Below are 69,721 nucleotides of genomic sequence, written 5' to 3'. Positions count from 1 at the left end.
GCTATCTTCATTTTGTACGGTGATTCGTTGTATTTCTTTCACATGTAAATTAGAGGTATTATGTTCAAACTCGTAAGTAACAAGTTCGATATCAATTTATTCATCGCCCTTTAGTGTAAATATATATATACATGCCCTTTATATATATATATATTCTTTTTTTTTTTTTGAATAAACGATATTATCTACACTAAGGATGAAGAGGTGGGCTTAACCTCACAATGGGCCAGCAATAATGTGGTTCAAATTCGACTTTGGTGAGAATCGAACCTAATATATCACACTTATAAATGAAGAAGAATATCACTAAACCGTAGTACTAAATGACGGTATAAATATATCTTCATACAAAAAGAAATGGTGAATTCTTCGTTCAAGGGCTTAGAAGCTGACACTCCATGCTTTGATACCATATGGGCTGCCCTAATAATTCATTAAAGTCCAGCAGACAATTACTTATTTTTCTGGGCATGGGCCTCTTTGTGGGCTCTAACGTGAATTGTTTGTGGGCCCCACAAACATGGCCCAAAGAGTAAGTCTGCTATGTCCGGACGATGTGGAGTATTTGGGGATTGTGACTTCACACTAAAGGCGCCACTGTCTGAGTTTCAAAACTGGACTGGTAGTTGCGGCCGAAAGTTAACTGCAATTTTCGGTGGGACTGACAGATGCCCAATCCAAACACGACACATCACCATGCCGGAACCCACAAAAATTAAAACAAATTGTGAACCGTTCGATTTTAGCTACTTTGATTCAACCACTGGCCGCAACCTGAAACCCCATCTATTCCGCGAAGTAGCAGAACCGGCCTCTCTCTTCTTTAGTGCTTTTATGCTCCGACTTTAGTTTCCTTGTTGTTTCAGTTTCCATCTGATCCTTCGCAGTTCGTCGTCATAAGAAAAATGTAAGTAATTTAATTTAATTAAAATTAAAATTTAATGCATCAAAATTAAGTTCCTAATAATTTTGTTCATAGCGTAATGCTTTTGGATCGTTATTTTTTGCACGTATTTTAGATTGTTTTCTACTAAAGTGTGCACCTTTATTGCTGATCGAGTTCTAGGGTTACTTAAAATCTGTTTGGTTCCTGAGAAAATATCAGAAAAAGGTCAAAAAAAACGAAATTTGAATGAAAGTTTATGTTTTTCAATAATCAAACATAAACCATTTTAATGTTTTTGTGAAAGAATTTCCACTTTCAGTACTTTCTCAGAGTGTGAATTATGAACAACAAATTTGCAAACTTGTTTTGCAGTTCTCCAAAAATGGGTACCCAATTTCGAGCTGGTTTGGTTACTTCCTTTCTGCTTCTTCTTCTGTCCCATGTGGTGATTTCCACACCCAATGATGGGTTGGTCAGGATTGGACTGAAAAAGATGAAAATAGATCAAACTTGTCATCTAAATAGAAGAAGTAATGGAACACCGGGAGGTCCGATTAGGAAGTATCATTTGCGCGGTAATCTTGGGGAGTCTGAGGACACGGATATTGTTGCACTGAAGAACTATATGGATGCACAGTATTTTGGTGAGATTGGTATTGGAACTCCTGCTCAGAAGTTTACTGTGATATTTGACACTGGAAGTTCTAATCTTTGGGTGCCCTCAGCAAAGTGTTATTTCTCTGTAGGTTTATTAAGTCTTTTCCTTCACAGGTCGTGGGTCCTTTTGTATTAGAACTGTTAAGCAACTTAAGTTTTCTTACAAGTTGGTTCGCTTTTGAATTGCAGGTTGCTTGCTATTTGCATCCCAAGTATAAGTCTAGCCAATCAAGTACATACATGAAGAATGGTACACTTCCCTTCCCTGCTTCAATGCATTCACGTTCTGATAAGATTAAGACTGTCCAATGGGATGATCAACCACAGCCTTAGCTGATACAGATTTAAACTTGATGTGACGGGGAAAAAGAAAAACTGACACGTTAAAGAGTGATGTAGATACTAGTTGTAAAAAACTTAAAGTTTATGCCATAGTTTTATTTTCCAATGTAGGCAAATCTGCGGCGATCCAGTATGGAACTGGTGCAATTTCAGGTTTCTTCAGCCAGGACCATGTCCAAGTCGGTGATCTTGTTGTTAAGGATCAGGTTAGTTTTCTTAACAGAAAGTTGATATGGTGATTTTCAGTGTTGTGGACTTTACCTTTACTATTTTTATTGGTTATAGGACTTTATTGAGGCAACCAAAGAGCCTGGAGTCACGTTTGTGGCAGCTAAGTTTGATGGTATTCTTGGACTTGGATTTCAAGAGATCTCAGTTGGAGATGCTGTTCCTGTCTGGTAATTCAATGCCACTTAGTTGTTGAATACATTCCGAATCAGTTGATCAATTTATAAACTTAAACTAACACTCTGAATTGTGTATTTTATTTGCCTTTCCCCACTTGTAAGTCCTCGATGTTAATCTGTTTGACTTTATATTTGCTATTATAACAGGTATAATTTTGTCAATCAAGGTCTTGTTAAAGAATCAGTTTTCTCATTTTGGTTAAATCGCAATACAGAAGGGGAAGAAGGGGGTGAGATTGTCTTTGGTGGGGTTGATTCTAGTCATTTCAAGGGTGAGCATACATATGTTCCTGTGACTCAGAAAGGCTACTGGCAGGTTCGCTATTCAAGATCCTTACATCTTTTGCAGATTTTTCTACTTGATATGTTATTCATTTTCTTTGTTTTAATTTGTTTCATACTTCCTTTGTTCTGTTATTTGCAGTTTGATATGGGTGATGTCTTAATTGATGGTGAATCATCTGGTAATGATCCGAAACTTATTTTCGAAGCCTTACTATGTTGAGGCAGTTGGTGATTTCTATGGTCTAGGCCAGCTTTCTTGTTATGGTATTGAAAGATTGTCATGTCACGTTCCAGGATTTTGTGCTAATGGCTGTTCAGCAATTGCTGACTCAGGCACCTCCCTATTGGCTGGCCCAACGGTATGCATTCTAGCCTACTATGTTGATATTCTAATTTCTCCTTACTGTCAGTATGTTAAGAAGCACGGCACAAGACATACATATAATGATGCTGTCTAAGACATTCAAAGCCCACTTCACCTGTATATTCTGTCATGTTGTTATTTCATTTAGTAACTTCTGATTAATATTGTTGTATAATTTCACCTTTTCAGACTGTTGTCACTCAAATCAATCATGCCATTGGAGCCTCTGGTGTTGTAAGCCAGGAATGTAAGACAGTGGTTGAACAATATGGGAAAACCATAATAGAAATGTTGATGGCTAAGGTATATAGATTTGATATCTACTAAATATTTTTACTTTCATTGAAACTTTCCAGTTCTTTCATCCTTTTAGGGATAAGGAGATAATTTTTCTATTGGTCGGTTTCTTTTTGGTTCTGCTTGCCTTAAAATCTCCTTGCAGCGGATTGATTTTTTTTCTTTTACTGGCATGTTTTATAGTCACAACCCCAAAAGATCTGCTCTCAAATTGGTTTCTGTACTTTTGATGGAACTCGTGGTGTGAGGTTAGATGCAGTTCAACCTATTTTCTTAAACTTGTGGTAGAAAGGATGGTAGTAATAATGAGGCTAATTAGGTCATCCTGTTTTAATGTGATTACGTCTTTGCAGCACGGGCATTGAAAGTATGGTGGATCAGAAACCAGAAAAGCAATCCGATGGTGTGCATGATGCTACATGTGCTGCTTGTGAGATGGCAGTGGTATGGATGCAGAGTCGGCTAAGGAAAAATCAGACAGAGGAGCAGATCTTGGATTATGTCAATCAGGTAATTAAACTTCCCTTTTCATCTCTCTGTGAAACGTTCCTTGCAGCAAGCTTATGTTGGCATTTGCACTTGTAGCTCTGTGAACGACTTCCAAGTCCCAGTGGAGAATCAGTAGTCCAGTGTGATTCTCTATCCTCATTGCCCAGTGTGTCATTTACCATTGGTGGTAAAGTATTTGACCTTGCTCCAGAGCAGGTATGGTTTCATGACATTAACCCTAAATCTTTTCATCTTTCATTTGAGCACATTAGTATCAATTTTATTTACATATCCACCGCAAAATGATCTCCAGTTTTTCACCTTTTTATTTACTTCTGTTGAAGCTTCCTTAATCTGGTTTTCCGGAAATTTAGTATTTCTTGATCATTTCTTCCATCTCTACCATCATATGGGCCCCTAGGATGACCTTAGCAGTTTTTACAAGCATTTATCCAATCTAACTTTTTGGTCTTCATGAATGTTGAAAAGCGCTTACTTTAAATTTGCCAAAACGAATATGTGAAGTCCACTTTAGGGTTATCATCTTTTTATGCTGTGAAGTTAATGTATGGTTCTGAAGATACAAATGATTCAGGAAAATTGAAGTTTTGATGGCTGGCCAACAAAATTAGTATCGGTAATAGTTGTAGGCCACGACAACTTGTGTGTTGCTAAAGGGTGACTACTCCTAAGATTTAAGGCTTCATTTGTTACACATGATTGGATTGGAATGGATAAGACGCTATTTTAAAGGTTTTTTGAAAGACAAGATGAAAATTGTGACCAACTTAGAGGTAGGAGAAGGATTACCCAAGAAGAAAAGTTATCCATTCCAATACTCTCCAAAATGGGAGGATTAGATGGGATAAGTTTTCTTCCTATTTAATCCTCTTCTAATCCTTTCACAATGAAAAATCATTCTCATCTATTTTCAATATGCATTGAATTTAGAGAGTAATCATTTCCAATCCAATCCTTTCTACCAAACGAGCTCGAAAAGCTTTATAGGATTCATTTACCATTCAAGTTTTCGGTATGAGCATTAAGAACTTCTTCCGTAACTATGAGGCATAGCTTGGCTGTCAGACTTAACATTTACTCATTAATGGTTAGGTTTCTGAATAGTCTTAGAGTTGAATTTATGCCATGCACGATGTTGTTTTTATGGAATTGCATTAGTACACTATGAAAGACTCAGCAACTTTGAGCTGTCAGTGAGTTTTCTGCATGATAACTGTACTGTAGTCTGTAGCATACTATGAATTACATTTAATTGGAGCCGGAGTAGCTGTTCTGTTTTTCCCTTCTATCCGTTTATTTCATATATTATGCAAGTCGATATAATATTTCTAATAGCCATTATCGCCATTGTTGATAAAACCAGTGTTCGTCCTTTTTTGCTGATATTCAATTATTCATTTCGTGTATTATTCATCGCCCAACTAATATGTTAACGTGTGTTGGTACCGTGGATCAGTACGTTCTCAAAGTTGGGGAGGGAGTCGCAGCTCAGTGCATCAGTGGATTTATAGCTTTAGATGTCGCTCCTCCTCGTGGACCACTCTGGTATTTCTCTCTTTCCGTCATTGCTCATAAGCGTCTTTCAACTTTTACATGCTTTCCAACAATGGTCATGCAGAAATAGTTTACTGCAGTAACTAAAAACAAGTAATAGTTTCTTAACCCTTGTCACTAATGGTGGTGCATATGTATATGCGATGCAGGATTCTAGGAGACATTTTCATGGGTCGGTATCACACCGTGTTCGACTACGGAAACTTGTCAGTTGGATTTGCAGAAGCAGCTTAGTTCTGTAGTTATTTTCAGCTTGCCTACTTATGTAAATAATCGCTGCTGACATCACAGAAAAGATTTGCCGCGATGGAACTTGTTTATGTGATGGATCATGGACCACGAACCTTGTTTAATCGTGCCTAAGTGAATAAATCGAAGACAAGATGTGCTAATATTGCTGTATGTATAATATATGGGGCTGAAATTGAAGTACCAAACTTTTCTTAAGTGTCACAATGACTGCAAGACACGAGACACTTTTAGGCTTCCACCAATATTTATACAGGTCGCAAGTACAAATCATTTTTATGGAAAGATGATGTCATTGGTTGAATTTTGAGCTCACAAATCAAAGCCAGAAAACGCAATGGCATGTGTGATTGTGTGATTGTGAGATTTGTTGGGATACTGGTAGCATGTAACCTACATAATCGATTTGAAATATTGTCAATATACTATCGTAGATGCATTAGAGTTTCTCTAAAAGTTACGCTAGTATGTAGTAGAAGCGTCAATGAGGCGATTTCACTTTCATTTAGGATTTGTCTATGCACATAGCAGCAACAGAAAATGTTTGAGAAAATTTTCCTTGCATTTGGAATATAATGCTAATAGTTTTTCAAATTAATCATGTATTATTATATAAAAAAATCAAGATATTAAATTTTACATAATAATACGCAAATAACTTGAGATACCGTTAACGTGACATTTTCATAATGTTCACACAAATCACACCTGTACGTTCTAGAAGTGTTAATGGTGTGATTTCATCTTCGATTTGGATTCGCCTAAGTACGTGGTTGAAGCAGAAAGAGTGACAATATTGAAAGCACTTTTAGCCCTCAAAGTCTCTAACCAACAAACTAAAAAGCGACACAAAAGCAAACTTGTTACGTGTGCCTGAGCCTTCTATGATTCCATCTGTCCCATCATCCACACAGACAGATAGAACCAATCACTTACTATAACGGCACGTCCAAGCAAGCAAATCCATCATCCATCTCTACTCATTCAAATGCCGGCTACAACAAACCCACCCTATCATGCTAAACCAAAGCAATCCCTCGTGACCGACGAGGATTGGCTCAGTTTGTAAGGTTTATACTTTATGTGTCGTCCTATTTAAGTTTAAGTTTTGTTGTTAGCAGTTTTTGTTGAAGCATGATCTGTAAATTTTTACATAAATTCATACCTGTGGTAGTTGGCAGTTAAATGTCACGCATAATCCATTCCCGCCCAAGGTGTGGGTATGCTCTGACGTTTGTAGCGAGAGTAACCAATCTATCTATAACAATTTTTTCACCAAAAAAAAAAGCAAACCCTCATTTATTTTTTCCAACCCCAAAAACTCACAACATTGTAAAACTCAAATAATTTTAGATGAACCCAGATCCTCTCCGAATCTAAAAAAACTGAGCCTAAGGATCAAATGATCTGGGCCTGTTGAAATTTAATCCAACGGCTTACAAACAAGAGATCCTTCTAAAAGTTATAATAATTGTAGCCGTTGAATCAATTTTCAATGGGCAAGATTATTTGATCTTTAGACTCAATTTTTTTTTAGATCTAAAGAGGATCTAGGTTCATTTTAGATGAAGTACAAATTATTCGGTCTAGGTAAACCCAAATTTGAGATTGGCAACATGGACGTGATTCTATGACACCGACTTCCATGACTTGGCCTAGGGACTGTCGACACGTTGGACAAATAAGATATCGTCACGACTCGTCATTGTGATTTGAAATTGCTAAATTTTGGAACTTGATTTGAGTATATGCAATTACCCCAAAATACTGATTAGCTCCATGCCATTTGCATGATTGGTTGCGCCGTTATTACTTCAGCTCACCACATGCTTTGCGTTTAAAACTTAGCTAAGATAAGTGGGGCTGGGAACTTTATAAGCAATATTTTTAGGCGAATAGTGGTACAAGTCAAAGTAGGACCAATGCAGATCATAGGGATTCAAGTATTTGTTTCATCTTATTGCCAAATAAAAAGTGCATAGTCTCTAATTCAGTACCATTTAATTGTTAGAAAAGCTAGCAAAGACTCCAAACTCACGCTTACAATGACGAGAATGCTTGCATGAAACGACTTATTTTTATCGTGACATTTTTGCCTAAAAATGTAATTTACATATGCAAACTCTCTTTGATTTAGTGTTATTGAATTGAAATATTACAAGACGGTGAACCGTTTCACAGAAATTAACTTTTCAGAGCCACTATCATGCAATTTAATTTACAAGACAAAGCAATCTGCATTCTGCAACCCTTTCCTTATCCTCTGCCGCAAGGGAAACGAGACATCAATTAAATAAGCCACCTATGTAGTGTTGTCAAGGACCCCAGTCCACAACTCTTCTTTTTTATATTTCTATTTCAGTTGCATGAAAGGCACGTAAACCTTGTCACTTCCACAAATACAACGCACGACACAAATATAAAACGTGCCCCTCGATAACCCTCAACACCTACGTGTTCCCTTTCCTATTGTTCATTTTTAGCCTCCACTTTCACGAGTAATGAGTAGTGAATGATGAGTTTTTCTCATGAAAAATGAACTATAATCATATGTTCTACTATCGTTAGATTGACTGTAAATCTGTGTTACACGTTAATTAATTTATTTTCAAATTCGGATTATATTGTTCATATTTTTTGTTATTGTTTGACATTCGATTGTGAATATGTATCACATATTAGCTCAACTCATTTCTAATTATATTATTTAGATTTTATAACTTGTCATAATATTGTTAGGCATCCGGTCATGAATATGTAACATATTAATTTAACGCATTCCTAATTACGTTGTTTAGATTTAGTCTGACAATATAAATATTTTGTCTTACAACATAACATTGGCAAGAAAACATTACTTGGATTATATATAAACATGTAGATCATGTAGAACTATCTTACAAGCGACGCATAAAATTTTAGAGTTGTTGGTTTAGATACTCACTCTTGGTCCAACTAACTAAACAAGGTTTTGGCAGAGATTAGATATTTAGATGGTGATTAAGTATGTGTGTGAGTGAGACAACAAATAGAAGATTGTTAATTAGGGTTGTTGTTGGTGCCATTTTACTTTTATAACCCCCAAAACAACAACTAATTTCACCTGCTTAGTTACTGTGGATATAGTTTAGTCAATTGGGAATCGGTTTCAACCTCTACCCTTTTTTGGCTTTTGAATTGATTCCTCTCTTTAACTCTCTTGCAAGTTGCAAGTTCCAAACCACCACCCCACCTTCTACCTTTTATTGGTCCATCAAGTTTATCTACCATCTTGTGTTTTATTAATTAAGAGGTGGAACAATATATATATATATATATATATATATATATATACATATATATATATATTATGTGACATCATTTTTTTACATAATGTTTTATACAAGTTTTTGTGAAGTTTACTTTGTAACGTATGTTAACGATCCAAACAATTTATCTTTTAGGATATCATTCATAGATTATACTAGCAAAAACTTAGACAAGTTTAAAAATATTAAAACATTCATTTGTAGTGAAGAAAATGAACGAATACAATCCTAAAAAAACCTAAACCTTTAATTCAACGTTCATATGGTTTCAGATTAAGTGATTTTTGGTAGACATGATTTTTGAGAAAAGGCCTAAAAGATACGATTCGAATCCTTGAAATACAATACGAAGTGGGCCTCACAAAAACGCATATTAAAAGTTGTGTAAAAAAAGTGATGTCACGGATTTACTCCTTATATATATATATATATATATATATATATATATTGGTTGGCATAATATTGTAGTGTGTACCTTCGTGCACGGTGGAAGTTAGAGAAGGACGTTTAATATTTTAATTAGCAAAACAAATGTCTAAGAGTAGATGAAACATGAGGTTTGAAGCAACGAAACGTAACATATGAATTAATCAAACATTGTTCATGCTGGTTTCTTAGTGTTTAATATAATTTAATGGTTTCAATCCCTTAATTATTTAATTATAATTAATGGCAAGTACCTTTCTAAATTAAAATTACTACCAAGATTATTCTTTTCTTTTAGTGCCTTAAATGATACTTTTTCGTCTATGATTAATTGTAATTTTTTTCTACTTTATTTTGTTCTTTCTAGAAAGGAATTATTAATTTCTTTTTAAAAGAGACCGACTGGTGGTTTTAACTCGGCAGTGCACTTTTTGGAGGTTGAGAAGATTCACAGAGACATTTTAATCTCTCACTGGCCATCATGTGCAATTCACCAACACTAAGAATTAAATACAAAACATATCATATCAAATATAGATCTGAAATTCGTTATCAATCACTGAGTCACTCCGTGGTAGTTTCTGTAAAGGAATTATGAAAGTGCTTTATTTAGCATAGGAATTCCTTTTGTGGTGTGTATGCTACTTTTGTGGATCATCGCCTTTCCTTTGTCCGCAAACTTAGACATGAAATTATTAAGGGACACGTCCAAGACGGCATATCATCAATCATGATTGCTTTACTTAACGGACACAAAATCGACTCTAATATCTGATTATTTGGCTTTTTATCAAGTAGATATTGCAGTATAATCCAACGGTAAAAGAATAACACAAATTTATATAGGTCACATCAACATCTACAATTTAAAAAAGCTAATACAAATTTGCTGCGTAAGGCGGAATTCAAATGCGGAGATCTCTGTGTTCAGAGCCAAAGAATTCGGGCGGTTTAAGGGAGCGAGAGAAAAAAGAGATTTGGACCGTTCAAGGGTTTGATTTTGTGTGTGGTGGGAAATGAGGGTCAAGATTTAAATTGAGTGATCCGGATTCTCTAGTCCTGTCGACTTTGAACAAAAAGATCTGAAGAGTATGAATTTCAACCAACTTGATTAAACTATACATCATTAACAGAAAAAACAGAAGGCTACAAATTTTCCCTAAGAAGAGAGAGACTACAAAAAAAAAAAAAAAAAAAAAAAACTCAAATTTGTTTGAATTTTCCCTAGTCCATCGGCTTCACATATACTGTTGTTGCTTAACATTTTAAGTTTATTTGAATTTTTTGTGCCCCAGTGATGACAACACAAATTTCCACAAAATGTGATCTTAAGTCAATGATAATATGTAGCTACCATTTATGTTTAAAATATGGATATCGACATAGATATTGGTTGCCTTTGATAGAAATTATGGAAATTTACAATGGAGTGAGTATATCAACTCATTAAGATTTGATCAAAATTAGAGAAAATATTCTCAAAAAAATTTCAAAAGTTCAAAAGTTGCAATGGGTTATAACAAATTTTTTGTAATGAATCAATAAATATCATCAATATTTATTAATTTTCCTATATCTCATTGATATAGGGTGAAGTTTTACCCCTTCTTTCTATATTAATCTTTGATTTTTCAAATATTTCAACAAAAAGATTGATAATTTCGTGAATATTTTAAATACCGGCTACAATAGGGAAAAATTGGGCTAATATTGAAAATTTATGAGTATTGCCATTGCAAAATCTGCATTGGTCAAAGAATCCAGGGTCCCAAAAATAATTAAAAAAAGGGGAAACTTGATATAAGTCCAATTTTTTGAGCCAATAGTAGGAATAGTCCAGTTTATTAAAATAAGTCCAATTTGTTATATTTAATTATTTAATTATCAATAGTTATCTGTTCAATGATAAGATTTATTATAAAAATCAAATTTCTTCTCAATTATCTCTTTGCTTATTTCTTTTTATTTATCTTTTTGTTATTTCTCGTTCTTCCTCCTACTTTAAACCCCCTTTATAGATTTTATTTTTAATTTTTATAATCAACCTATATCACAGGTTAATTATATTTATCTACCTATATGACAGATTCTTTTTTTTATAATCAACCTGTCACAGATTAATGTGTCTTACTTGTAGGTATGTTATGTTTTTTCTACATTTTAATTAGGTTTCATATCTCACGTATAGGTATTATATACATTCATATATTTGTTACTTGAGTTAGGGTAGAATGTTTTGTAGATAAATTTATGTTAGTATATTAGTATTTTTGTTATAAGATATTAAATATATTCTTTTGGAGTTGGAAAATGCATAATATTAGAAGATTTTAATTGATTTTTAATATTTTTAGAAAATATAAAATGAGTATAAAAGAAATAAAAACATATAATTAGATAACTGGACTCACTCCTAAAAACACTCTACATTTTTGGACCTGGATCTAAAAGCCCCTTAAAAAAATGATGGTGCATGGTTTAGTGTAAGACTTGGTCAAAACTCTAAATCCCCTTCTTTAAACTTTGGATAATAATACCCCAATTGGCATAAAATTCCATATTTGTATTTTTTTCTCAACCAAAAAGAAGACTTGATTTTTGACAAGACTTGCATGTATAGTGGTAAATCACATGCTTAAATTCAACCATTTACCAAAACTAGAATTGAAAGTGATACTAAAATTCAACCCTATTTTGGTGGTTCAACACACCTTACCGACAAACCCTCCCAATTTTAATTTCACATATCCTTCCAAATTACAGAATCCAATCCCGTTAGGATTATCCAATCCAATCTAACTCTGTCCAACCTCTCCCATCTCCTTCACCAAACCAAAACCAAAACCAAATGTGTACCCAAATTTTTAGGTTTGCACCCTCTTAAACGAATCCGGATTCTCGCCGGATCCTCTTTGTGAGGATCTTGTGAATCGTGTCCGTTCATCGTACATCGTACGGTCAAAAATTATTTTAAATATTTTTATTTAAAATTAAACACAAACAGTACCTGACAAAAACTAATCGTACGATGTATGTATACAATTCACTGATCTCCAAAATCCTCACCAAAAGAATCCGGAGAGGATCATGTTGGCTCTTAAACCCCAATTCTTGACACATGTTGACATCCCGCTTCGCCAAATCGCACCCGTGTGGGAGGCAGATGCCGTCAACCCCACCCGAATTTCGACACGTGGCCACCTAAGTTAAGGGAATTGTCGACCCTATTGGCGGTAGAGTGTGTGAGAGATAGACCCAACCAACCAATTAAACTAACGTTTTAAAAAATGCCACCTTGTATTTGCAAGTGAGTTGGTCCATATATAAAGGCGAAGCCAATAGGCATCTTAACCAACACAAAAGTTTTGTATTTTGTACGTTTTATTCTTTGCTCATCACCAAATGGACTGGACAAGAGGCTGCACCATTGGCCAAGGCTCATCAGCCACCGTCTCCTTAGCCACCTCTCCCAGCTCCGGTGACAAGTTTGCCGTCAAGTCCGCCCAGGTGTCTCAATCCGAGTTCTTGCAGAGGGAGCAAAAAATTCACTCTGTTTTGAGCAGTCCACATGTTGTAAGCTACATGGGGCATGACATTACTAGTGAGAACAACAAGCTCATGTACAATCTTCTCATGGAGTACGTGCCCGGCGGCACCATCATCGATGCAATTCGCAGCCGCGGAGGCCTAGTTGACGAATCGATGATCAGAAACTACACGAGGGGCATTGTGAAAGGGCTAGACTACTTGCATTCACTTGGGTTGGTACATTGTGACATAAAAGGCAGGAACATCTTGGCTGGTGAAGACGGTCCGAAAATTGCAGATTTTGGATGCGCTAGGTGGGCTAATCCGGCAGGAGCTTCGGCCGCAACAATTGGAGGCACGCCAATGTTTATGGCGCCGGAGGTGGCACGAGGAGAAGAGCAGGGATTCGCGTGCGACATATGGGCTCTCGGTTGTACAATTATCGAAATGGCTACCGGAGGATCAGCGCCGTGGCCTAAAGCAGCTGACCCAGTAACTGTTCTGTATCAAATTGCATACTCTAAGGAGTTGCCTGAGATTCCAAGCTTCCTCTCAGAACAAGCAACGCACTTTTTGGAAAAGTGCTTACGGAGGGACCCAACGGAGCGTTGGACGGCTAGTCAGCTTCTAAAGCATTCATTTCTTGGGCAAGAAGAAGATGATGAAGTTTCAATTAGTTCTTCTAAAATTACAAAACAAGTTCAAGAATCCACTTCATTTTCTCCAACAAGTATTCTCGATCAAGACATATGGAATTCTTTAGGGGAATCAGAGACTTCGGGCAGTCTTGATCAAAACCCGAGTTTCGAAAACTCCTCCGATGATCAGAGGATCAGACGGTTGTCGCTGTTTTCAGGGGACCCCAGGTGGACTTTTGATGATGAGAGTTGGATCACAGTTAGAGATAACGATTGTGATGAAAGCAACAGTATTGAGGACGATGCTGAAGGTGTAGGTAGTGAGAAGGATTTGGATTTAGATTTCTTAGATAGCAATAATATTAGTTGCAGAATTAATGTGGATATTTTAGAGGGCTGCAAAAAAAGTAGGAGAAATAGTAGTGGTGTAGGTTTAAGCAATCCCATTCTTGAGAGGGACAGAGATAACTTGTTACTTCCTTCGATTTCAAGTTTTTGGTAATCATAAAAATCCATCCTTTTTTTCTCCGTTCTTTTGTTTTACTGCTATGACTTTTAGTGTTTTTGCCATTAAGCCGTCTCTCAATTGCATACTGGTACGTGGTATTATTAGTTTTCTCATGTTTTAACAATATTCTAAGGTTACAGGTTGAAATTGCTTCTAGAAAGGCTAAAACAATTTTTAACAGATAAAAGCGTTTTTTGAATGTGTGACATAAAAAGTTAAAAGTGTTTCTGAGTCATAGAAGCGCTTTATGGAGAAAAACGTGTCAATGCTTATTTGGGAAGTACTTAAGTTTTTAATAAAAGACTAAACGTGTTTCTGCTGAAGAAGTTTGAATAAATGCGGTTACGAGCAAAGTGATTCCTACCAAAGCATCACAAACGAGCCTTAAGTCTATGACATATCTTTTATGTTTTATCTATGTAGTTTGACACAAAGACTACTAACAGAGTAACACCTCCATAACTGTGTGACAATCCGACTGAAAAACTTCTCGTGCTGGCGGACCAGTTTGGTTTAATTCCCATGGCATAGAGGAGAAGCCATAATAATTCTTGGTATAAAAGATATCTGCGCATCAGTTTCTTCATCTGGTAGGTAAAAGACGGGTGCCAAATTGGGTGTAGCTTTCAATATCATCCTGCCAATATTTACCGTTTTAGGTAACTCTGAAAAGATGGGCCAGTTTGAGTTGGCATTTGGCAAGCCAGAACCCAGCATTTACAACTGAATCACCAGATTTCTGTTCCCTCTGTTGAAAATTGAAAGTAAATTCTATTGGCAAATTGGCTTATTTAATCTCCTTCAAAGAATATAGGACTCCACTTGGGTGGATATGGTTCTTCAAAGTGGAAATGGCCTAAAGTTCTGTTTGTGGCTAGAGAAAGGGTCTAACAGCACCAGAACTTTCCAATTCAATACTAATCCACCACCTATTAACATTGTTAATGTTTTAATACTTTGGAATATTATTAGAATCTGCATATGAATTAGTCATTGTGAAAGCTCCCATTCACTTGCATTTGAGTTTTATAATTGCCACCTCCAAGTATTTTATCATATACTAGCTTCTCCATGTGCGCTTCTGTGCGTGAGAGGTTTTTTTTTTTTTAATTTTTCTTTTTATTATGGGCGCTACGTACCCTTCAAGCCTTTTATGTATGTTGAAACATCACATGTATAGAGTATTTTGACAGAAGATTGTCAGTAACCGATCGATGTTATTGACTTATCATGTTCATTGTTAGAAAAAATTGACTAAAACTCCTTCAAAGTGCATACTGCATGCATAGTACATGAAATGCAAGGAGGCCTGCAAGTTGTAGAAATTCATAGACAAAAGATAGTAACTGGTACAACCTAAATTACATATCAATCAAAAACCTCAAATGTCAAGTAACAATGTTTCTCCCAAACGCTTTGCAGAGAGAAGCGATCCAATATCTTGTATCTGCTTTCTCTCCGGGCCAGCCCTTATGGTTTCTTACGTATCTTTCCGGGGCTTAAAGTGCGAAGAAATATGTGTTTTCGTAGGAGAGTTCATCTGGTTCAGGATTTGGCCATAACATCCAAGAATATATAAATATTGAATTTAGGATCAAAATTCACAATACTTGTTCAGATTTAATCAGTCTTTTATTCAGGACTTCATTGGTATATTTCTCAAGCCTCAAGAGTTGACCTACAAATTATAAATTACAAACCAAAGCATTTGATAGCATGAAGAACACGAACTGCAAAGAAGAACATGAACTGCAATTATATTGCATACATATATAGTATAACCAATGAACATGATATTCTAGTGGTGCTTTACTGTAACATTGCATCGTATTACTGCGTATGAATTTGGAAGGTCCACCAGAACTGTTTCAAATATAGTACATCCGCTAACAAATCGAAATTTTCCGGTACCTGAAACCACCGATAGTTCTCTAACCTCCTCAAATTGCTTACTAGTGCCTTGTATCTCCTAGAGTGCTGCCATTGTACTTCTTGTTTGTGAACACAATCGACAATAATACAAGAGCATTCCGTCCGTCCAGTCCTGATGTCATAGACGACCCCTGAACCCTGCCAACGGAGGCTAAGTTTCGGTCTAAGCCTTCCGTTATGGGGTCATCAACGGTGTAAATTGTGGCAAATTGAGTGAAGGTCCAACGCTTGCCGGGAATACCTACAAATGGAAAGTCTGTGCATTCGGAGCGGTAGAGATGTCTTGGAAGTAGAAGGAGAGTTGGGTTTCTTTGGACTTGCGACTTGCTCGGACTGGAAATGTAGCCATGGCTAGAACCATGACTAGTATTATGGACAGAGCACTGAGCTTCGGCATGAAGTTTAATGCCATTGGTTGATGGATTGGAAATAATTGGGAAACGATGGAGCAATCTAGCTTTAGAATTTGCTTTCTGATCGAATTTTCAGTTACGTAATATATCATATACGGTTTCATATGGTTGCATGTTACTTTCGTATCTACTTGAGATTTGTTTAAGCAATATTAGGGGTGGGCACTTGGAATCGAAAACCAAAACCGAAACACGAAACCAAACCGAAAGCAATGTTAGGAAAACGGTTTAGTTTCAGTTTTGGGTTTTCAAAACCGAACCGAAACTGAAACCGTACCATATATTAAATGTCATGTTTGGTTCTTTGTTAGAGTCCATACATTTATAGTATAGACTCAACTACACAGTGTATGCCATAGTCCGGCAGCAATGTTTTTCACTTTAGTTTCGGACAATGATTTCACATAACTTGGTCATAGCTGATCTATTGTATTCCCTTGCCCACACTGGATCAAAATGGGAAAAGTAGAGAAATGCAGCAGATTAATAACAAGAACGAGAAAAGGAAAATGCGGTTCTAATTGAAAATCTAATCAGTAGTACTCCTAATTATCAAGTATACAAGAAGAACAATCCTCTCAGTTCCGCTCAAACAGCATAAGACCTTGACTAGCATAGCAAGCTCACCTGTAAAAGCAAGCCCCCCTTTAGCATAAGACCTTGACTAGCATAAGGCCTTGTGCTCGTCCTAAACAACCAGCACAAACGTGTTTCAACCAAAAACAAAACAACCAGCACAAACCTGTAAAAGCAAGCCCCCCTTTAGCTACCAGTTTTGGAATATGGTTGCTACCGTGACTGGATAAAAAACGCACTCAACATTTTCCCTTCCTTCTCGGACCAAAACCAGAAGAACTAGAAATACAAGGAGAGAAAAAAAAAAAAAAAAAAAAAAAAAAAAAAAAATCTCAAAAACCGAACCGAAACCCTTTGAAACCGCACCGAACCGAACCAAACGGTTTGGTTTCATTTCGGTTTTGGCTTCAAAACCGCATCGCAAAATGTTTCGGTTTCGGTTGCAGTTTCACTCGAAACCGCACCGCATCCACCCTTAAGCAATATAATGCCTCGTGCATGCAACACACCCTAATACAATATATGATCTCTATCTACTTTTTCAACTAGTATCCTGAAATGGAAGGTTGAGGCCAAGCTGTGGTTGCAAAAATTAAGGCTCAAGCAACGAGCCACTTCTTATGAATCTTGAACATGGAGGAGTGGAGCTAGAATAAAGGAACATGATCGAACAGAAGCGTGAATATGAAGAAATAGAAGGAAAGTAGGACTTGGAGTCCAAGTATTTTATAGTTACAAAACGTCAATAATCACATCAACATGAGGGGGTCGAAGAGGAAAGTATGAAATCACTTTTTAATATACTACAATCATCTTGAACAAACATTAACTTAAGCGTCGGTGTGTTTCTTGTAAAGTACTCCCTCCCTCATCGATGGTAAGCAGAGATAGTGTTCGGCTTCTCAACTGGCAATTTGGCATTAATATCCCATAGAACCACATTTGGTTTCATTGGATTAGATTTTTAAGATTCGAGAACACATAACATATATTTGGGTGGCCACGCTTCTTCCAAGTGGAATCGGCCTAAAGTTTTGTTTGAGGGGCTTTGCCAGGCGAAGGCGATCGACATGTTGGGTGGGAGGAAGAGGAAAGTTCAAATTTCTTTTCGACACAAGTGTTTCCTAGCTAAAATCCCATGATACATTTGGGTGTATATCAACTTTTCTATTAATTTACGATTCATTTAGAAGCTCTATTCTATAAAGCGCTTTTGCATGCCAGCGTTACTTGGTCAGTAGCACTTGTTCGCAGCGTTTTGATGAAAAAGCAGTGTGTGTTTGGCAAGCAACTAAATTGGTGCTTCTACATTGCACAAAAGTGTTTTTGACACTAAAGTATAGTGCTTGGCTGCCAAATGAAAAAGTATTTCAGTGGTGATAAATTAAGGACATTATTTTCCATGAAGCTCCTGTTTCCCCCTCATATGCATCAAGTTCATCTCAAATCGCAATGATATGCATCAAGTTCATCTCAAATCGCAATGATATGCACTGATCGTTTGAGAAAACATGAGAAAGGTTGATGTAAATCCTTGGGTGCGTTTGTTTGCACTCGCTAGCATTCACTAGACTGGATTAGATTAAGTGGGAGTGCAGTATCGTGTTTGTTCACACCAGGACAAGCTTTAATGAGACTCGCCCTGACTAACCAAGACTAACAGCTTCGCTAGAGGGTCTTAGCGAGACCCCCCGAAATCGACCGGATTGCTAAGACCAACTCCTTCCTTCGCCCCCCCCCCCCCTCCTCTTCCTACTTGTTCCTCACAAAATTCGAAACCCAAATCCCATTTACCAACTCTGCTCTGCTTCACCCTCTCATATACCATTTTCAAACCTAAATCCCTCAAATTTGAAAAAAAAAAAGGAAAAAAACTATGCACTCTTTCCATTCTCAAAACCAGATCCAAACCCAAAATTTGATACCCAAAAAAAAAAAAAAAAAAAAAAAAAAAACAAAACAAAACAAAAACAAAATTGTTGTGCGTATGAAACACACAGCAGTCGTTCATTCACACATGCACAAGAGCCGTTTTAATTACACATGCACTCCAGACTCCCTAATCGCAGACCTTCGTCGTTGACGCTGGAGAAGCAGAACGCTGAGCACCCATATGACTCAAACTCTGATATGGGTTCTGATTTGCCAATTGCGTCTTAGAAAAATTAGAAAAAGAAACAAGGGAGATGAACGGAGAAAAGTAGGAAGAAAAAGGTGGAGATGAAAAGGAGAGGGACAAAGAAAAAGAGAGAATAGGATGGAGAAACTTACAAAGGGTGAGGAAAATGAACAGATAAAAAAAAAAAGGAAAGCACTACGGAGGTTTCTAGAGAGGAAAAATATAGGCATAAGTAAGAATAACATAATAATAAACCTGAATTAATAATATAAAATAATAATTATAGTGAATTAAATAATATAATATTAGAATTTATTATTGTTTTTAGTTCTTAATTCGACACTACACCAAACCCTTCACTAAGTTAGTTTAACTTAGTCTAGTCTAAGCCAGTCCAACTTAGTCCCCAAAGCCAATTCAGTCCGAGATAGTCCGATGCAACAAACGCACCCAGATTTTTGATTTGGTATGCGAAATTTTTAAAACTTGACTGTTTGAACACCAACCTCCAACAGAAAACTAACACACCATGCTTCTATTTCTTATAATGGTTTTCCATTTTTCGTATGGCCTTCTTCGATTCCATTGAAATATTAATTACACTGGGAATTTTGCAAGTTGATTTTGCAACCACCTGCACCCAGAGAGAGGTGTCGCCAGTGGAATTGAATAAACTTGAGCTGAAATCTAACTCAATACATATAAATACGTATTTAAAATACCTATTAACAAAACTCATAAGCGTCAAAAGTAATTTGATATCCTATCACAAAATAAAATTATAAACAGTAATATATTTTCGCACAAACTAAAATTCAACCACACCCACATGCTAGCCTTTGTAAATTGAAAAAAAAAAGTAATAAAAAAAAGAACCCAGCATTTCTCTCTCTCTCTCTCTCTCTCTCTCTCCAATTCAATGACGTAGGTAGAATTTTTAATGAGGGCCAACCTAACTTTAACATGTAGAATCTTACACATCGAGAATAATTATTATGAATATTACAAATTTAATATTTACAACGTAATTGTATTGTCATTCCAAAATCATATGATAACATTGCTGATATTGAGTATAACCACTTTTTCTAATACATGTATAATTTTAACAAAAAAAATGATTGAAAAGATAAACAAACAATAAAAATATCATATGCTGATTCAAATTTACTGAAAAATAAACTCAGACAAATTCAAGACATACATGAACAAATTAAAAAAACTTGAGGCAAGAAATGAAGTGACACACCTTTCAAGCCTAAGTGTCCTGAGCCTCCTGATCCTTCAGCCCATATTATATTAGATAATGTTCAATGGGCAAATATTACTGTACAAATATGAAAAAACTTAAATATAACATATAAGAAGACATGAAAAAACTTAATTGGCTCCGCTGGTGCTCCAACTTCTCTCTATCCCACATTATAATTTTTTTTTCTTTTGAAAACTTCATATTTACACACACATCGTCTGTGGGCTTCATCTAGTTCTTATTACCAGAACAACAATTATTTCCAAATAATTCGTTGTGCGAGACACACATAAGCGACTGCTTGCGCTCCCCCGAGTAAGCGATTGCTAGGATGAGATTACTCCTCACAACATCCGTAAGTTCTCAACTTCGGAGGAGAAGCGAAGATCACTCAGCTACACATTTTCCAAGTTGGAAGATCATGTAAATGATAACACTAAGTACTGGTTTGATACTGAAGTGTTTTTATAAAAAATAAGTATAAAAAAAAGCTAAACTCAAAAAAATGTTTACCACACTTAAAAACAGCTTATTTTTACAGTTTTAAGTAAAAAAAAAACTAAAAACATGAAGCGGTAAAAATGAGCTTATTCTCACATCATAGCAAAATCAATTTTTTTTCAAAATACAGCAATACCAAACCAGCCCTAAATTGCCTACTTATAAACTATATCAAGAAGCAGTCTTTGACAAATAGAAACGAGAATTAACAAAATTCTTGCATCATTTGATTACATTTATACATAACCAAGGGCAGGATTTTTATAACTGCAGCCATATTGTTTTATGCTTCGATCCCAAATCTACACTACGCCTCATAAAGTTATATATTGAACAAGATGACCAACAATTACCAAAGTAACCACTCCATTACGTGTTCTTCTTTCCATCCGAGTAGGATGCGCTCTGTTCAATTGATGTTAACTGACTGCGGAGATTTTGGTTGTCTGCCAGCAAGCGGTCGTATTCCATAAGGAGTCCTTCAGATTGCTTTCTTAGGGCCTCTACCTCACTTCCCGCCGCCTTTGCCTTCTTTGCTTTCGTCTCATATTCAGACTCCAGAGTTTTGATCTTTGTCCTCAATGTCTCATTCTCTTGTACTAAGGTCTTAAGTTGCTCTGAACTTCCGTTTTTATCGTCTTGAGAACTTTGGTTTTGTCTTTTCGCAGCCTCCATCGCCTTCCTCAGGAATCGAAGTTCTCTTATGTAATGGTGTAACCTATCCATCATCAGTGAAAGGAACAGGAAAAATCCTGCATTCGATACAATTGAAAGTCAGTTTTGAAGGATATGAATGGTGATCGAGCAAATCAAAGAAATACAATTAGCAAACAATATAATGTCTAATCTGTCATCATCCTACAAACAGAAATCACTAAAATTATCAATAACATAAGCAAAAGGATATTTTAATTGCCTCACATCAGATGACGAAAGGTCTGCCTAACAAAAAGGAGGGGGAGTAAGATAGCATATTTATAATGTTAGAAAATATCGGGAAACAAACAACCGAGAAGATCTTATGTTCAAGACCTAACTGATGAAAATCCAACACTTAATGGCAAAGCACAAGAACATTCAGCTGCTTCAAAAGGAAGCTATGAACTCGCCCTATGTATAATCAACCCATTTCTGTCTAATTCCATCCCATATGCGCTCAATGATTAAGAGCCATAACTCATAACAAATACACCTAATTCAGTAACTTGAAAAGAAAAAACAGGATAAAGTCTAGATAAACAATACATAAGCCTGATAACTAATCTTAAAAGATTGAGAAAAATACCCATAAGAGAAATTTCGAGCATTTTCATGGACATGAGAACCTCGTCAGTAGGGTTGAGCACACCAGATTCATTTGTTCGGTTCTTGATGTCCACCAGATTGTAGACGTTGGCCAGCAGAACAATAAATACAGTCCCAGCAACCGTCTTCACCATCACTGGGCCCTTCCCTCGCTTCATCTTATCCAAGGCCAGGATCACCAGCTTCCTCAGAGGGGTCTTAAACAACAAGGTCAAAATCAGCAGCATTTCGCTGAAAATCACCGTGTACAGCAGCTGCAACATCTTTACTCCAAACTCGAGAACTGAAGCAATGAACAAATTGAGGCACTCTTAAAAAATTATATCGGTTTCACTGAATGCAATTACACAAATAAGGAATAAGAACGATAACAGAAGATAACTCTTAAGCTATGTATTTGTTCAATAAAAATAATAATAAAAACGAATTGAATCAACTCGTTCGGTGTATTTTCCAAATATCGAAAGACACTTATATATAAATATATATATACACACACACACACACATATTCGCACTAATCCGCGATCAGCAAGTTTTCCAAAGCCAAACTGAATAGAATTGTGACTTTTCAAAAATGCTTGCTGAAAATCAAAGAAAGAAGGTTCATCTTCCCTCGTAGTTCGATTTTCGATATAAATACTGAAGCGTCTCAAAAAAAACTGATTGCAAACTGAATGATGATGGAATTCGGAATGATTTACCAATTTGCAAAAACTTATGCTTAAAATATCATGAATTTATCGAATATTACCCTTTTCAGTCTTCGGATTCCAACGCAAACACAGAAATTGAGAGCTAAATTTACAGAAAATTCACCAGAAACTGTAACAAAAATAAGAAATTAACGTTCTTTTTAATCAATAACGTTGCTTTCCTTCACCAATTAAATAAATTAGCTAAATAAATTCACAAATACAATCAAAACATCATAGATCCAGGATACACAAGTACAGAAATAAGCAGAAATCAGAGATCAACAAGAATATAAGCAAAAATCAGAGATCGTGATGAAGGAGATCAACGGAAGAAATCAAAAACAGCGAAGACTTACCAAGATGTGAAGAGATAGTGCAGCGGAGAGTGGATGTGAGAGTGTGGGAGGGAGAGTAAATGGGAGCCTAGGTTTTCTTTCTGAAGGTAGCTGGAGAGCAGAGAGAGAGAGAGAGAAATTAAAGAAGAAAGCGAACCGCTTCAATCATAAATAAAAGTTTGGGTTTAATAGGTCGACAGTAGGTTCAATTCAATGAAATTATTTTATTTTTTTTTTTTTTTAATAAACAATATTATCTACGTTACCTCCAAAAAATAACGTGGTTCAAATTCGTTTTTGGTAAGAATCGAATTTAAAATCTCTCATTTACAAGTAAAAACGAATACCATTAGAACGTAATACTGAACGGCGAATAAAATTTTTCAATTGAACAAAAGAAATGTTCAAGTGTCATAATGAAAGAGTTCACTTTTTAATCAAATTGGCAATCATTTAGTCATTCATATTATGATGACGAATTGAAATATTATGTTTCATCTGTAGAAATAAAAGTGAGGAATTCTTTTTTGATACAACAATATTTAGCTAAAGTGATAGGTAATTTGATCTAAGTTTTATAACGATAGAAGTAAAACAATTAAACATCAAATTCGCTAAGTGAATAAAACTCGAATTCGGCTCATGGTGAGTTCAACATCAATTATGAATGTCAATTGTGTGGTTTAATCTTGCTTATCACACTTGTGCGATATAGGGATCGAGATGAGACATAGTGGGCAACGTCCACGCAACTTTGTGCCGTTTTACAGGAACGTTGATATTCTTATCTCCCCCTAACAGTAGGAATACTGTCTCATTAAAGTGACAACCTGCAAATGAGGGGTAAAGAGATCGCGTGCAAGGACTCTAAAAGAGCTAGTGTGAAGGAGAATCATAATCGACAAATATTCACATCCTTCTTTGAGGACCCATATTGGTACGTTGCGGCGACGCAACTTGGCATATGAAATACACATCCAAATGTGTAAATACAAAAAACGTCAGGTTCGTACCTAGTAACCAACTGTAACGTCATATAGGCTGGGTGGCAATAGGCCTCAAGGCGGACCAACATAACTGCATACAAAGATTGCATAGCCTTAGGCAGAAATCGAAAACTTGGTACGTTTACCAAAATTTGAGCGATCATTGAAATTGTGCTTTATGATCACTAGGCGAGGCTATTTGGGGTGAATCATGGAATTCGATATTCAATTATAAACCCAAAAGACATGCAATACTTTATCAAAAACCATCGATGTAAACTTTTCAGCATTATCCAGTCTCCCCGATCTTAAGGGATAAGTAGGGTGGTGAACCCTTAATCGGCCTGGAGGTTTAGCAGCAATGTATGTGGACAAACATGTGACCAGTTTGTTGATTCATCAACCAAAACCATAAGTATTTATATGGTCCGCATTTTGGTTGGATTAGTCCACATATATTCCCTTGAATCCACTGTGAAAAGGGAGTCGTTTCGTATCTTTGCTAGGAATGATATAGAAATCAATTTCTCTAATGAGCAGACTTGGCAAAGTGTGCTTGTAGATATAAGATCCTTATTTCAGGTAAGGAGATGCGTTGAGTGTCCCAAATGGTCGTGCCAAAACAAGTAAACTACTCAATCGCTAGGCTCTAGGCCAGCCATATGTGGCGTGTTCCCAGTTGGGAGGTAGCCCATTGGCCCCAAATCAAAGCTTCAGGCTCATTTTTTGAGGTGGGGCAAAGATATTCCACTCTATTTTCTTCAGTGGTTTCATTGATGATCATTGTTCTCTCAAATATCCTTAAAAACTCAACAACAGGGAGAATTTAAGGTCCCTTAAATGGTGATGCAATACCATTCATACAACGAGGAGCATGCCAATGCTCTTAATCAGGTTGGATAGACCTAAAGATGTTGTTATAGATGTGATTTAGGTGTAAAGTTAGTGTGCGTAGTATCGCATTCATCCAAACAACTAACTTCCCCACATTCCTACCTAATCACATGTTTAATTGAATCGGTCACATGTATACAAGAAACATGATTCAATTAACTCATATTCAAGGACAATATCAATAACATTATCTATAAGTAAAGCATACACCAAACTTGAATCCAAGAACATGGAAAAATTTTCACAAAGTAAACCAAAGTTACTAGGGTGGATTCGGCCAACAAGGTCATTCATGTCAAAATTCAGCTATTCCAACAGTGTTCGGTGGAGCAAAATTAGTCTCACATATTGACTATTAGAATAGTACTCCTTAACAACATTGGTAAGGGTACAAACAGGTGCATAACTAATGATCTATTTCATCAAGACGGAAGTAGATTATGCAGGGTTAAGGTTTGGGAATAATATCCCTTATTCTTGAAGTTTTGGGTCTTAGGTGCCAATGATCACGCTTCGGGTAGTAATTAGATTCGAGAATTTAGTAGACTTCCGCTTTCTACACTACTGCTTCAGGGGCAAGTTAAAAACATGGAAGGACGAGAAAAGTATTCTCCAGTCAAAATTCGATCAGATTTATAAACTTCAAAATTGTACTCATTCACGGACGTAATCATGGTGTGCTTCAGGAAATGTCTTTCATGATTAGACAGTCCGTAGAAACGAGCCAAAGAGCCATGGAATCCTCGTTCATGAGGCACCTCTATTGGTAATGCTTCGGGCATAAGTCTTCGAATAAAGATCATGGCGGAGGCTTATTCAGCTCCTCTTTGTCATTGTTGGCTTTAATGGTTTCTTAGCTACTTGATAGTCAAGTGGAGATTCATGTCTTGTACCCCACATAAAGTAGTTTTTATTAGAAACATCCAAATCAGGGAAAATCAAACTTGTGACGGTTCGACAATCCACTGAATTAGAGGGAACAAGATTGTGATTGGTGCTTATGGGAATGAATCATCCATACGCATCAAAGTTAGAACATTCAAGTTCTAAGACATGGTTTTCATGAAAAACGTTGGATTTTCATGGGTGTATTGTTTTATGAAAACTTCGGGTTTCAAAGGCACTAAATTTGAAGCTACAAGTTCAATTTAGTTTATGAACGTTTAGTTCATAAAAGAGAGGTTCCTGCAAGAACACATAATGCAATGTACAACTAAGTGTAGTGGATTTGAGGTTCTTCGGGAACTCAAGTGTGAGTGTTTCGTTATCACGAAAGTATGTCAACGGTTCAAAGTATAAAAATAAATTATTGAATCATCAATGTCCAAAATGATCTTCAGGTCAATAATTTTGGATTCATTATCAGATTAATGGAATGCATGTCACTTTTAATTAATTCAATAAATCAGGCCATACAGGGTTGATTGTAGAAGCAAAATAATATTATCGGCTCCAAAATATAGCCCCAAAAATATTTAGGCTAGGTGTCGTGAGTAGGGAAGGCCTTAACGGCCTTGAGAATGGACTGCAGGCCACGAGTCTGGGTAGGAGACAGAAAACAATAGCCTAAGCTGCTGGTTTGGTCAAAGGCCAACGAAAGCTGGCTTGTGGGTTGAGGCACTGGAGCCCAGCCTTATAAGCTGGTTAAGGGAGATGTGGGTTGTGGCAGGGATTAGGCTCAGTAGCACAGCTGCTGGCGTGGGTCGAGGCTGCAGGCCTGTGGTTAGAAAACAGACTAGGCACACAACCTGGTTATCCACAGCGAAGCCTAAAGGCTTCAGCATAGGTCTAATATTGTCTCAAGGGGAGGTCTCCACACGGTAGTGCCACGGCAGTGTTGCCGCACAATCCCATAATTCCGATCTTTTTTTATTCTTTTCGAATTTTATTAGGGTTTGAGAAACCCTAATTGCTTCTAATTTATTTTATATACATTGACTCACAAATTCCACATAGCAATATAATTGCGTAATGCATGAAACAAATATATGAACATATACAATATATATATATATATAGGGGAATGTTTTCATGCTTCAAGGTTGTTTCAAATATCTTACTTTATTTTAAGCTTATCTGATTGGCAGAAAACAACAAAAACCTTTGAATTTGTAGAAGATTCTTCTCGGAAAGTCGGAATTGCATCTTCAATGCGTTGTATCACGTTCAACATAGAAAAACTAAATTGAATCAATAGCATGTAGATCAATTCAAAATAATAAATTAATCACAAAAAGAGTGATTAAAACGTAATACTCCCCTGATTGAAGATCAAACTTTTTTTAGTGCAGCATCAATAGCGTGCTGATAACGTGTTGTAGACATAATTTACTGAACAATTATGGAGGTCATAGAGAGAGAAAGAGAGAAAGGTGCGGCAATAGTAGAGATAAGAGAGAGATATGTAATTGTAGTTGTGTTCTATTCCATCCCATTGTGCCTTTATTTATAGTAGTAAGGAAGATTAATTCCTTACCCTTTTAGGATTACAACTCTTAATAGGTAATCAACTTCTAATAGGAATATAAGAGCTATTCCTAGATATACTAGGATTTACACAATCACATTCCTAATCTAATAGAACTGTAACAAAACTAAACTAAATTCAATAACTAGGTCAAAATTTTGACCTGGATCCCTAATTTTAATCCAAGCTAAGGAAAATAGGCAAAGAAATAAAATTAAAAAAAGGAAAAATAGAAGGATGGATATGCACGTAAGATGGTCGACATGAAAGCAGCTGCAAAAAGCCTAGAAGCTCATACAATTCTCCTCAGTCAGTCATTTAAAAGCACATTTAAACGAGCACATATAAATTTAAAAATTGAATTTATGTTAGAAATATATAAACTAAACTAAATTCAATAACTAGGTCAAATTTTTGACCTAGGCCCCTTATTTTAATCCAAGCTAAGGAAAATAGGCAAAAAAATAAAATTAATAAAAAAAGGAAAAATAGAAGGATGGATATGCACGTAAGATGGTTGGCGTGAAAGCAACCGCAAAAAGCCTAGAAGCTCATACAATTCTCCTTCTTCTGGCATTTTAAAAGCACATTCAAACGAATACGTATAAATTTAAAAGTTGAATTTATATTAGAAATATATAAACTGAACTAAATTCAATAACTAGGTCAATTTTTTGACCTCAATCCCTTATTTTAATCCAAGCTAAGGAAAATAGGGGGAAAAAAAACAAGGAAAAATAGAAGGATAGATATGCACGTAAGATGGTCGGCGTGAAAGCAACCGCAAAAAGCCTAGAAGCTCATACAATTTCCCTCCTTCAGTCATTATAAAAGCACATTCAAATGAGCACGTATAAATTTAAAAATTGAATTTATGTTAGAAATATATGAACCGAACTAAATTCAATAACTAGGTCAAATTTTTGACCTGGATCCCTTATTTTAATCCAAGCTAAGGAAAATAGGTAAAAAAAATAAAATTAAAAAAAGGAAAAATAGAAGGATGGATACGCATGTAAGATGGTCGGCGTGAAAACAACCACAAAAAGCCTAGAAGCTCATACAATTCTCTTCCTTCAATCATTTTAACAGCACATTCAAACGAGCACGTATAAATTTAAAGATTGAATTTATGTTAGATGTATATAAACTGAACTAAATTCAATAACTAGGTCAAATTTTTGACTTGGATCCCTTATTTTAATCCAAGCTAAGTAAAATAGACAAAAAAATAAAATTGAAAAAAAAGGAAAAATAGAAGGATGGATACACACGTAAGATGGTCGGCGTGAAAGCAACTACATAAAGCCTAGAATCTCATACAATTATCCTCCTTAAGTCATTTTAAAAGCACATTCAAACAAACATGTATAAATTTAAAAATTGAATTTATGTTAGAAATGTATGAAGGTGCTTCTCACCTTCTTGTGTGAGTGATCCCGATCGTGCTTCCCTTGGCTACCGCCGGTCTTAGCTGCGATTGGGATCGGTGGGTAGCATTTTGTTTTTGTTTTTTTCTTTTTTCTCTCCTTCCATCTGCTACTGGTTCTTCCAATTTTCCCATTTGGCTTTCCCAATTCTTCAACCCCCGTGGGTATCCTTTTTCATGGCCCTTCCTTGCTTGGTGTTTCAGCCATGTTTTCTGTTGAGTTCGTGTGTAGAGTTTCAGTGTTGTATCTGGCTCGAGTGTCTCCCGCACCACCACATTCTCCTTATTTTCTGCCGTTTTTGGCGGTATTGCTCGGGAATTTCCCAAAGCTTCTTTTCGATGGTTGACTTCTCTCTCGCCGATTGTCTCTTGTTGATGGTTGTGTGCCGGTGGCGCTTGTGGAGGGGATGCTCTACAGTGGGTGGAGGATCGAGTGGTTGGCAGATTCTCGAATCAGCGGTGGCGACCACCGTGGATGCTTTGTTTGAACTTCACTGTTATTGGGCTCTTTTTCTGTGTTTTCTTTGTTTTTAGGCCCATTCTTTGTTTGTTTATAGAAATAAATTAGGCCTTTGTTTCGTTTGTAAGTATGTGTTTGTTTTAATAAAAGTTCCTCGTTGATGATCCTTTTGGATCCCACTTCCCAAAAAAAAAAAAAAAAACTAAATTCAATAACTAGGTCAAATTTTTGACCTGGATCCCTTATTTTAATCCAAGCTAAAGAAAAAAAAAAAAAAAAAAAAAAAAATAATGGAAAAATAGAAGGATGGATACGCACGTAAGATGGTCGGCGTGAAAGCAGCCGCAAAAAGCCTAGAAGCTCATACAATTCTCCTCCGCTTGGAGTTTCCACCTTTCCTCCCTCTCACTTCTTCCTTTCGTTTCTGTATTTCCAGCATTTGGATCGCTACTCCGCTCTCAGCTTCCAGGTAAACTCTTCCCCTCCTCAATTTTTGCATCTATCGAAAACCAAAACATGTGTAATTCGACTTTGTATTTTTCTGAATTTCTTTTTCTTCGAATAATTTGATCAATATTGTCAAAATTCTTCCCATGATTTTGGATTTTAGGTATAGGCGATGATTTTCATCTCACTTTGTTTAATCTTTAAATTTTCAATTTATTTTTTTATATAATCTGTTGTATCTAATTTGGACTGCATCGATAAAACCAAATTTCATATCTTACTGCTGTTCTTTTGATGTTCAGAAGAGCTCAGAGCTTAATCCAGGCTTCTTATTTTATTTTCTCGAATGCAGTTTGGATTTTTGGTTACTACTGGTGCTGATTTGGTTGGAAATTTCGAATCTTTCAGGTCTGGTTCTGAAGAATTGAAGAGCAATGATTTGGGGGACTATTCGCCGTAAAGTAGCTTCGGTATTCGATCAAACTTTTGTTGTTTTTGGCATCAATTGATATATTTTGTGCCCCAATGTGCATGTTTTAGGTTTGGGATTCTTTGTTCTATATTTCATGTGATAATTAAACAATGTGTTATAGTTTGGTGGTTGCTTATGTATGTTTCAATGGACAGTCTGAGGTGCTGGGACAAGCGTGGAAGGTTAGGCATGGAGTATCCGCCCCAAGCTGTTACCGAGCTGTACCAAAAGAGGTGCTAAAATTTGAGCTTTTGTTTCACTTTCTCTTTTTTATTTGCTTACTGAAAGGGTCTTTGATGAGGTATTTAGTTGTGCAGCAATGGCAACTATCTTATCGTACTTTAGTATTCAGTTGTAGTTTTTTGGAATATCATCTAATAGCTTTGGCTCACAGCAGGCTTTGTTTATTGGGAAAGGATATGAGTGCGTTCAGAGAGCAACCTACCACATTGTTTTAGGTAAATTTAAGATAATATAACCTGAACCCTCTTTTTTATGTCTACTTCTACCAGTGTGTTTCTTTTCCTTTTGTCTCTGTGGTGGTGTTATTGACCTTTTCAAATTCCAACTATGCAGGCAATCATGCTCCATCGCTAAGCAGGTTAAGCTCTGATCTTTTATTTCTGTGATAAATTTAGTTCTCTACACTTCTACTTCACAATGTATCTACAGGAATATGCGATCATAGATATGGTTTTCATAAGCTCTTGTGAGCCTGCCTGAAATTAATTATTTATAAGTACCACCTGGTCAATAGATTTTTCAAAATTTGATTCTCTTTCAAACCAATTCTCTTATTAATATAAAACGCTCTCATCACAATTATGTCACCAAGATTCTCCTTCCCTGTATGGTTCAGCTTGTGGTTTGTTCAACCTTTTTCTTTCCACCCATGCTGCCTGGTTATTTGCTCATGACTCATGGAATCATAGATGAAAGTGCTCTGAATAATGGTTGAACTTATACTTTTACTATTATTTTGGTTTTCAATTCCCATCTTTTTGGTGGGTGGGTTGGGGAAAGTGGAAGACAAGGGCATTGGCCACCTTTAAGGAATTAGAACTTACTGAATATGTTAAATTTTAATTTCAAGTGCGATAGGTGAACATTTAATACACTTGAAGATGAATCTCACTTGGAAGATCTGTAAATGGATTGATCATATGTTTTTCGATATACTTCCTCATCAGTTCTATAACAAGAGAGAAAGTGGTTCTGTCGTTTTTGTGTTGAATTTTTAGGTGCATTTTTAATTATTAACTCATCATATACTTCAAAAGGCTTGCCTTTTTCCACTAGCAATGAGATCGTTTGGTGTTATAGTTGACATCCTTAATCTTGGATTAGAATCAGAATGCTTTGCCCAAGCCTAAACCAAATGACTGAAGAGCAAAAAACTTCATTTGATATTAGAAATGGATTCTTTTTCTCTTATGGTGTTTTATTTGTTCTTGGTTGCAGGGAAGCTGCTTCCCTATGTCAAACAGATTCTTTTATCCGATTGAGCAATAGATCATTTTCTTCAGACAGTGGTATTTAATGAATATATTAGTCTTGACATATTTACATGCTTTGTATATATTATATATGCAAGTAATTAAACTTTTTAACTGTTGACTTATGCAGGAGATGTGGTAGAAGCTGTTGTTCCTTTCATGGGTGAATCTATTACTGATGGCACTTTGGCAACATTCTTAAAGAGTATGTTACTGAACATGCCTTGTGATACTTTAATCCATAAGTTATTTATTTCTTATTTGTCTGTGTGTTTAATTCACCTAATATGGGTTCTTTTGAGACTCATGCTGCTGATGATAGCTCATGTACCTTAGTGTGTGTGTGTGTGTGTGTGTGTGTGTGTGTGTGTAGTGTAGTGTATAATTCTTTGAGGGTCATGCTTTCGCTACATGTTCAGAACCCGGTGACAGAGTTGCAGTTGACGAGCCTATTGCCCAAATTGAAACAGATAAGGTAATTTTTTAAACAAACTTTTCCTGTTTGTTAATTTTGCCATTCTTAAGTGCTGAGATGCGTTTTCACTAAATCTTTGTATTGACATATATATAAATTTTTGTTTACAACTAGGTGACAATTGATGTAGTTAGTCCTGAAGCTGGTGTCATTAAAGAGGTAATATTCAAGCAACATCACAATATAAATTCCTTCTACGATCATCACTAATCACGACCTAGAATTACACGTTCTGGTTGTAGTATACTGATCTTTTTATTTTTACCTTGAACATGTGATTGTTAGTAGTTTGTGGCTAAGGAAGGCGAGACTGTGGAACCAGGTGTAAAGATTGCAATCATTTCTAAATCTGGTGAAGGTATAGAACAAGTTACGCCATCAGAGCAGGCTGATGCTAAGCCAGAACCTACTAAAACGAAGGAAAGTGCAGAAAAGCAAGTCCCCAAAGCAGAACCTGCCCCTGTCAAGGATGCACAACCCAAAACTAAGGCACCTTCTCCACCACCACCGCCACCACCTAAACAGGCGGCGTCAGAACTCCGCCTTCCTCCCAAGGATAGGGAAAGACGAGTAAGTTCAGGATTCTTTTTTTATCTAAGAAAAACGATTTCTTATTAAATGAGAAAGGAATTTAATAGGTAGAAATTGTTTTCTCATGTGTAGGTTCCTATGACAAGACTAAGGAAGCGGGTGGCAATACGCTTGAAAGATTCTCAGAATACATTTGCTCTCTTAACCACATTTAATGAGATTGATATGTAAGCTCATACCTTGTTTCAAAATATGGTTTCACCATGTCTCTTTGCAAAATATCCTTTATCTTTCCTTTCAAATCTTCTTTGCGACAGACTTTCAGGTTTAACCATAAATGTTGAGTATTGTAGTTTTTTAGTTTAAGTTTTACGTATGAATGACAACACTTGTCTAGGTGTTCAGATGAGTGCGGAGGATGAGAGTCATCTACCACAATGGCTCTCTCTTGTTCTGTCCTTACTTTGAAAGTGGACAAATTTGCCACCCCAACTCTTCAATTCTTTTATGACAATGTTATTTAGTGGCTCTCTTTGTTTCCGTCTAAAGATTGGTATTATATAATGCAGGACTAACTTGATGAAGCTCCGTTCAGACTACAAGGACACCTTTGTTGAAAAGCATGGTGTGAAATTGGGATTTATGTCCGGCTTTGTGAAAGTATGTGTTTTTGCATAAATACCGTCATTTATCTCCAAATGAAAATTGGAAGTGCAAAGTACTATTAAATTATTGTAAAATGTTAGTACTATACTTTTTGTGCATGTGGGCCCTTCTTAAGTTATACGTGAATTTGTTTCAGGCTGCTGTTAGCGCACTTGAGCAGTTGCCAATTGTCAATGCTGTCATTGATGGTGACGATATCATATACAGAGATTACATTGATATCAGCATAGCTGTTGGGACACCAAAGGTATGCTTGTATTATGTTGATTCTTAACAACTGACTTACATTCCGTTGAACTCCAACTTACTGACATGAGCATTGTTTCTGAGTTATTTTCTGGTTATTCATTGTTTGGCACGATGAATTCCATTATCACATGCGAACTAACCACAATCGAAATACTTTTATTCAAGGGCCTTGTCGTTCCAGTTGTCCGCAATGCTGGTGGTATGAACTTTGCTCAGATAGAGAAGGAAATCAATACCCTGGCTAAGAAAGCAGCTGATGGTTCTATATCAATTGATGAAATGGCTGGAGGGACGTTCACAATATCAAATGGGGGCGTATATGGAAGCCTTCTAAGCACACCAATCATCAATCCTCCACAGGTATTGCTTTGTACTCATTTTTCTTTTTTGGAAACTCACCTTCGTAGCAAGACTCTCGCAGCCAAGTTTATTTGTCGATTTGTTTTTCCATTTACAGTCAGCAATTTTGGGTATGCACTCAATAGTGAACCGTCCCATGGTCGTTGGGGGGAACGTTGTACCAAGGCCAATGATGTACATTGCATTGACATACGATCATCGCCTCATTGATGGAAGAGAGGCTGTTTTCTTCTTGCGCCGCATTAAAGATGTCGTGGAAGACCCTCGCAGGCTTCTCCTTGATTTGTAAAGGAGTCGGCGCCCCTGAACCGTGATTTTGATCCATATGTAGAACGCAATATCTCTGCATTCTGAAGCCGATATGGTTGGCAAGTGTGTTTTGTCCAATGCTTTTGCTTTATAAAAGAGTTGGAATACTCTGCAGGACAGGTTGATCGCATCGAAAGAATCAGAAGTATATTTTTCGTTTCAGCCCAGTAACTTCGGCTTTTCGTTCACCGGGGATTTTAATAAAAAGCGCAGTTAACTCGACGGTGTATTAGTGACGATTGTTTGCCTTTTATTATTATTATTTTTCCGGTAAAAAGCCTTTTATTATTTCTTTCAAGAAATATAATCCAGTTTCATATCTTCTATAGCTCTTTTTTAACTTCCAGCCTACAAACCAAGTTGTATTTTGACCAACCACATTTACTTATTTGATGTTAAAAGGAAAAATACAGCCGAAAAGAAAACTAGGGATGGCAACTGTTTGGATTGGAGATGAGAATGTTTTATATATTTTCGTAACCATGAAAAAAACCATATTTATAACCGGAAATTAATTATAGAAATTATCCATAACAATGCTCACCGCATTGCGGATTTCCCATCGGTTAACGGTTTTATCCACTTTCGTTAATACAAGAAATATATTCATTCAGTTGACGCATTATAATTTAGTAGATATTAATTTAGTCATTTAATATTTGAAGTATAAAATGATTCAATGCGGATCTAGTGGAGTACAAAATTAAAGCATTGAATTTGAAATATTGTGATGTTGGCTGATCTTTGACATCTTCCATAAGCATCATTGAATTATCTTTGATTTTGATTCAAAACTTTTGAACTTTTCCACAAAAATGCAACCCACACAATGTAATTTGTGTTCTCAAGAAAATACGTTCGGTGAATAATAAATAAATATATATATTGTACTATTACAATATGTAAATTATGTTACATATTCTATACATTATTTGGTCGGATTCAAGAACGGAAATGAATCACGGACTCCTATAACCATATCCGAAACCATATCCAAATTATTCAAATAATATTCACGATTTTTCCTCACATCCAAAATATTACCAAATTTTCATACCCAAATCTGTTGCATTCAAACAGCTATCCACGGTTATTAGATTTAATGGTTAGGATCGTCATCCCTAGAGAAAACCTAGAGGAATTTTTTTCTGGAGAAATGGATTTTTTTTTTTTTTTTTTTTTTTTTTGATAAAGGATAAATTACATAATCAACGAAGCGCAAATATAACATAAGCCCAAATATACATTAAGCACAAAGCGCAAAGCCAACCTTTGAGCCCAGCCCACAGAAAAAACTCTAAGCTAGAGCTACTGAAGCTGAAGCTGCAGCTGCAGTCGCCAGAAATCCACTCAACACTAACCGTTGCCACCCTGATGAGATCACACCAGGAAGAACCCCAAAATTGAGGATGAAAAAGGCCACATCTTCCCCCAAGGACCAACAAATCGACCCCCACCACAAAACCAAGGAAGCACGGGAAGAGAGATTCCACAAGCGACATCACAGACAAGGACGAACACTGGGAACTTAGAGAGAATTTGGCAAGACAAATTTTTCATAAAATGTTACTATTGCACGGAGAAAGTTGGAACTTAGCCACAATGATTTTACTATTGCATTGCCCAAAAATGGATCCTAACCCATGTGTAATAACTGAAACTCCAAAATCATTTCGACCAAAAGTTTCCAATTCTGTTGCAGTAAATTGCAAGATAAACTCTTGAAATTCCCTGCTTCATCTTCGGATAATGGACTTAGGTGACAAAGAGGAATCTCAAGTCGGCTTCTGTTAATTTTGCAAGAGCGTCTGAAGCACCACCGATGGTCCTATATTATACAAGGCAAAGAAGACGGTGTTAGATAGCTATCCTATGAATGACCAATTAATTTATAAAGAAAAGAACAGAGCTAACAAATCGAACTTACCCCTCGAACACTAATTCCTTTTTCTCCTGTAGCTTTAGAATCCGGTCCTCAATAGTGTTCTCAATCACAAATCTCATAATTCTGCAATGGAAAAGAAAATATCAGATATCTTAGAGAAGGGGGACAGTCCTGCCTTTTGAATAACATGGATTTTTCGGTTTGTAAAGTTTGGAACGCTTCGTAAAAAATGGGAGAAAAATGCGGACCTGATCGGTTTGTACTGCCCTATCCGGTGGATTCTATCTTGTGCTTGCCTCTCAACTGCTGGGTTCCACCATGGGTCCATCAAGAATACCTAGTCCAAATTGCAACGTCTCCAAATCACTTGATCCACTTGTGTATGACTCAAGTTCCAATAATTTAGACACGAAAACATAGTTTAAATCTGACATAAGACATTACTCACATGCGATGCAACTGTCAGATTAAGAGCAACACCTCCAGCTTTCAAGCTCATTAAGAAAATCCGGCAATCTGGATCCTCGGTAAATCTCTTTATAGCATTATCCCTTGCAGACATAGTCATGCTTCCCACCAACTGAACACAATTGACACCGGACTGCAACAGTTTCTTTAAATTAGTATCGGTAATCTATTGATGCACAAATAGGAAACTGTTGTATATTATTCATTTTTACCTTTTGCAAGGTGTAGTTAATGATATCCAAGAACGATGTGAACTGGCTGAAAACAATTCCTTTTGCAGAGCCATCCTTTTCAACCATGGATCTGATTTCTTCCCTCTAGAGCCATAGAGGAAGTTAGAAAAGCATATGAGGAAGTTAAGAAAGATAACATGCACGCTACGACATGTGTACGTGTTCTAAGTATATCTGCATCAATGAAGAGTTTCCTATTTCGATGGCCTTATCAACAACATATCAATGATTGACGAATAAGAAAATGGTGACGTACCAAAGCCTCAATTTTTGTGCTAGTCTGAAAATTTTCAAGCTTAATTCTGTTCAAAATGCTTGAAGATCTAAACCCCTTAATGGTAGTCTTAGTCTGAATAGCAGCACCTGGTGCTGTAGTGAAATCAACAGTAACTGGTTTAGAGCATGTCGGGCATGAGACTTGTCCCAAAGAAGCAGCAAAATCAAGCAAGCAAGCCTTACAAAACGCATGCTCACAAGCAGTAACCTGGAAATAGTTAGGAGCAAATCAATAACAGAACAGAAGCATTTAAAATGCATGCAAGGTACTCACTATTCAAATGAAAGGCAGTCATTATTCAAACTTTAACTGCTCACTAGCAACAAATAACGAAATAACAATAAAGCACAAACAAGCATGTTTCCTTTTCGATCAAAAGTACATTTTGTTATTGTCCCGCTTAATCAAGCCATTCAACTCTTCAAAGCTGACACAACACAGGGTTTTAGTTATTAACTAGCAATTGAGGTAATATAATTATCATTGCAAAAATTAACTCAGAAAGCTTTCTACAGAAATCCAGAACATAAAGTTAACAGCAAAAACACATTATGACAGATCTACAAGCGAACAAATACTGAACCAGCCTTCCATGACAAACTTATATTGGTAAACATGATTGACATATCACATAATCGTGAAAATATAAAATGCACAAACGAAGTAAGAAAGGGTGATTTTTAGCATGGCAAAGCCATTCATTTTGTCTGAAAGAAAAGATCAACTAACCACTAGATCTTCTGCTGCTTCGTGACAAATTCCACAGATTTTCTCATTGACATTAATGTTGCTTCCATTTCTCAGTGCAGCAGATGCAGAACACACCACAAGGTAAGGATGATTAACAGCCTGTAGTGAGTAAAAGAAAAAATAAGTGCACAGTACTAATGGACCAAACAGAACTTTGCTGATGAAAAAAAAAATAAGCAACAGAAAGGGAAAAAAGTTAAGAAGAAAAAATTACAAATTTGAAGATCAAAACTGTGACAGATCAGATTTAGCCTTTCATCTTATGTATGCTTATAAAACAAAGTATTGACAAATGGCTATAGAACAGCTTATCTCGTAACTGAAAAAACATAGCACATTCAATAAGTATACTGACCTGTCGCAAGCGAGTGAGAAGGTCAAATATGTGAGCATAATTGTTCATTACAGTTCCCTCTTCGACAAATCTGTAACAAAGAAAGCATATTATTCACCAAACCAAATGCTCAGTATATTCAACAGCAATAATGGCAATTAGCATGCCAACAGAGGCAAAGCGTTGTCCACATAAGTTGTATGGGGCAACAAGACAAGTTAAAAATAAAAAGTGTTCAGGATCACAAATTAGTCACCGTAGTAAAATTTGCAAGTAGCATTTCACATTCATGTCCAAAATGAGTACCGAAACAGCAATAGTGGCCAAATGAAGAAGGAAAAGAAAGAAAAAGGTGACATACGCGTTAAATTGTGACTGAGTATCATTATATATTGACTCATAAAAATCTTGTTCATTGATATCCAAGGTGTCCCGCCTCAATGAAACCTATAGGTAGCAGAATAAGAAAGGAACATAAGAAATCTAGACATCAGAACTGCACACAGCCATAAAGAAACAATACTTACAATTCTAGGAGGAAGTGCAAGATCAGCAGCCCTGCCCTTTTTAGTTCGTCGCAGGACTATGTTCTTTAGAATTTTGTGTTTTAGCAAATACATGGCCCTTTTGCCTTGGATATGATTTCCATATATCTGTATCGGTGTCGCCACATACTTGCAAGGAACACGGATTACAAACATGTAAGCACATCTGTTTCTGTAAGGAAATCAACAAAAAAAATATACCAAACTTGAAACTCACTTTATTCCACCAACAAAAATGTCGAACTGAATTATGAGGGCAATTCGAGCATTGTGCTGCGGAACTGCAGGTCACATTTACATTAGAAAAATGATTAAACACTTGAGAAAAAAAAAAGTAGAAATACGAGAGCAAGGGCCAGAAAACATTTAATTAGTTACAAGCAGGCAGCAGAAACTATTGACAGAAGCCTGTCATATATGCCTAACAAGGAAAAATGTATCCAACATAAGTAATACGAGATATGTTGATAATATGTATTGTATCATATAGGCATGCAACTTATAAATAATATGTATTACACCATACCTATGATCAAGAGTCCTGCAATCACAATCCTTGCATAAGTAATACGAGTAGGGGACTAACTGCAAGAAGCGGATCTGTGCAAATGCAATTCCAATTATATAAGCTAGATGGCCATAAAAAAACGAGTTTAAAAAATATGTTCTAAAATATAGTAGACTTTACCAAAGAATAAAGTTCTCCAACACGGTTCTGAAGTGGTGTGCCACTTAGAGCCCATTTGTATGAAGACTCTAAAGCAAGAACTGCTTTCGCAGTATTACAACGCCTTGATTTTATGTAATGGGCCTAGTTTTAAACAAGAAGTTAGAGACATTTATTCCAAAATAACATATATGAAACAAGTAAAGAAAAGTTGAGTCCTGAAAAATAAATGGTTGTCTGGGAATAAATCCAAGAAAACACAATCAAACAACAACATGTACATCAGTTCCCCCCAATACCCAACTACAACTATATTAAGCCAACGCACCTCATCCAAAATGATACGGTTCCACTTCACAGAATGCAAAACTGACTTATCTAGGCTCAAGCGCTGTCCAATATCTTCTGAATCCATATCATCTTCCTCATTCAGTGCTGATCTCTTCCTGGAAGCTCCATTCTTTCCTTTAGACTCAACTGTCTTCTGCGACACTGGTTGTGGATGCTTTCTCCTTTGTTGCTTAGACTGCTTCTCAGTTCTAAAAGCGTTAGGCCCACAAAAATATTTTAAGTGAGTTGACATTTTCTTCTCGTAATACAACCTTCCACAATATTGACACTTTTGTTTGGGAGGCATCACATTCTTCCTGTAGTCAGCCTCAACAATAGAGTATGTAGTAATGACAAAATCATACCCTGAGAAAATTTGGGAACTCTTCTCTCTATTAGCCCCATGATAAACCAAAACCTTTGTACTTCCTTTTGAAGTAAACCGCTCTATTTCAGTCACCCATTGACTCACAGCAACTACAGGGCAAACTACAAGGGTGGTTTTGATTCTAGGAAAGCTTGTGGAAGAACCAGTGTCATAAAATGTCGAATTAAATTCCCGTTTAGCGAGAACAAGAGTAATGGCTTGAATAGTCTTCCCCATTCCCATCTCATCTGCTAGGATTCCTCCTCTAGTTTCAGTCTCTTCCTGTTTCATGGCCCATGACAACCATTCCTTCTGGTACCTTAGCAAAGGCATAATCATATCAGATGGTGCCTCAGCAGCATCGCATATCACATTCTTCTGAGTATCCAGATCAAAATCTTCAGTTACGTTGTCATCAAGCCATTTATCATGCTCCTCTTCCCAGGTATTCCACTGCCAACGCCGCTTTTGCGCCCCAGATTTACGATTCTTTTTCTTTTTTTTGTCGTGCAACCCAAGATCGTCAATTTCACCTGATGTGAACCTGGCTGCTGGCACCATCGAGCTTGGTCCTCCTGCTTCTGTCTTGTTCTCCACCACCACCTTCGACTTTTTTATCGCAGGCTCCTTCATTTTACCATTAGGTTTATCATTCAAGTCAAAAACAACTTCCACACTGTTTTGGTACTCTTCACCTACATGCATCAAAACACCAGATTTATGTCAATAAAGCATGCAAACTCACCAATATAACGAAATTCAACCTTCCGCTAAACTGACATTGTTTGTTTAAATCGAAAACATTCCCCAATCAAGAAAGGTGCGCTAATCCATACAACCAGTCACAGAAATCAGAACTAAAAATCTCGACATGAATTGCGAATTTTTAACCAAATTCTAAACTCTTAGCTTCTTATTCGTATCTGGTTAAGAAAGATTTAATTTTTGTTTTACCTTCTTCACTCTCAAACTCAGAAGCGGAAGGCGTAGACGGTACATAAGTATCCTCATCAGACGGTGAATAAGCATCTTCCTTTTCCTCGTGTTGCTCATTTCCTGCGCATCCAACAAATATCCATAATTTTATTCAAGTCAAAAGCGTTCTCCTTGTTAAATTCCAACATCAAAATAATACATAACACACAAAAATAAAAAAATCCAAACAAAATTCGCATCCCTCCCGATCCAATTTAAGACTCAAAACACTTCAATTCGAACTTTCTCGGTAACCAAACAGGCCACATCCTAATTGTAAATTGCAATTTCGAACTTCAATCAGAAATACACACACACATACATATACACAGTTGAATTTGAGTGGGAAGATTTTACCATCGGAAGAAGGGCCGGCGGTGCGCTTGCGAGAACGAAGCTCCATTGACGGAGAAAGCGAGTTAGGGTTCTGCGATCGCGAGTTTCGAGGTATTTGCACTGAGTGAGGACGAGGCGGAGTCGAAGACAAAAGGGCACTATCTGGAAGCGAGCGGCGGGAAAGTGCGTCCCTTTACATAGACAGGGACTGGCGAGTGAAACAGCGGGAATCCACGTCGACGTCGCGCCTCTGGGGCTTCCCAAGTGTGCGCCACGCCTCTGGCAGCAACAGTCCGCGTGCTGATTACTCTCCGTCGATCTATGGGGCCCGTGGGACTTTTGATGGAGTGTACGGTGGATGTGGCATCGGGGAAGCGGTTTTTACTGAGGCACGAGAGACACCTTCGTCTCTTGGAATTATTTGAATTTTTAATTACCATCTTATCCCTTTTCATTTTATCCAGTCGTACCCTTACCCTGGAAGTTTTGTGTAAAATAAACAATTTCTTTTTGGTAAAAAAAAAAAAAAATGTTTTTACATTTATTTTGATCTATCGTACCCTGCAAGCCTGGACAAATATTGGAAGATATAAACAAGTAAATATTGGATGAAATGTTTATGTGAATCTTTTCAATGTAGGCAAAGTAGATTGGTGACGAAATAACCAACTAATCTCCTTGCTAGACAAGAAGAACATAACTTATTGGCTATTGTTACATTTTGTCCGATTGGGGACTTCCGATAAAATATTGTTTTTATTTACAAATGAAATTGAAAGATATGTGAATTAAGATTCTAAATCTAAGTCATATGAAGGGAAATCTAAATGAATTGGGCACAAGTTAATCTGATAAGTGTCGAAGTCAATTGCACATCATTACATGTTTTAAAGGTGCATGAAATTCCTATCTTAATTACTTGAACTATAAATTTTTCTTTCATTATATTGTCACTTAAGTTATAGCGCCAACTATTCTTTGGTCTATTGGTGTTAAGCGATCATTAATCCCATGTGCTGAATTTCTCCACTTATAGGTTACGTGTGGAGAAATTAAGTTTCAAATTAAGAAAAACTAATAGAAATGGTTTGAAAATTTTGAGTTTTAACGATAAATACAAAATAAAAAGTAAAGTGAATAGTACTGGAAGCTTTTCGTTAAAGTTCCCTTGAAATTAATTGTGTTCAAGTGATGATAGTTTGTATGTTGAATTAGAATAAAAGAAATGTTAAGGAGACTCTTTCAAAATAAAATTTTTCATTGATTTCATGTTATTTTATATTTAACGTTAATTCATGTGTCGATAATATAAATTATTGTGTCAAAAACACAAAGAGCAAAGAGTTATACTTTTGAGAGTCTCTTTAGCAATTCTCTTAAAATAATTTGAATCGTCACTTGGTATTACGGTTTAGTGGTATTCATCTTCACTTGTAAGTGAGATAACTTATGTCTAATTCTCGTTAAAGACGAATTTAAACCACATTATTGTTAGCCCATTGTGAGATTAAGCTCACCCTTTTTTTCTTAGTGCAGATAATATCGTTTGTTAAAAAAAAAAATTTATTTGAACCAAACTATGTTAATATGAATATTTGATGGCTAATGATGTTTACTGTGTGATAAGAAGACAAATTAAATCAACTTAAGCGGAAATTGTGGATTGATTACATTCCAATTCAAGCGATTAAACTCAATGTGCCTAAATATTTATTGTAACAAAAGACTGCTACTCCCATTTGAAGCTGTTTTGCTGAATTACAAATGGATAACTGATAGTAGCTGGTGTCATGTAGCTTTTACCGCACTCAGCCATGCAGAATCTATGTTTAATTTCGACCACCTCCACCAGACCCACTTCTAGATCCTTGGCCGCTACCGGCACCAACTCCCACACCAATGCCAATCCCAATTCCAATTCCAATTCCTCCACCATGACCACCACCAGCACCTCCTCCACCTCCTAGGCCGCCACCAGCTCCGCCTCCTACACCCCCGCCTGCACCAAAACCACCTCCATGGCCTGAACCTCCACCAAGACCGCCACCACCACCTCCTCCTCCTCCTCCTCCACCACCTCCTCCACTGCCAACACCTCCACCAGCTCCACCTCCGACACCACCTCCTGCACCAAAACCGCCTCCATGGCCTGATCCTCCACCAACACCGCCGCCACCACCTCCTCCTCCTCCTCCTCCAACACCTCCACCAGCTCCACCTCCAACACCACCTCCTGCACCAAAACCGCCTCCATGGCCTGATCCTCCACCAACACCGCCGCCACCACCTCCACCTTCACCAAAACCGCCTCCGCTGCCTCCTCCAAGACCACCACCTCCTCCAACACCTCCACCTACACCGCCACCAGCTCCAAAACCCCCACCATGACCCGACCCACCTCCATGATCACCTCCTCCACCACCACCGACGCCTCCACCACCTCCAGCACCACCCCCAACTCCACCGCCTATACCACCACCAGCCCCTGCTCCTCCACCATGACCTCCACCCCCACCAAAGCCTCCTCCTCCTCCAGCTCCGCCTCCAAAGCCACCGCCCCTAGGTCCCCTACCATGATTTCCTCGATCAAACCGACCACCACATCTCCGACCCCATTGACAATCATCATCATCACCGCGAAATCTAGTTTTGTCAACTTTCCCATCGCCTAGAGTGGTGATTGCACTCAATTGGAGGACAATGTACAGAACAACAAGACTCAAAGAAAGCCATTTTCGACAGACAACCATGGCTTCTCTCTTTTCTTCTGAAAAATGCTTAATTAAATCTCAGATAGCTAGCTGAGCTTGCGATCTTCTTCCTTCAAAAGCCGATCCTTTTATAGGCATGAACTCCTTAGCCAAAAATACAGTACGTACGCTACGCTAAACAACCTTTAATGGCTGCATGTTCATGCCACGCGTTGTCACAGTTGGGAAATTTGGCCAACCATTAAATGCCAAATGGAGGAGGAAGTCAAAACTCAAGGGCTGACTTGGATATATAGATCAGTTCAGTTTGCATTGGCTATTTGACTTATATGAACATTCACTTATGCTTCTTCTCGCATTGTTACGTATGAAAGTTAAATAATAGTGCGTAATTGATATGAGACAGTACATATATAAATCAGTTCAGTTTGCATTGACCATTTAACTTTTATGTACATCCACTTCTACTTCTTTCTGCATTGGTACCTATAAAAGTTAAATAATAGTACGGTTATATTTCTCCTCTATATTGAAATTTGAAAGGTAAATGATGTTTAGTTCATCTTGCATTGGATATATTGACATGCATTTTTTCACACATTTGTCCTCTATATTCCATGACTATCCCATGAATGTATGAATGAGGGAGGATTAATTCACTTATCCAAGAGCTGTAATTCATTTGTTTGACTCTCACACATTTGATTTAACTCTAATTCGATTTGATGAACACGTATGCTTTAAAGAAAGTTTGACATACAATAAGTAGGCCAAACACTTGCCAACCAATTTTACGTGAGCTCTGCAATTTTGCATCTGCAGGGCCATGCAAATTGAAGCGGGTCAACTCTACCGACGCTCTACCATTAATATTACTCTTTGCCAAATTAAATCACCCACCTTCCACTTTGCAATTTGCAAAAACAAGTGGGAAAATTGCTGTGGCTGTAAATGTTCATGCAGGATTGTCAAGTTTTCGGGAACAAGTTGGGCTGGAGCGTGCGTGGCATTGCGAGTATATCCATTCGTAGCCAATTGGTTTTGAGTTGAATTCCGTTGCTAATTGGTTTTGTGTCGAATGGTTAACTAGCTACTGAGTGACTTGATATTCGGCATCTATTTAAAAGAAAACTAATGAAAATTGCTTAAAACTTTAAGCTTTAACGAAAATAACAAAATAAAAGATAAAATGAATAGTACTATAATTGACTTTTAGTGTAAAAAGATGATTTTTCGTTAAAATGAACAGTACCGAAAACTTTTCGTTAAAGTTCCCTATAATTAAATTTCCATCAAGAACTGGTGTGATCAAGCCTCTGCTAACAGATTGGACGTTATTTTATTTATTTATTTGGTGCAAGTGAAGCGATACTGGAGGGAGGAGGAGTCGAATAAATGATCCCAGATGCACAAGTTAATGATATTAATCAACTAAGCTATGAGCTACAAGTAAGAGGTTAGAAGTTATGATTTCTAGTGTTCGTCACATTAGCGATTAGTTTCTATCATCCAGTTGAAATTAACGATCGAAAATAATTTTCTTTCCTGATTAAAATATGTTAACCAAAGAATACAAGATGGATAACAATCTATCTTTAAGAAAAGATCCAGAAAGTTCGATTTGGATCACACAGAGAAGCCACAAACTAACAAAGGGTGACGAATGGCTCGAGTTAAGCCCGCGCCCCCCCCCCCCCCCCGCCGCTACATCTTTGATTTGCAGACAATATCCTCTCCTAGTTCACATCTACGACCCTAACAATGCTCACAGTTTCACGTTCCGAAAATGCAGCTTTGCTTAAAGAGGCCGAGTTCTACGCCCCAATGCGCGACCACATAGAAGAGCATTCTTTGGGATCGGATATTCATCCCTCCATGAATTCGCAGGCGAGTAGACGCGGAAATAGAATTGCTGGCCTAAGTACTGCCGAGCCCAGTTCTCAGATCTTATGTTCCACATTCCCACGTTGTCCAACGGCACGTAGAGTGCAGTCCATGAGCTGGGATACACCTGTTCGTAGAAAGAAACAGACACATTAAGATCGGTCATGAGGGCATAACTGTTAGTCGCGTACAGGATTTTACAAAACTGGATACCTGAACGGTGGAGCGAGATATAGTATCTCTCAAATTGTAGCGCAATCTGCTTGCAGGTGTCCACTGTCCACCGTCCATCCTGCCCATATCGGAATCACCACAGATTAAGATATGTTCTTATGGAATTTCTCGCATTGTATAAAATTCGAAAAAAGCTCGAACTTCTGAGGTTAGAGAAACCTACCCTACAACAAAGAAATTATGGCCATCAATGTGCCATGACTGCACAGTATCCTCTGGATTCTCGAACACGAGTTCAGCAAAGCCTCGGAAATCAGCATTCATGACAGAAGTCTGAAGATAAGCGCCGCCTCCAGTGGGGTTGTCTTGGATGCTTCCAAGGGAGAAAACCCCTGAGATCTTGAAGTAGTCAGCAAGTTTAAGTGGCGTGTCTGGTTGAATGTACGATACACTGTTCACAGCATATCTCTGTTTGCCATCAATAATTGGAGCAGAGCTCATGAGCCTGATCGTGCGGGTGGTGTTGATCAATCCGTAATGATAAGAGCCTTGTGGGTTCGGTCTTGGACCACTCGCTGTCAAATTCCGTCTGGTATTATACACAAAAAGGCATGAGTTATAGAAACATTCAACAATTCTTTTATGCTGCTTGTATTCATTAGTTACCTGAGAGATCGCGCTTGTTCAAGAGACCAGTCAACCTGAGTTGTTGGGCCACCGGGGGGAGGACCAGAAACACTTCCTGCAGAGTTGCTGTAGTGGAGAATGGAGGTTGAACTGAGCACTTGTGACGTGAAACGCGACGAGACAACAATGTAGTAATCTTGCGGCGGTTGATCAGCTGTAACCAATACAGAATAGGACTGACCCAAATGAATATCAAGAGAACTGTAAGTGTTTTGAAGAGAATGGGTGCCTTCCACCTCAACCAACATCATCTTGTGCCCCTGTATTCTGAAATTGATGGAAGTTGTAAGCCCCACATTCGATATCCGCAACCTGTATGTCTTGCCTGCCAGGCAAATATAACATCAAAATGCCGCGAGTACAAAAAAAAGAAGACAGAACTGGTGATCAAAATGCTGATTGCATTCATTAGTTACCTTGATCAACTGTAAATGTAAACCCATTGGATCCACGGCCATTGATGAGGAGTCCGTCGGGGAAGGGAAGATTATTCCCACCATCTAAGATTGCTTTCAAATCCTGTAAGGATTCAAAACAATCCCATCAACGAACAACACATATCACATTCCTCATTTTGTACTATGTATTCAATTACAATTATGAATCATGAGTAACGCAATAACAACCACATTTTTATACCACATTATGTAGTAAGCGAACAACCGCGCATAAAAATTGTTACAGATACTTACAGTGTGATTTTTACTGAACCAGTCTCCAGCGAGTATGGTGAAATCTCCAGCAGGAGGAGGGAAAGGTACGGGAATACGCGGGCGGCTGTCAATTTTGATACCACCGAAACCTCCTGCAGCCTTGTGGAAGCCAAGGGAAGGGAAGTAGAAGTAACTGCCAATCTGATCCTTGACTTGAAGAACATATGTGAAGTTCTGTCCCGGTGGGATGGGGCAATTCGTGCCAAACACCCCATCCTGCCAGGAGTTCCTTCTCTGCTGTACTCCATTCCTAAACAAGAGTTGCAGGACTTGTTGGTTAGTCGAACTAGGAATTTTGCTAATGAAAACTACAGGAAAGAAGACAAATTCCATCGAAAACCCTAGAGACCGTTACATCAAAAGCTCGATTGGGAAGTAGTATATCTTTTAAGAAAAAAAATTCGCAAAAACATCATATTGCTGAATTGAACAGCTGGATGTGCGCTGAAGAATCCGAGTTTAGCGGATGGATCTGAGAGATTGATGTAAAGCATAATGACCAATCATTTTCCATGTTATTCACTTTTTGCCATATGAACCAAGTGACGAAAACGTGCCAATTCAAAAAGGTGAAAATTTTTAATTCCATTTCTTTTAAAAATACGATATTCTAAACTGCTTTAATATAGAGTAGGGAGATTCAAATTTAGTTCCAAAAGAGCAGCACTACCTACCCTGACCGACCAACTAGCCTAACTCACGTCTCTTTTCTAAGCGTTTCAGTTATGAAAAATGAAGGCATAGATAGTTGGTATTTAACGATAAACATTATAGTAATGAGAAAATAAATAAACAGGAGAACAATGACTAACCAAGAGATGAGAAAAGGTTCATCCAAGCTATTGAAAACGTTGATGATGAGGTTATCATTGGTGACCGAATCGATCTGCGGCCCTGGAAATTGCCCATTTATCAATATCCCCTGCGTTTCCACTCAAACCCCATTTTATTAGCAACAAAATTTCCCACAACAAAGGAGGGAGAGAGAGAGAGAGAGATGGTAATGATAAAGTTACCTGCTGTTTAACTCCAAGGGGGTAAATATCACCATAGGTGACATTCCAGTTGTAGAACCTGTACGGATCTTCCCCATTTGTGCAGGTCACAGTAAGCAGGGCAACCAATATCACACAAGCACTTTTGTACCCTCCCATCTCTCTCTCTCTAACCAACCCAATATTCTTATATGGATGTTTGACAGAAATCAATGGGGAAATGGGAATATAAAACCCTCCCAGAAGATAAAGATTCAATCTTTAGAATCTTTATCTTTCACTCTGTAAAGCTCCCTACACCTCCTCTGCTTTTATTCTCCCTGTTTTTGCTTTTTCTTTGAGCACTTTTGAGACGGTTCTACAGAAGTGCTTTTGTCTGCTAGATGAGACCTCGTGGATATTTTTATTAAGCCAATAGGGAGTGAGCGTCTATGAGCTGTACTAGTTGCAGTCCAGTCTCTATACGTACAGCAAATAAATAGGTTCTGCAGCAGTCACTGATCACTGCACAGTCCACACCGCGTATCTAGGATTGCGTGACGAAGTTCAAAATTTTAGGACATTTTACTTTATATATTTGGTAAAATAAAAAGAGCTTGATTAGGGTATTGGGATTATCATACAGTTGCAGAAGAAAGTCATTTTGCTCGGCTGATTGCTTTCTGTTTAAGCGTGATTGGTGAAAGAGGAACTCAAATTTGGGAAGGGTGGACTAAATTTCTTTATTTGATGTCATTAAACTTAAATTCTCGGTTACAAAGGCATTTTGAGATATTTCTCGTGTTAAAATTTATGTTTATCATGTCAATCGGTTTGATTTTTTCATTTCAACAAAAGTAATTTGTGATTGTCGTATAACAACCAATTTCCCTAAAATTTATCTTGTTTAAAGAAATATTGTATATAATAATATTTCAAATCAATCACATATTATTTTTAATATAGTTGATTTCTATCTAATATAACATTTTTACATATATCATTGTGTGAGTAACTTCAAATATCGAGAGTATTGTATGTGTACGTAAGTTGTTATTGTCTGAACGAGTAACATGCCTTGTTTAAGTTGAAAAATGAGATCTTGACTAAAATATTCATGGGGCCTTATCGGTGATAGGCAAGACAATAATATAAAATTATGTGGGTGATCCTTTACTCCATCCGACTAAACACATTGAATTAATAGCTAAATAAGGATATTAGATTTAATTATGCATTTTTAATTGGGCAACAAATCTTACTGACTACCGAGGACTTTGATTCCAGACGGTAATAATTTAGTATAACACATGCACCTCAAGTCTTTCAAGATTTTTTATTTATTTTTTTATCTTCTCAAAGAAACCCACCGACACAGCCTATATTTTTATATTCCATTTCATAAAATCTGAAGTTTTGGGGAATAGCATTTTATCCGAATTATCTTAGTGAGGATCCGACGATCATTTCATTATATGTGTTTATCTGTTATTTTGCGGTCAAAAATTATTTTAAATGTTTTATTTAAAATTAATATAAATAATATCTAATGAAAATTGATCGTATAATATAAAATAAATAGACACGATGAAGTAATTCTTGAAATCCTCACAAAGAAATCCGGAAAGGATCCTCGTCAAGATGAGAGAGTCTTAGGGCCTGTTTGGGATTGAGGTGATTAAAAAAAAAACTACTATGAAAAAAAGCTATGAAAATTTTTGGTGTTTGGTAAACTTTGAAAAACAGCTTTGTTTCAAAGTTGAGGGTGAAAAAAAGCCCTAAACCAGGAGATGACAAGAAGCTTCAATTTGCAGCTTCCAAAAGCAGCTTATTTTCACCCACACACGGGTGAACAGTGTACAAGTTTAATGAAATATGAATAACCCAAGCGTCGTCGTCGTCCTCTGCGACTGCGCGCCCCGGCGTCATGGCTCCGCGGGGCTCGGCCGCCGCGACGGCTGGAATGCGTCGCCGTCGTGTCGGAGGCTCCACCGGTTCCGGAAGCATCGGCGGAGGAGGAGGCGGATCAGGTGCCGAAAACAACATGCTGAGGTTCTACACGGACGACGCTCCTGGCTTGAAGATCACCCCGACTGTTGTCCTCGTCATGAGCCTCTGCTTCATAGGCTTCGTCACGGCTCTTCATGTGTTTGGCAAGCTATACCTCCACCGATCTGGTGGGGGAGCTTGAGTTCTGAGTCCTGGTTCGGATCGGGTTCGGATTCGGAGCTTAATCGGTAATTCAATGACACGAATGCTTTGTTTTCGCTTTGCTCTGTAAATTTTCGCAGAGTTGATGTTGTTAGGGTTTCAATTTTGTTTAAAGTTTGGATCTGTTGACTCTTGGATTGTGTTTGGATCAAAATCGAGTAATATTTATCCCTTCGTTATTTTGCTCTCTAATGTGGAAGTGTTACATAATTACATTGAATGATTGAGAATTTGAGGATCCAATAGTTTTGAATTTGTAGAAATTTAAAAGATTAAAAGGAAAACAGAATTGTGCAAACTTGGGAGATTCATGATGAGAGAAAACAAGTAGACTTTTGCTAATAAGAACTGGTTGGAAAAAAGGGGATCCAAAGAAAAAGGGAATAGAGATTTTAGAGAAAGATGTTTAATCATTTGCATACAAGCCCTCTTTTGCTGAAATGTTCCTTGTTTTGTGCTTTGTTCTTGACGGAGTTGATAATATCATATAAATCGTTGCATCTCCCTTTTGTTTGCATCTCTTTTGTGCATAAATCATGCATTCTTTGCTGGTTGCTGGTTCATTAAATGAAAATTATCCTGAAAGATAGTCAGTAAAGCATGAAAACATTTTATAGTATATAAATATTTTTCTTCTAAAAATAAAATATATTTAGTAATTCACTTTTATTTGTTAAGAAAATTAAATTAATAGCACATCTAGTAATATACCCTTTTTGGTCATTTCACACAGTCACAGCTGTTTTACAAAAAAGTTTACCAAACACTATGATACTTGTAGACATCGAAATTTCGGTGAAACAAATGTTCACCAATGCATTAAAGTTTTGACGTGTCAAGGCATACATGGCATACGCCACGTGTTGTACAAATTGTACACATGGCGTGTGACTCAACAAAATAGGAAGAAATACCCTTGAAGGATTAAACAAGTTTTTCTTCTCATTTTTGGGCAATGACAAGGCAAGCACATTTCAATCCATTGAGGATCAAAACAAGTTTTTCTTCTCATGTTGGGCAATGACAAGGCAAGCACACTTCAATCCATTACGGATCAAAGCAAGTTTTTCTCATTTGGGCAATGACAAAGCATACACATTTCAAGTTTAAAATGGTGTTAAGTGGGAAATTAGGCCATAAGTTACACCACTTCAAGTTTAAAATGGTGTTAAGTGGGAAATTAGGCCATAAGTTACACCACTTCAAGTTTAAAATGGTATTAAGTGGGAAATTAGGCCATAAGTTACACCACTTCAATTTCAATATTGCATTAAGTGGGAAAATTAGGCAATGGTGCTTGGAAAGGAAAAAAATATTTTTGTGGTGGTGATTCATTCTCAAAGCCTATAAATAGGTTTCTCCATCAAGGTATCAAGCATCAAGGAATTCACAAATACATTTCTCTACTCCAAAATTAGAAGAGGAATTCCCCAAATCCTTGAAGCTTTGAAACTCCAAAGCTTCCAACCATCCAAATTCCCAAGAATTCCGAAGGATCAAGAAAGCTCTCTTCGTTCTTCGTTAAATCCTCTTTCAAGATCAAGCCCCGACGGCCCTTGAAGAAAGTGTTCATCCGTTCATCCTAAGCTCAAGCCCCAACGGCCCTTTGGATCAACAACCTCAACAAATCCACACATCCAATCGTTCTTCAAGATTAAGCCCAAAAGCCCTTGAAGATCCGCTCATCCATCAACCTTCAAGATCAAGCCCAAAAGCCCTTGAAGAAATCCACACAACCATTATTCAAGATCAAGCCCCAACGGCCCTTGAAGAAAGCGTTCATCATTCATCATCCGTTCATCCTAAGCTCAAGCCCCAACGGCCCTTTGGATCAACAACCTCAACAAATCCACACATCCAATCGTTCTTCAAGATTAAGCCCAAAAGCCCTTGAAGATCCACTTATCCATCAACCTTCAAGATCAAGCCCAAAAGCCCTTGAAGAAATCCACCCAACCATTATTCAAGATCAAGCCCCAACGGCCCTTGAAGAAAGCGTTCATCATTCATCATCCGTTCATCCTAAGCTCAAGCCCCAACGGCCCTTTGGATCAACAACCTCAACAAATCCACACATCCAATCGTTCTTCAAGATTAAGCCCAAAAGCCCTTGAAGATCCGCTCATCCATCAACCTTCAAGATCAAGCCCAAAAGCCCTTGAAGAAATCCACCCAACCATTATTCAAGATCAAGCCCCAACGGCCCTTGAAGAAAGCGTTCATCATTCATCATCCGTTCATCCTAAGCTCAAGCCCCAACGGCCCTTTGGATCAACAACCTCAACAAATCCACACATCCAATCGTTCTTCAAGATTAAGCCCAAAAGCCCTTGAAGATCCGCTCATCCATCAACCTTCAAGATCAAGCCCAAAAGCCCTTAAAGAAATCCACACAACCATTATTCAAGATCAAGCCTCGACGGCCCTTGAAGAAAGTGTTCATCCGTTCATCAACTGTTCATCCTTAGATCAAGCCCCGACGGCCCTTTGGATCAATAACTCATCCACAAACCTACACCCTACGAAGATAGAATCAGAGGACCAAATTTGAGAGAGATCGTAACCCCAAAATCATTAAACACAAAATATTATTTTGTACACGTTATTCTTGTTTCTTGTTTCAAGGAAACTTTCGTGTTCACAAATTTGGCACGCTCGGTGGGACAATCTCTACCTCTCATCTCTGTCTCCGTTAAAGATATTCAAGCACACTCCATGGCTTCAAACAAAGAACAAGTCATGACCATCGGCACTACCTCCATTGAAAAACAGCTGGTTCAGATGAAGGAAACAATTGCAAGGCTGATAAAGACTGCAGATGAGAAAAACTTGCAAACTGCTAGACTCATCAACCGTCTGGAGGCGCAACATGGTGTCATAGTGAAACCAAGCTCTCTTCCAACTAAGAGGACCGAAGAAGGCTTCAACCCAAATGCCTACGAACTCATGTCAAAGGCTAGGCATGACTTTGCTTCCTCTTCAAATCTTAGAAAGAAGGTTTCAAATACCGTCAACGACAAAGATCGTGACCTCACCAAAACTCAAAAGAAGTTGAAGGAGCATGGTTACGGAGTTGACAACAACAAAGCTGGACTTGGCTTCACACCAAATGTACCTGTGATGATTTCAAACAAAGCGAAAAACACTAGCGCTCAATAGGTCAGCGTGAACATTGAACAAGACCAAGAAGAGCCTAAAACCGCCCCTCGGACGTCGGTCTTCGATAGGATGAGCCATTCAAGCTCCAGAATTTCAGTGCTTAATCGCATTGGTAGTCAAGACCGAACCTCTGTCTTCAAGAGGCTTAACGCGCCAACATCCCAAAGCTCTGTTTTTGAAAGGTTGTTAAAGCCTAAGAAACAAAGCAACACAACTATCTCTCCTCTGCGATGATCAGCTTCGGAAAGATTTGAAGATAATGAGAAGCCTTTTGGAAAGAGGAAGACAACACCAAAGGAAGAAAAGTTCGATGGGTTAGCAGAAAAAGGCGACGTTCGAAGCTTGATTCCTTCAAGGATGAAGCGCCAAGCAATCCTAGAGGTCGACACAAAAGGACCACTGAAGGTAAGGAGGCGCATCATCGTCCACACTGGCAAATCTTCATGCCAACAAACCCAAGAGGACGACACTGAAGATGAAATCCCTAAGAAAGATGTCACTTCTGGCTCTTTCGACTCAAAGTCTTCACCTCGACTGTTGGGGGCATGCTCCAAGTCAAGTGAAATTGAAGGATGGACTCATGTCACTCCGAAGAAACTGCACGAGAAACATATGTCTTCTCCACAAGTGCACCAATCAGAAAGGAGGGAAAGCAGCTTTCGCCAACCTCCAAAGCAATGTGAAAATGTTGAAGATAAGAAAATTTCAACACAAAGATCGTTCATGCGGGATCTTTTCTTCCTCGAAGTCTTATTCAATTCCTCGATCAAGGCTCCTTGCTATGAAGATTGTGAGGAATGCCTTTCGAAGATCGCTTCGAAGAAATTGGACAAGCAGCAACCATCTTGTCCACAAGTTTATCAGTCGAAAATGGGGCAAAACAGCTTTTGTCAACCTCCAGAACAATGTGAAAGTGTTGGAGATAATGAAATTTCGACACAAAGATCGTCCATCCCCATCACAATGTGCGACCTCTTCCCAGAAGACTTCTTCAATTACTCGGTCAAGGCTCATTCCTATGAAGATTGCGAGGAACGCCTCTTCCAGATCGCTTGACAAATCCACAACTACAACCAAAGCTCCTCGTTCGCACGAGCCTAAAAGGTGACAACCAAAAGCTCATTGCCTGCACGAGCTGAAACTGCAAACGGCACCAAAGCTCCTCGTTCGCATGAGCATAAAAGGCGACAACCAAAGCTCCTCGTTCGCACGAGCCTAAAAGGCGACAACCAAAGCTCCTCGTTCGCATGAGCATAAAAGGCGACAACCAAAGCTCCTCGTTCGCACGAGCCTAAAAGGCGACAACCAAAGCTCCTCGTTCGCACGAGCCTAAAAGGTGACAACCAAGCTCCTTGTTCGCACGAGCCTAAAAGGCGACAACCAAAGCTCCTCGTTCGCACGAGCCTAAAAGGTGACAACCAAACGCTCATTGCCTGCACGAGCTGAAACTGCAAACAGCAACCAAACGCTCCTTGCCTGCACGAACTGAAACTGCAAACGGTACCAAACGCTCCTTGCCTGCACGAGCTGAAACTGCAAACGGCACCAAACGCTCCTTGCCTGCACGAGCTGAAACTGCAAACGGCACCAAACGCTCATTGCCTGCACGAGCTGAAACTGGAAACAGCACCAAACGCTCCTTGCTGATCATCCAATCCCGGCTGATTGGAAAATCTCAGACGACTTGCCTGACGAGGAGGTGTTCTACATCGACATCTTCCCAACATGGACGATGTTCTTCGACGAATCCACACGAGCAGACGGAGCGGGGGCATGAGTAGTATTCATGTCGCCACAAAGGCAAATACTACCTTACTCCTTCCAACTGAATGAGCTATGCTCCAACAATGTTGCTGAGTACCAAGCATTGATCATCGGGCTCCAAATGGCGATCAACATGGAAATCACAGCTCTTGAGGTATATGGCGATTCCAAGCTCATAATCAATCAACTCTTAACTGAATATGAGGTGAGGAAAGATGATCTCGTCCCATACTTCCGGCTGGCGACCCAACTGCTACAAAAGTTCGAAGCTGTGACACTGGAACATGTGCCAAGAAAGGAAAATCAAATGGCAGACGCTCTCGCCAATCTAGCCTCGAGTATGACACTAGGAAAAGATGAAGTTGCAGACGTGCCAGTTTTCCAAAGATGGGTGATTCCGCTCGTTAATGAAATGTCACTAGATGATACAAATGTCATCTCAGTACTTCCAGTCGATGCTGAAGAGTGGAGACAGTCGCTGATCGACTACTTAGAGCACGGAAAGCTTCCAGATGATCTCAGACACCGTTCCGAAATACGTCGACGAGCACCTCACTTCCTTTACTACAAAGGAACACTCTATCAACGCTCTTTTGAAGGAGTGTTCCTGAGATGCCTAGGTGAGGAAGAAGTTAATCTAGCCATGGAAGAAGCACATTCAGGTGTGTGTGGGGCACATCAGTCTGGACCAAAGCTACATTTCCAGCTTAAAAGAATGGGTTACTACTGGCCGAGCATGGTGAAGGACTGCCTGGAACACGCCAAAAGGTGCCAAGCCTGCCAATTCCACGCCAACTTCATACATCAACCGCCTGAACCATTACACCCTACAGTTGCTTCATGGCCGTTCGACGCATGGGGATTGGACGTTGTAGGACCAATTACGCCAAAGTCATCTGCAGGGGAAGCTTACATCCTAGCTGCAACAAATTACTTCTCCAAGTGGGCTGAAGCCATCCCTTTAAGGGAAGTAAAAAAGGAAACTGTTGTTCGTTTCATCAAGGAGCATATCATCCACCGATATGGGGTGCCTTGCTACATTATCACTAACAACGGAAAGCAGTTCTCCAACCGACTCGTGGACGAGCTTTGCGACAAATACAAGTTCAAGCAGCATAAGTCTTCCATGTATCACGCTCCTGGCCCGCAAGAGCATATACTGTGTACGGCAAAATCATCATCAAAACCATCACTCATTTGAACTACGTCATGACTTGATCCCTCCTCAACCAAGGGTACGTAGGCAATTTGAAACTTCAAAACTTCAAGTACAGTCACATCATCAAAATAAAAAAAATAAAAAAAAAGGGAAATAACACATCTTGGTGATGTATAAGTTTTATCTGTATTTAGCACAATACACTGATAAAATAAAGCATGTTCATTGATCTCCGAGAAATTACAAGTGCGTACAAAAAAAAAAAAAAAAAGATGAAGCTTTCACAAAGGTTGTTCACGTGAAGACCCACTACGTGGCAAAACTCTAGAAGCGGAAGGCATCGGAGCAGAAGGCATCGGAGCGGGAGGCATTGAAGATAGAGCATTCGAGGCCTCAATACTGGGTGGAACGCTAGATGACCCAGGAAAAAGGTGCCTCTGGAGATAAGTCGCAAGCCTTTGACGGTCACTTTGAATTCGACCTTCAGATTCTTGTAGCTCATCAAGCTTCCTCTTCATGCCCGTCGAATAGTTATTTGCAAGCACATGCAAACTTCTATTCTCATACTTAAGCTGTTTGATCTCTTGCTTAAGATTTTCCACTTCTGCCATCAATGATTCCACTTGACGGGATCGAGCAAGCAGGCGTTGGCCCATGTTGGACATAGAGCCCGCACACTGAACACTGAGAGCGAGGGACTCTTGAACGGCCAACTCATCGGACCGTCCTGAAAGCAGCCTACTATCTTTGGGAGTAAGGAGGTTCCTAGCTACTATCGTAGCTGTTGTTGCATCCGTCATCACGGAGTCTTCACCTGTAAGAGGGCCATTAGAAGATAAAAAAGACGGGCACCATACCTTACCCTGACGTGGCGCACTGCTGAGACTCAAATCTAAGCAAATGTTAAATGGGTTGGCCATTTTTCAAAGGGTGTTAAAAGAGAAGGGTCGGATAGAGAAAAATCTCAAGGGGCTGTTAAAACAAAATACACCGGAGATGATTTTCAGGAATGAGCAACCTTCAAGATGTGCATGTTGGAGGTAATCGATACCTCTATAAAGAGGAGAGGCGACACGACCACCGATTCAAAAATGGAAGAGACACCACTCTTCAAAATCTCAAAAGCCAGATAAAAGGCGTAAATTAGGCGACGCTTTCTCGGCTTTTCAGAAAACGCGTTCAACTTTGTCAAAACATCTCTGACAAAGCCGCATCCGCACTACTGTTTGCCATTCAGAAATCGAAGAGACGCTTGCTCAAAAATCGAAGAAGCGTTTGTTCAGAAATCAAAGAGGTAACACCCTCTAAACCTCAAAAGCTGGGCCGCTTATTCAAGGATCGAAGAGTCATCACTCTCTGAATTTCAAAAGCTGGGCTCTTCCAGATTTGTCATCACCCTTCATATGCAACCCCAGCTTTGCAGAAATCACGGGCAACTTTGTCAAAGATTTCTGACAAAGTTGAGAACGCGTGAATCTTACTGTTCAATTACCCAACAGTTGTCGACAATGGTAAAGGAACAGTACCACCACTTGCTATTGGGAAATCCCTATATATGTCAACCTTCATCTTTTATGGCAAGGCAGACCTGAAAAAAAAAATGCCCAACTCTTCCTCACCTCTGAGGGCGCATTCCTAGCCCTGCTCTTAAGTACTCATCTTCAACTATTGATGTACCCCCAAAGAAGATATCAGATGCCTGGAATACAGATGAGGCAGGAGGAAACGGTAAATCGAAGCATGTGGAGACAAGCACAACAAATATATGTGCTGATTCATTCGCTGCTTCTTCAAAAGAAAAAGTATCTCATATCATCAAGGGCGAAAGCAAAGGTATCTCATATCATGCTTTTTCCCTATCTTTTCCTTTGCCCTTGTTCTCACCTGCCAAGACAAGGACAGAGAAAGCAATATGTCGGAACCTCCACTCAAACTTGCGCTGCCACCAAGAAGTGATAGTCCATTCAAATGTAAGGTTTGCATTCCACTCCTGTATCAGAAGACAAATACTACAAGAGAAGATGCCAAACCTGCATAAGGAAATACCACTTCTGCAAAGGGAGCAAGTAAGGCAAGTGAAAATGATACATCGAAGCATGTGGAGACAAGCACAACAAATATATGTGCTGATTCATTCGCTGCTTCTTCAAAAGCAAAGGTATCTTATATCATGCTTTCTCCATGTCCTTTCCTTTGTCCTTGTTATTACTCGCATGGCAAAGTGAAAAGAGCAATCAGCCGGCACTTGGAGTCAGTCTTCCGATCTGGAACCGACTACCTGGAATCTATTCCCTGGTTGCTTACCTAGCGTTGCTCTCGAGTAGTCATCTTCAACGGTTGATACACTTCCAGAGAAGGGACCACTTCTGCAAAGGGGAGCAAGTAAAGCAAGTGAAAATGATACATTGAAGCATGTGGAGACAAGCTACAACTGCATATGCTGAGCTATCCTCTAACCCTCTTCAATACGAATTGGAGATATTGAACAAAGAAACAGAAAAAAGGAGTAAGCTCAGACCTTCGGGGGAGACCAAAAGAATCCTGCTACCCAGTTCAAGACTAAGCCTGTGGAAAATCAACGATTGGAGGAAACCAGAAAATCTTCCAGTCGAACTCAAGATCAAGCCTCAATGGCCCTTGAAGAAATTTCCAGCCCAATTCAAGATCAAGCCTCGATGGCCCTTGAAGAAATCACAAGTCTGATTCAAAATCAAGTGTTCTCCACCCTTGAATCAAAATCAACTCCAGATAAAAGGAGTAAGTTCAGACCTTCGGGGGAGACCAAAAGAATCCTCCAGCCCAATTCAATATCAAACCTCGATGGCCCTTGAAGAAATCACAAGCCCGATTCAAAATCAAGTGTTCTCCACCCTTGAATCAAAATCAACTCCAGATAAAAGGAGTAAGTTCAGACCTTCGGGGGAAACCAAAAGAATCCTTCAGCCCAATTCAAGATCAAGCCTCGATGGCCCTTGAAGAAATCACAAGTCCAATTCAAAATCAAGTGTTCACCACCCTTGAATCAAATTCAACTCCAGATAAAAGGAGTAAGTTCACGTCTTCGGGGGAGACCAAAAGAATCCTCCAGCCCAGTTCAAGACTCAGCCTGTGGAAAATCAACGATTGGAGGAAACCAGAAAATCTTCCAGTCGAACTCAAGATCAAGCCTCAATGGCCCTTGAAGAAATTTCCAGCCCAGTTCAAGACTAAGCCTGTGGAAAATCAACGATTGGAGGAAACCAGAAAATCTTCCAGTCGAACTTAAGATCAAGCCTCAATGGCCCTTGAAGAAATTTCCAGCCCAATTCAAGATCAAGCCCCAACGGCCCTTGGGTTGACATCTACATTAAGGGACTTCAAAACGCATCTTCTACACGTGACAAGCACATGTCTACGACGCGCCTTGAAGTGGGGGCATTTGTAGACATCGAAATTTCGGTGAAACAAATGTTCACCAATGCATTAAAGTTTTGACGTGTCAAGGCATACATGGCATACGCCACGTGTTGTACAAATTGTACACATGGCGTGTGACTCAACAAAATAGGAAGAAATACCCTTGAAGGATTAAACAAGTTTTTCTTCTCATTTTTGGGCAATGACAAGGCAAGCACATTTCAATCCATTGAGGATCAAAACAAGTTTTTCTTCTCATGTTGGGCAATGACAAGGCAAGCACACTTCAATCCATTACGGATCAAAGCAAGTTTTTCTCATTTGGGCAATGACAAAGCATACACATTTCAAGTTTAAAATGGTGTTAAGTGGGAAATTAGGCCATAAGTTACACCACTTCAAGTTTAAAATGGTATTAAGTGGGAAATTAGGCCATAAGTTACACCACTTCAAGTTTAAAATGGTGTTAAGTGGGAAATTAGGCCATAAGTTACACCACTTCAAGTTTAAAATGGTATTAAGTGGGAAATTAGGCCATAAGTTACACCACTTCAATTTCAATATTGCATTAAGTGGGAAAATTAGGCAATGGTGCTTGGAAAGGAAAAAAATATTTTTGTGGTGGTGATTCATTCTCAAAGCCTATAAATAGGTTTCTCCATCAAGGTATCAAGCATCAAGGAATTCACAAATACATTTCTCTACTCCAAAATTAGAAGAGGAATTCCCCAAATCCTTGAAGCTTTGAAACTCCAAAGCTTCCAACCATCCAAATTCCCAAGAATTCCGAAGGATCAAGAAAGCTCTCTTCGTTCTTCGTTAAATCCTCTTTCAAGATCAAGCCCCGACGGCCCTTGAAGAAAGTGTTCATCCGTTCATCCTAAGCTCAAGCCCCAACGGCCCTTTGGATCAACAACCTCAACAAATCCACACATCCAATCGTTCTTCAAGATTAAGCCCAAAAGCCCTTGAAGATCCGCTCATCCATCAACCTTCAAGATCAAGCCCAAAAGCCCTTGAAGAAATCCACACAACCATTATTCAAGATCAAGCCCCAACGGCCCTTGAAGAAAGCGTTCATCATTCATCATCCGTTCATCCTAAGCTCAAGCCCCAACGGCCCTTTGGATCAACAACCTCAACAAATCCACACATCCAATCGTTCTTCAAGATTAAGCCCAAAAGCCCTTGAAGATCCACTTATCCATCAACCTTCAAGATCAAGCCCAAAAGCCCTTGAAGAAATCCACCCAACCATTATTCAAGATCAAGCCCCAACGGCCCTTGAAGAAAGCGTTCATCATTCATCATCCGTTCATCCTAAGCTCAAGCCCCAACGGCCCTTTGGATCAACAACCTCAACAAATCCACACATCCAATCGTTCTTCAAGATTAAGCCCAAAAGCCCTTGAAGATCCGCTCATCCATCAACCTTCAAGATCAAGCCCAAAAGCCCTTGAAGAAATCCACCCAACCATTATTCAAGATCAAGCCCCAACGGCCCTTGAAGAAAGCGTTCATCATTCATCATCCGTTCATCCTAAGCTCAAGCCCCAACAGCCCTTTGGATCAACAACCTCAACAAATCCACACATCCAATCGTTCTTCAAGATTAAGCCCAAAAGCCCTTGAAGATCCGCTCATCCATCAACCTTCAAGATCAAGCCCAAAAGCCCTTAAAGAAATCCACACAACCATTATTCAAGATCAAGCCTCGACGGCCCTTGAAGAAAGTGTTCATCCGTTCATCAACTGTTCATCCTTAGATCAAGCCCCGACGGCCCTTTGGATCAATAACTCATCCACAAACCTACACCCTACGAAGATAGAATCAGAGGACCAAATTTGAGAGAGATCGTAACCCCAAAATCATTAAACACAAAATATTATTTTGTACACGTTATTCTTGTTTCTTGTTTCAAGGAAACTTTCGTGTTCACAATACTGTTTTTTTTTTCCAAAAGCACTTTTACAAAAAAGTTTACCAAACACTTTGCTAGTTTTATTTCACAGCCGCTTATTCTCACAGCACAGCCGATTATTCTCACAGCAGCTTTTTTTCAAAGCACAGCAATACCAAACCAAGCCTTAGTAGGGTTGTTCTATGGGACCTTGTTACATGCAGTTTCAGACCTTCTAGAGTAATTCATACGGTGAGGTTATGAGAAATTAGGCCGTCGATTAATTTACGAGTCGTGGCCACTACCGAATTCATGAGATTCATATATTAAGCTTAATGATTGAACTCTCGTTGATTGGATTCAAGTTTTATGGTTCTTTGTGAGAGTTTGCTTCAAATTTATTGAAATCAAAATTTTCAACTCACAGTAAAAAATCAATTTCTTCTCAATCTAATTTCTCAATTTTAATTACGTTTACGACAATGAGCTACGAGTGCGACGCGGATGCCGCATAAACTCTAATCCAGTGTGGAAGAGCTGAGTGTGATGACCTACCAAGATCTTTTACCTACCAAGACACATGTCTCCATACACCAATGGAGCTTAATGGTTGGATTAAAGTAAGCTTCATCAGTGAAGTGTTTTTCTTTTTTTTTTTAAAGAAACAATTCACTGAAACATGGTCATGTATCCTCACAAAATCCAAGCCGTCATCAAAAAATATTTCTTCTTGACCAAAGCATCATCATAATTGGTTTGTTATATATTAATATTTTCAGTTTCTTTTGGGTAAACATATTTTCAATTATTGGTTACGCACTTTCTTCCATCGTTCCAACATAAATAAATAAAAAGAGATGACAAAAGTAAGTGGCTCTTTACTACAGTGTTGGAGATGAGTGTTGCATTTGCATCATGACGTAGGTTTGAACATTATTGGCTCCTTAATATAATATTTAATCTAACAAATCTATTGTTTGATAAAAAAATAAAAATAAAAATGGCAACAAAAAATAAATAAAAAAAGTCCAGAGAAATTTTAAAACTTGGTGGCCAAAAGTATATAGAGTGGTCAGAGATGGATATAGAAGCCCAAGCTGAATGGAATTGTTGCTAGGAAGCCCAAAGACTTTAGGATTCTACTACTCTTTAGGCAAGGGACAACCTTTTTCAACCCATGTTTTGGTTACTTATCAAACTTAAAATGAATACATCAACTCTAAGGATTTGATTTATCCCTTCAGATTGGACAAGCTACAAGACAATTAAGTGACAAATAAATAAAGTGTACAAGGAGAAAAATGTGTGTGAAATTCAAACTTTTCCTTGTGGAACTCGACTTTAATATCATTTTTTCTTGTAAAATTCAAATTTCGCCATTTAATACGAACTTGAAATTTGCTCTACTTTGGTGGGATTCCATTTATTCAACTAAAATAAGGTCAAATTTGCGACCCGGAAAGATTCCATCATATTTTTATAAGGTTGCACAATTTAATCAAAGACTCCCATCCTCTCTGCATACGGACACAATTCTGTCAACGTCCAAACCAAATGGGTCAATTATTTATACATGCTTTCAAAGCCACCTCACTCGTAATTTAAAAAGGTTAGCGTTTTGCTCGTGTATTCCAATATTTTTGGTAGGTAAGCAAGTGGTAGGAGAACGGCTGGTGAACGATGCCCACAAGTGCTTTCTTCCAAGGCTCTACCAATCGAATCAATCTGATAAGTGCTTTTCTAGTTTATTGGACGGCTGAGATTTGCAGTTCACATGTTGTTTTCCCACATTAGTGGGACGCCACCAATATATACAGGTCAGAAAAATCGTAGGAGCAGAGCTGCAAAAGAAAAGATAAGATGGGGGTGATCAAGGCAGCTGCAGGAGATGCAATTTTGACCTCCATGTGGGTGTTCTGTGCACCCAGCATGGGAGTTTTCACATCCATCATAGCCTCGTTTCTTGGCATCCAAGCTAGGTCTTTGCCAGGTCTTTTCATCACCACAATAATTTCCACAGTTCTGATTTTAACAATCAGCTTGATAGGCAAGCTCTTGGGTGGTGCCAGCTTCAACCCCTCCACCACCGCCAGTTTCTACGCTGCCGGCCTCAACCCGGGAACTTCTCTCCTCTCCATGGCAGTTCGGTTCCCGGCTCAAGCGGCCGGCAGCGTGGGTGGCGCCAAGGCAATTTTACAAGTGATGCCAAATAAGTACAAGCACATGCTTAGAGGGCCTTCTTTGAAAGTGGATTTGTATACTGGTATTATAGCTGAGGGGGTGATGACTTGTGTTCTTTGCTTTGCTTTGCTTGTGATTATGCTGAGAGGGCCTAGAAATCCAATTGTGAAGATATGGATGCTTTCAATCGCGACGATTGGATTGGTGGTTGCCGGAAATGGGTACACAGGACCTTCCATGAACCCTGCCAATGCTTTTGGGTGGGCGTATGTAAATAATTGGCACAACAGTTGGGAGCTTTTCTTGGTTTATTGGATTGGCCCCTTTGTTGGAGCAACTGTAGCTGCTTTCGTTTTTAGGGTTTTGTTCCCCCCACCAGTACCAAAGGAAAAGAAAGCTTGAAAAAGAAAAGAACATTAGGTTAATGCATATATTAGATTCAATAGTTATGGTGTTTGTGATTCTCTTCTCTTTCTCTTACGAATGAAATGATTTACAATTGTGAATTTTAGGATTCATTTTGTAGATTTAATGATTATGAAGCCCTTCGGTGTTGATACTGATTTCGTTGCTCATTTCTTAGCGATTTGCATTCCAAACTGAATATTTTACAATTCAACACAAGCAAAATATTAAACCAATTTGCTTTGGTTTTGAAGCAAATAAATAAACTGTATTGTAACCCAACTAAAGGGCTTGCATCACATGCAAGGGCCTTGTCTTGGGTTTGGTCTGACGCAGCCTGTGTCATTTCTCTTTGCATTTTCTTTTGGCTGGCTATTGCAAAATCTAACTATATCGTTAGAAACTAGAGCTCAAAGACTAATAGAAATTATAGAGACAAAAAATTTGATTCGTGACATTAATAAATAGGCAATTGGTTAAAATGATTAAAAGATCTCGTGTGTGTGGTTATATATATCAATGAATTTCACCTTTGTGTTTAGAGGAGTTGTAAACAGAAGGCATGAGGAAAGAGACATTCCCTTTTCCTTTCTCCTCTCCTTTCTTTCCTAAGATTTCTATACATATGTATGCATCTTTCCTAAGATATATATATATATATATACACACATACATATATATATGTATATATGCAACTTGTTTAGAAAGGCACAAGATGCACAACTTACAAAGTGATCATCTCTCACTTAAAAGATTGGAACACAGAGTTATCCACATTTAACCATCAAATCAAAGAGAAATTCTTTAAGAATGGAAGCACAAAATTATGCTTGATCAACTTGAATTTCCCCCCAGATTCCTTCAGGATGAAGTGATCCGGCATCCTTTTGCTTTGCATCCTCTTGCGTCTTTTAGGGTCGCTTTTTTGGCATATTAAACCAACCTACAACATCATAAACGTTTCTGATAAATTCTCTACAGACGTAAAGAATTGATTCATGGCATTGACAAATCTAAAAGGATTTGTGTACAAATACAAATGCTGCAGCATGATTCCCATCTATCTCATTGCAGGTTTTTGAGTTAATATTTGAACATTGGGCTACAAGTGTGAGAAAGCCTAGAGATGGCAATTAGAAGAAGATTTGCCCGAAGCCCAGCCCCAGGTCGAAAGACAAATTGGCGCCTCCCCATTAATGCATAGACTATGTGCCTATGATATAAATGACAAGTGATGGAGACTAACTCACAATCAGCCAAAAAACAATTTTCAGTGGCAATACAAGTAAAAAGTTGATGACTCACTATGCTTTAGATGCTTTCGGGCAAGAACAAAGTCACAGCAGTCGGGCTAATTGGCCTATAAAAGGAGGAAGAGGCCCTAGAGACAAGGACACTCAACTAATCAAATAAACAAACATACAAACTCTGCTCTTAAGCCAGATTTGCACCCAAAAGCTGAAATCAACCCACATTCAGTCATTTTAGCGACAAGCTATCTTTCTCTCTAGTTTAAAGCTCTGTTATCTCCCTTAGTGGCGAAATATTGATTCTCTTGTGTAAACCTATTTACCATCCATCCCTTTTTAGCATACAAACCCCTGTAATCACAAAGAGAAGGGACTGCAACAAGTTCAACCTTAACATATAAGGTGAAATCTTGCCCGAAGCTCTTTGTTTGTTCTCTAAATTTGTAGATATATTACGTAATGCATTCCCCAGTATGTATTCAAGTCATGTCCACCTGTTGTCCTACTTTAAGAGTCTCATTTGCATCTGGATCTGATTAGTTTAATGGATAGGCTATCATTAAAATCAATCAAGAACCAAGCAAGCGGCTAAATGTCTTAAAGGAGATCCGAACTCCCTGCTACATCTGCTATACTGAGATAGCAGTGGCATACCTAGCACTCAATTAGTTTTGATTGCGAGCCTCAAGGCCTACACCTAAGGCCCAAGGAGATCCGAACTCCCTGCTACATCTGCTATACTGAGATAGCAGTGGCATACCTAGCACTCAATTAGTTTTGATTGCGAGCCTCAAGGCCAACACCTAAGGCCCCACAAAGGCACCTTTCAGAACTAACTCTATCCTCTTCTTGCAGCACATCAGCAAGCACGAGTTTGACTACACATCCAAGGTGCCAATGCCTTGGGGAGCTGTGCTGAGTTCCAAGGAGCCATCTCCGGAGAAATCTTCGCTCGAACAGCAATGCATTAATGCAAAGGAGTTACCATGGAAAAGGAAAACGAAACCCAAGTTGGATGGAGAGTTTTATTCTTGTTCTATATATTTGAATGACTAAATAATCTCCGATTTGAAATGAGTATTGTTGATATTTATATACTTTAAGAAGAAGATTCAGGATATTTAGAACTTGAAAGGAAAGCCATCTAGCTCGCTTTATTAAACAATGGAAATTAGGAAATCCAAAATCAGCAAACTAAAGCATAAAATCAAACAGATTATTGTTGCTCACAAAATCAAATAAAATTGGAAATATACAAACTGCCACCAATGTTTTTCAAAGTTGAGGAAAAATAATAGGGGTAGACTGTGTGATCAAGTGCACTATTACACATGAACAGAAAATACTTGAAGTTGCCAAGGGGAACTCGTCAGCAGAACAAAATAGAAACTCCCTAGAGAGAGAGAGAGAGAGAGAGAGAGAGAGATCCTAGTGTTCCATACCAGAAGATCCATGTGGAATTGATCATGACCGTGATGATGATTGACGGTCATGATCATAGGGGGGGTCAACAAAAAGAGGACAATGTAAACTGCCATTCTTGCTTTGCATGTTCCATGTGATGGTCAGGTCACCATCTGGCTTGAACTTGGCCAACTTGATTTGATCATGAGTGTGTACCATCTGCCCTTCATCCAAGTCAACATGTGATTCTTCCAAAGCCTATTTTATTTATCAAAATAGAACATCAAATAATTAATTAATAGATAGCAAAAATCCAAAATTATAAAGTGCTTAAATCATGTTCATTTTATTCCAACGATATTCTATTTATCTGATCTAAACTATGGACTTATTAATTTGAATTTAGATGCAAACGAATGAGTGAAGAGCTAACCCAACCATGGTGCAGATGGGCACTCTAACCTGGGAAAATTCTCATTGAAATGGGGGAGCTTTGACTCTTGTTTAACTTCGACGTCTCCTATTTTTAGTCCACACTCCTTGCCCATATTTACTTCCTCCGGCCACCTCCTCCCTTCCCTTTCATCCTGACAGAACAATAGTAGTGGCATAATAATATTGCCTGACTTGACCATTACAGTCGACAGAAATTCTTGAGGAAAATGCAAAGTAACTGCAGCCACATCCATGGCTTGAACTTGAAGGCATTTCCAATAAATTGGTGCAGTATGTCTTGGCTGCCCAGGATTGCTATTTGCTGGTTCCATTTCAACAGTAAGATGCCAATTACATCCAAGCCTTGAAATGAAGCCACATTCAAGTCCTCATCAACAAGAACACTGCTACCAGAAATCGGGTTTAAGATATCAAACGGGGCAACCATTTTGTGCAAATTCAATCACCCCGTGACATCCTCGGCTCCCCTGAACAAATTACATATGCATATTTGTAATCACATGACAAATTTCCACAAGCCCATTGGAACAATGTATGTTGGAGACTATATAATGAATGGCAAAAAGGAAGAAATATATAGTATTACATTTTAAAACCAGAATTAGACTATAATGTAATAATATGAAGGATTATTTTAGAAGCCTTGAAAGATCACTGGCCTCTAATTATAATATATAATAAAAACATTATTAAGAGAACACTTTTTTTCTCATAAAAAAGTAGCACTCCGAATACGAGATCAAATAAAGCACACAAGAAAACAACAAGAACCCAGATAGATTGTGCATAACGGACAAAAAGCAACAAGGAGATTTGATCTGGCACGAATATATACATATATACATACATGCATATGCGCGTGCGTGCGCACACACACATACCAGAGGTGGATCCACTCTTGGACCACTAGACGTCCAAAGAAGCGTCTATGAAAATCTATAAGGACCACCCAAGGGATTGAACATGTGATGGAAGAGAGAAGACCACCATGGCTTTGCTATTTTTGAATCTTGGTTACAACAAAGAAGAAAGACTTTTTCTCTTCATTTCCAACCTACCAACTCTCACTTTTTTTATTTTTTTTATTTTTTAAATTGTTGTCTATGCCACCCTAGCATTTCAATTAACAAATGGATGATGTATTACTTAATCAATATTTTTATACCATATGTTTGACACCGTTATTTTTTTTTAATTCCTATAAATTCATACGACCTCTAAAATGTATTTCATAATGTATTATGAACTTGTAGTCGCTTGCACTTTCATCATCAAATTAAATTACTAAAGCAAAAATTCTATTTTTTTGTATGTTCTAATGTTGAATAATAAACCTCAAATTCTCAATACAAGTATAGTTTTTTTTGTAAGTGTAAATATGCATTTACTTGTGTATATGATGTATAGTAAGTTTATTTAAATCTGCCTAGTCAACCTAGTATGTTGCCTAGACCCCGTCTAGGTGCATAGGCGTCCCAGTCCGCTGCCGGACTAGCGCCTAATGTCCCTTGGTTAGGACTACCCAAAGTTAGAATCCTGGATCCACCACTGCACACACATATATATGTAGAGAGAGAGAGAGGAAGAAAACGTACCATGGAGCTCAAGGAAAGAGGTTGAAGAAGAATGAGAGGTAGTTATAAGCAGGAGCAGTTTGAGATCGAGAAGCTTTCAGCAAAGGCCATGATACATATCACAATGTTCTGAAATCCCTCAATCGCATGCACCGCATGCATACACCAACTCTTTTTTTTTTTTGTGACATCTAATCTGACCATGAACAAGGTTTAAATAA

General features: G+C 38.2%; 8 protein-coding genes and 1 pseudogene across 12 annotated transcripts; 4 read left to right on the top strand and 5 right to left on the bottom strand.

The window, feature by feature from the left end:
* Positions 1-749: 749 nt before the first annotated feature.
* Positions 750-5,749, top strand: LOC125474908 (aspartic proteinase A1-like). Its single transcript, XM_048579157.1, has 14 exons — positions 750-907; positions 1,259-1,628; positions 1,733-1,793; positions 1,997-2,091; positions 2,171-2,283; positions 2,440-2,608; positions 2,717-2,756; positions 2,872-2,936; positions 3,131-3,244; positions 3,422-3,486; positions 3,592-3,748; positions 3,824-3,943; positions 5,205-5,293; positions 5,452-5,749. Exons 2-14 carry the CDS (start codon positions 1,269-1,271, stop codon positions 5,534-5,536), a joined length of 1,533 nt encoding a protein of 510 aa, XP_048435114.1. The 5' UTR covers positions 750-907; positions 1,259-1,268; the 3' UTR covers positions 5,537-5,749.
* A 6,900-nt stretch (positions 5,750-12,649) lies between these two features.
* Positions 12,650-13,979, top strand: LOC125474711 (mitogen-activated protein kinase kinase kinase 18-like). The gene has a single exon (XM_048578689.1). The coding sequence runs from the start codon at positions 12,688-12,690 to the stop codon at positions 13,951-13,953; it is 1,266 nt and encodes a 421-aa protein (XP_048434646.1). The 5' UTR covers positions 12,650-12,687; the 3' UTR covers positions 13,954-13,979.
* Positions 13,980-15,700: 1,721 nt separating this feature from the next.
* On the bottom strand, positions 15,701-16,396 carry LOC125474750 (annotated as a pseudogene).
* A 4,527-nt stretch (positions 16,397-20,923) lies between these two features.
* On the bottom strand, positions 20,924-23,270 carry LOC125474907 (B-cell receptor-associated protein 31-like). Of its 2 annotated transcripts, XM_048579156.1 has the most exons (4): positions 23,111-23,267; positions 22,811-22,881; positions 22,038-22,340; positions 20,924-21,504 (listed from the first exon to the last, which is right to left on the bottom strand). In XM_048579156.1, the coding sequence occupies exons 3-4, from the start codon at positions 22,318-22,320 to the stop codon at positions 21,122-21,124; spliced, it is 666 nt and encodes a 221-aa protein (XP_048435113.1). In that variant the 5' UTR covers positions 22,321-22,340; positions 22,811-22,881; positions 23,111-23,267; the 3' UTR covers positions 20,924-21,121. The 2 variants fall into 2 exon arrangements, with proteins under 2 accessions (XP_048435113.1, XP_048435112.1); XM_048579155.1 differs by lacking the exon at positions 22,811-22,881 and having other exon boundaries at positions 23,111-23,270.
* Positions 23,271-29,620: 6,350 nt separating this feature from the next.
* LOC103944548 (dihydrolipoyllysine-residue succinyltransferase component of 2-oxoglutarate dehydrogenase complex 1, mitochondrial) lies at positions 29,621-34,552 on the top strand. Of its 3 annotated transcripts, none has more exons than XM_048579153.1 (15): positions 29,621-29,794; positions 30,125-30,242; positions 30,400-30,477; positions 30,639-30,702; positions 30,821-30,845; positions 31,706-31,776; positions 31,871-31,945; positions 32,160-32,215; positions 32,330-32,374; positions 32,504-32,785; positions 32,879-32,973; positions 33,316-33,406; positions 33,549-33,659; positions 33,827-34,021; positions 34,119-34,552. In XM_048579153.1, the coding sequence occupies exons 2-15, from the start codon at positions 30,207-30,209 to the stop codon at positions 34,308-34,310; spliced, it is 1,416 nt and encodes a 471-aa protein (XP_048435110.1). In that variant the 5' UTR covers positions 29,621-29,794; positions 30,125-30,206; the 3' UTR covers positions 34,311-34,552. The 3 variants fall into 3 exon arrangements, with proteins under 3 accessions (XP_048435110.1, XP_048435109.1, XP_048435111.1); XM_048579152.1 differs by having other exon boundaries at positions 29,622-29,794; positions 30,181-30,242; XM_048579154.1 differs by having other exon boundaries at positions 29,625-29,794; positions 30,181-30,242; positions 30,642-30,702.
* Positions 34,553-35,555: 1,003 nt separating this feature from the next.
* Positions 35,556-41,823, bottom strand: LOC125474906 (DNA repair protein RAD16). Of its 2 annotated transcripts, XM_048579151.1 has the most exons (17): positions 41,519-41,823; positions 41,141-41,242; positions 39,818-40,881; positions 39,511-39,633; positions 39,349-39,422; positions 39,040-39,103; positions 38,805-38,951; positions 38,639-38,724; positions 38,299-38,368; positions 37,923-38,042; positions 37,173-37,400; positions 36,896-37,000; positions 36,664-36,816; positions 36,464-36,552; positions 36,258-36,338; positions 36,082-36,158; positions 35,556-36,048 (listed from the first exon to the last, which is right to left on the bottom strand). In XM_048579151.1, the coding sequence occupies exons 1-16, from the start codon at positions 41,562-41,564 to the stop codon at positions 36,086-36,088; spliced, it is 2,625 nt and encodes an 874-aa protein (XP_048435108.1). In that variant the 5' UTR covers positions 41,565-41,823; the 3' UTR covers positions 35,556-36,048; positions 36,082-36,085. The 2 variants fall into 2 exon arrangements, with proteins under 2 accessions (XP_048435108.1, XP_048435107.1); XM_048579150.1 differs by having other exon boundaries at positions 35,556-36,158; positions 41,519-41,822.
* Positions 41,824-43,326: 1,503 nt separating this feature from the next.
* Positions 43,327-44,247, bottom strand: LOC125474749 (glycine-rich cell wall structural protein 1-like). Its single transcript, XM_048578726.1, has one exon. The coding sequence runs from the start codon at positions 44,245-44,247 to the stop codon at positions 43,327-43,329; it is 921 nt and encodes a 306-aa protein (XP_048434683.1).
* A 1,480-nt stretch (positions 44,248-45,727) lies between these two features.
* Positions 45,728-48,887, bottom strand: LOC103944547 (L-ascorbate oxidase homolog). Its single transcript, XM_009355018.3, has 8 exons — positions 48,683-48,887; positions 48,479-48,588; positions 47,646-47,916; positions 47,370-47,472; positions 46,933-47,278; positions 46,490-46,855; positions 46,306-46,384; positions 45,728-46,219 (listed from the first exon to the last, which is right to left on the bottom strand). Exons 1-8 carry the CDS (start codon positions 48,818-48,820, stop codon positions 46,007-46,009), a joined length of 1,626 nt encoding a protein of 541 aa, XP_009353293.2. The 5' UTR covers positions 48,821-48,887; the 3' UTR covers positions 45,728-46,006.
* A 15,150-nt stretch (positions 48,888-64,037) lies between these two features.
* On the top strand, positions 64,038-64,974 carry LOC103944545 (aquaporin SIP1-1-like). The gene has a single exon (XM_009355015.3). It carries the CDS (start codon positions 64,091-64,093, stop codon positions 64,811-64,813), a length of 723 nt encoding a protein of 240 aa, XP_009353290.2. The 5' UTR covers positions 64,038-64,090; the 3' UTR covers positions 64,814-64,974.
* Positions 64,975-69,721: the final 4,747 nt, after the last annotated feature.

The sequence above is a fragment of a genome, unplaced genomic scaffold, assembly GCF_019419815.1.
Source record: "Pyrus x bretschneideri cultivar Hongxiangsu unplaced genomic scaffold, Pyrus_bretschneideri_v1 Contig13, whole genome shotgun sequence".
NCBI lineage: Eukaryota > Viridiplantae > Streptophyta > Magnoliopsida > Rosales > Rosaceae > Pyrus > Pyrus x bretschneideri.
The sequence above is the reverse complement of the archived record's forward strand: the minus strand, read 5'-3'. Positions and strand labels throughout refer to the sequence as shown.

What these genes read in the sequence shown, in the direction of transcription:
- LOC125474749 (XM_048578726.1), bottom strand. Translation starts at nt 44,247, where the DNA reads ATGGTTGTCTGTCGAAAATGGCTTTCTTTGAGTCTTGTTGTTCTGTAC.
- LOC103944545 (XM_009355015.3), top strand. Translation starts at nt 64,091, where the DNA reads ATGGGGGTGATCAAGGCAGCTGCAGGAGATGCAATTTTGACCTCCATG.
- LOC125474906 (XM_048579151.1), bottom strand. Translation starts at nt 41,564, where the DNA reads ATGGAGCTTCGTTCTCGCAAGCGCACCGCCGGCCCTTCTTCCGATG. An exon ending in TTCTCACTCGCTTGCGACAG is followed by an intron (nt 38,043 to 38,298) that starts GTCAGTATACTT and finishes TACTCACTACAG; the next exon opens with GCTGTTAATCATCCTTACCT. An exon ending in ATCTGACAGTTGCATCGCAT is followed by an intron (nt 36,553 to 36,663) that starts GTGAGTAATGTC and finishes AATTTGGACTAG; the next exon opens with GTATTCTTGATGGACCCATG.
- LOC125474907 (XM_048579155.1), bottom strand. Translation starts at nt 22,320, where the DNA reads ATGTTGCAGCTGCTGTACACGGTGATTTTCAGCGAAATGCTGCTGATT. An exon ending in GCTCGAAATTTCTCTTATGG is followed by an intron (nt 21,505 to 22,037) that starts GTATTTTTCTCA and finishes TATCGAATGCAG; the next exon opens with GATTTTTCCTGTTCCTTTCA.
- LOC103944548 (XM_048579153.1), top strand. Translation starts at nt 30,207, where the DNA reads ATGATTTGGGGGACTATTCGCCGTAAAGTAGCTTCG. An exon ending in CATGCTCCATCGCTAAGCAG is followed by an intron (nt 30,846 to 31,705) that starts GTTAAGCTCTGA and finishes TCTTGGTTGCAG; the next exon opens with GGAAGCTGCTTCCCTATGTC. An exon ending in ATCATTTTCTTCAGACAGTG is followed by an intron (nt 31,777 to 31,870) that starts GTATTTAATGAA and finishes TGACTTATGCAG; the next exon opens with GAGATGTGGTAGAAGCTGTT.
- LOC125474711 (XM_048578689.1), top strand. Translation starts at nt 12,688, where the DNA reads ATGGACTGGACAAGAGGCTGCACCATTGGCCAAGGCTCATCAGCCACC.
- LOC103944547 (XM_009355018.3), bottom strand. Translation starts at nt 48,820, where the DNA reads ATGGGAGGGTACAAAAGTGCTTGTGTGATATTGGTTGCCCTGCTTACT. An exon ending in GAACAAGCGCGATCTCTCAG is followed by an intron (nt 46,856 to 46,932) that starts GTAACTAATGAA and finishes GTATAATACCAG; the next exon opens with ACGGAATTTGACAGCGAGTG. An exon ending in CATAATTTCTTTGTTGTAGG is followed by an intron (nt 46,385 to 46,489) that starts GTAGGTTTCTCT and finishes CGATATGGGCAG; the next exon opens with GATGGACGGTGGACAGTGGA.
- LOC125474908 (XM_048579157.1), top strand. Translation starts at nt 1,269, where the DNA reads ATGGGTACCCAATTTCGAGCTGGTTTGGTTACTTCCTTTCTGCTTCTT. An exon ending in CAGCAAAGTGTTATTTCTCT is followed by an intron (nt 1,629 to 1,732) that starts GTAGGTTTATTA and finishes TTTGAATTGCAG; the next exon opens with GTTGCTTGCTATTTGCATCC. An exon ending in TAGAAATGTTGATGGCTAAG is followed by an intron (nt 3,245 to 3,421) that starts GTATATAGATTT and finishes CATGTTTTATAG; the next exon opens with TCACAACCCCAAAAGATCTG.